The sequence below is a fragment of the Colossoma macropomum genome, unplaced genomic scaffold, assembly GCF_904425465.1.
Source record: "Colossoma macropomum unplaced genomic scaffold, Colossoma_macropomum, whole genome shotgun sequence".
NCBI classification, from domain to species: domain Eukaryota; kingdom Metazoa; phylum Chordata; class Actinopteri; order Characiformes; family Serrasalmidae; genus Colossoma; species Colossoma macropomum.
Genome location: NW_023494785.1, coordinates 43,301,992 through 43,373,846, shown reverse-complemented (window position 1 = coordinate 43,373,846; position 71,855 = coordinate 43,301,992). Strand labels below are relative to the sequence as shown.

Here is a 71,855-nt window from a genome sequence, read left to right as displayed (position 1 = left end):
ACTGGGTCATGACCAGCGGACTCTTCGTGCTGACAATAACAATAAAAGTCATGAACCAGCATTAATTCAGTTTTCCTAAAGGTGACACCAGTGATTCCCTTTCCAAGCCTGTTTCTATTCTAGGAAGTGGGCTGCAAAACAAGCACACACAAGGTTAATCTCCTCTCCAACAGACAGACTTAACACAAAACACAGCCTGCAGAGCGGTTAACTAAGGAGAATTAAACCTCCTAAAACATCAAAGGTCTCCAATAGTTCTCACCATTTCTCCCTGTCCTCGTCTAAAGCTGTGACAGCGCCAATAACATTACTCCTTTTTCGAGACGGTGGTTTTATTTTACCTGGCGCTGCCGTATGAAAAGAAACCACGTCCCATTCGCCGCAGGGGTTGATGGGTATTGTGGTTTTCCCCTACATTTGTAACTGGCTTTAAGCTAACCGCCACAAACTTCAAGTGCCGAGAGGCTTTGCGACCGGTCTGCCGAGCGGGGCACGCCGAAGCGTCATGTGACGCAAGAGCTTTCCCATTGGCTAGAGAGATCGGACGAGGATGGGCTTCGGAGCGAGCAGCCAATGGGAGGCCGAGGTGGGCGGGGTTGAAGTCAGCGGATCCATCTGATGTTGCTAACAAGAGAGCGAGGTTCAACTGTACCGGATAAATCCCAAATATCGATCTACTCCCTATATAGTGGACTGAGTAGGTTATGAATATTTTGGCTTCAGCACGCAAATAGTGCACTGAGGGTCCAGTAGAGACTCTCAAATGGCTCTTTATTTAAAATATTAGCGCTGTTGAAGTGCAGGAGCCATTATTTCGACACACACGAAGTGCACTACGTAGGGAGCAGGGAGCCATTAGAGATTGAGCCATGGACGGATTGCTTGAATATGACTTTTTAAAACGGACAGACCGGAAAAAATCATCATTATTTCAGTACAGTTTAAACGAATTTTCTCGATAGCAACGTAAGATCGATCCACTGACTTTAACCTCTTATTCTCCAGGGTATATTTTGTCCATCTGAATTTTCATGACCAAATCGTAAGGCAAATTATTCAGTAACTGCATGAAATAAACGTAATTTTTTATTTTATTTATTTATCTATTTTTTGTAAAAGCTCACCTCAAATTAACAGAACATGTGTTTTATGATCATACACATATATTGCTACATGCTTACAATTTACTGCTGAAAGCCAAAAATCTTAGACGCTCTTTGTATTATTTTATAAAAATAATTTTTACAGAGCAGATCACTGAAGAGACGCTGTTTATAGTTTATAGCCCAGATTTGTGGAAAAATGGGTCGACTTTCAGTAGGGAAAAAAATTCAGTTCAGCTTCTTTTATTATAAGGATTTAAAATTACATCACCCATCTATTTGACTGGAAAGAAGACAGTTACAGCTCTCATACGACCCCCACCTTTAGAATGTAGCTTATGAAATATGAAAGTCATGAAGAATATGACGAAGTGCGTTTTGGAACCACCAGTGATCTCAAGGAGTTGAAGAGGTTTGAATAGGTTAAAAAACACTAAAACCCTTCATACTAGCCAAGAGAGTGCTAAATGAGAAATTGTTGTATTTATGCTTTTCCTACCTAATATTTGTATTTGAAAATATATTTTACATTTCTTTTTGGAAATATGTTCTCTGAGCTTCAGCATAACTCTAAAGAAATGTTTCACATGATCACTTAAGATATAACTATACAAGAGTTCAGTTTGCATTTTAAACCTCTAACATAATTTTGAAATTTTAAGGCTGTGCAGAAAATCTTAGTCAGAACAGATTATCTGTAAAAAGCAATGCTATCCTTAAAAGTTCTCGTTTGTTATTTAAGGTGGTTGAAATGTCTATGAAAAGTTTTGTATGAGGAACATGTTTGAATTGTGGAGAATTCCACATCATCCACAAGGGGGCGACATTTCACAACTTTATCACGGTCAAACCAGAACCAGTTAAAAAGGGAAATTCCATTGATTTTTCATATTATCTGCATAATTAAATGGTCAAGATGTAAACAAAGTCATTCAGGGTGGTTTGGTGTGAAATGCTTCATTCTAGAGAAACTCAGAGTTGTTCACTGTGGTGGTGATAGGAACCAGACGTCCACCTCAAAGAATGTTATTACAGTTGGCCTAATACATACATTTTACAAATCTGTTCCTGGTGGAAGTATACGCTGGTATGCTGAGGCAAAATAGCCCCTAAAGTAAACGTTTCTGAGCATGGAGGGTCACCATTCCAGTGGCGTTTCCATTTGGAATTCGGTTCTATGTTTATGTCGGTATTGTGCCACAGCATCCTCCTTCCTTATTTCAAACTTTATAACAGATAGGTTCACTTCACTCACATGGATGGCAAATAAATGAAAGCAGTGCACGATTTTAAACCCACCATTCAATAAATATCAAAGCTTTAATCTAGCACCAGTTTCTAAATATTAAACAGCACTAGCTTAACTAGCATGCTGCCAGCTCTGCTCACTACAGAATTCTGACTAACAAAAGCTTTACTGACTAGTTTAGTTGCTAATAAATCTGAGGAAGCTAACAGAGCCGGTTTATGAGGAGTCTGGCCACTTCCTATTTCCCCCGTTATATCAAAAACAGGACTGCTAAACAGCAGAGGGCGCCCACGAGTGAGTCCTCAATGAATGGGAGTAAATGGAGCTCAACGGCTAAAAACGAGAAGTTAAAATAGTTTCTAATCACTGAACCAGAACGTTTCTTTAATTTTAGAAAGTAGAAGGATGAGTTAGACAAGATCCTTATTGTCATTTGTGTAACTCAGCAATAGTCAGTACATATATGCATATGTTTTGGGCGTGTCCTATCGCGGATGTCTTTTGGTCATATGTTCAAAATACTCTCTCTAATATTTTGGGAAAATCTGTACACAAAGATCCCTGGACTTTCCTCCTACTTGATGACTCTGCAGAATTGTTTTCTACTCATCAAAAAAGGATTTTTTGGCCGGCCTCACAGCGGCCAAAAAGACAATACTGAAAATATGGTTTGAACCCTCTGTTCCTATGCATCTTGTTTGGCTTATTTTCGGGACATCGCTCTTTTGGAATGTAAAACAGCCAGGATCAATAAGGCCAAAATAAGAACAGTTGTGTCCTGGTCAAATACTGAGAAAGAGCTGTTAAGAGCAATGAGAGCATAGCAACCTTTTCTGACTGATATGAGGGTGTAAACTTCAGCATACTGAGTTTATTCATTTATCTATTTAGGTATTCATTTGTTTATATGTCTTTTGCTTTGGTTTATATGTCTTTTCCTCTTGTGTGGTTCTGCCGCTGACCATCACTGCTGTCGTCGTCGGTGTTGCTACTTTGATGTCTAGCAACTATGTTTGCTGTGGGAAGCTCTGTGGGCATGTCCTGGGCTTTTTGAACATAGTACTCGTGTTTTTTTTTTGTTTACTTGTTAATAAAATATTGATCACAAAAAAGAGAGTAAAAGGATGGATTTCACTTAAAACAACAAAGAAAACTCACCTGTATGTTTCCTTTTTTTACAGCAAATGGGTTTTGGGCAGCAGAAGGCGGGCTTTACTGCTAGAGAGTGATGATTGGCTGTTCCACTCACAGATGTCATGAACGTCCATGAGGCCCCGTTTTAAACTCCTATAACTCGAGTTTAAAAGCTCTTAAAAATATAACAGCAGTGTTAAAGTGTTTTATGCTGCTCTGTGTTCAGGAATTGATTGAATTCTTTTACATTAAAAATGTTTCAGCATTTATAAACTATGATTTTACTCAAATGCTCCATATTAACCCATTCATTTTGGACTCGCTCGGGAGCGCCCTCTAGCGTCGGAGAAACCCATAAGACATTGCAGAGTGTAATTCTCCTCTCGACAGGTTCTCTGGAAGCTAAGTCCTGTAAGCTGTAGCGTGCTAGGTTAAGCTAACGCGAGTGTATGGTGCCTCCCGTAAGGTGAGATCATGCTGAAAGATGCTGGTGCTGGAGCGGCAGACGGAATCAAATGTGTTTTGTGGTGGGCGGTGTGTGCGTGGCTTTCGGCCTGTTAGCAGTTAGCCACTCGTTTAAGGCGGCTTATAAAAGCTGGATGATGTTCTTAGTAAGTGGACACAGCAGTGTCTATAACACCACCTGCATATGAAGAGCCCATTTCACTAATTTCTCCCCTCTTCACTGGTGCTGTTAAGTTTTAGGAATAGACCACTGCAGTCGTGTGGTCATGTTAGGAACTCTGGGTCTGAGCTCCATTTCTCTATGGGCAGAATAAATAGAGTTTTGAAAAATCGCCTCTATCGCCCCCTGTGTTGAACAAAAATGTTCGGGACATTTTTGGAATGTTCGGAACGGGAACATTCAAACAAGAAGCTGCGAAAAAAGAAGCTAAATTCAGCCTCGTAGTTTTAATGCTGGTAGTGTTTTTGATAAGGAGTTTTAGCCTACCAAAATATCCCACCAAGAGGTTTTATTTACGGGTATACCTGTAATTATGCGCTACGGTAGAACATTTCAATAAAGTAGCACAGCTCGTCAGAGCACCGCCACAACCCGCCTTAGTTTTGTGTAGCTTAGCTTTAGCTCGCATGTAGCAATATTAGTATTATAGCTCTTTACGACCTCATAATTCAGAGGATCCAGTGATATACGAGAGAAAAATGTTCACAGGACAAAATGTATCGGGTTCTGAACATTTTTATTTAACACAGGGGGCGCTAGAGATGATTTTTCAAAAACCCTATTCATTCTGGCCATAGAGTTCCTAATATGGGCATAACGAGGACTACAGAATGAGGCACGACTACTGTGGTCTATGCCAATCATGTGTGCTCATTAGAATATTAGGCCACACCCTTATAGTTATCAGGCCTGATCAGTTACATTTAAGCCATGTTTTTTTTAAATATCTCTATCTCGTTTTTTTTTCATTTATCTCGTTTCATTTCATTTGTTTAATATAACAGTCAATATTTACATCATGCAATCATTTTTATTTTTTCTCTGGTTCCTGTCAGGGTGCATGTTGAGTGTGGGCTGAATTCCTCTAAACAGACGTAGTGCTGTTTATCTGATGGGGGCAGTTTTGGTGTCTACCAGGTCTTCCAGGTGGTTGCTAGGAGTCAAATCTTTCTCTGCAGCTTAAGATCATTTTTAAACTCCAGTTTTAGAAATTCCTGTTTGTTTTTTTTACATTGACTTTCTCTTTCTTTATGTATGTACATCACACAAACATTTATTATTTTATTATTATTCATAATTTTATTATTATTTTACTCTATGTTCTTTGGGACTCTTTACCTTTCTTATCTCAGTGGTTTTAGCAATTCCTATGCTCTTATCACAGTGCTCAGTGCTAATTGCACACACTGGTCACTTTCAGTAAGCCATACAGTCTTAAACTGTATAAAGCTGTGTGCATATATTTATTTATGTTGGTTTCAGATTGTATGTTTAACTGAGTTTTAATGCCTACAGCTCAGTGTACTCTGTTTTTATACTATGTGTATTTTATTTGAACTCTGTCTGTGTTTTGTGTTATGAGTATGTTATGTTATGAGTATAAGTACTGAAATATTAGCCTTGGTATTTACTTGGTGTCAGATCAGAAGTCAGTGTGCTGCGTGAGGGCTAAATTCCTCTAATCTGACTTCACAGTGCTGTAAATTCTTCATGAATGATAAATCTGACTTCCCTGTTGCAGTTCATCACTTACCGTCAGACTGTGACAACTTTACAACTATATTGCACTGCATTGTCCTCATTTAGGACCAGAGGTCAGTGAGTAACAGATGAGTCACTATAGCCACAGCCTTACTCACCAAACTCCTGGTGCTATTGTTAAATTTGTATTAGAAAAACAAAACCTTTTGGGTTATTTTGTTGAATTTTTTAAAAACATTAGTACAGTAGATCTGTGATTTTATTTCTAATGTATGTGACAAAAAAATTGGAAAACACTGGTGGAAATCTTTACTTTAACACCTTTTTCAGACTGAAATCTTCTTTTCTGCTGTCCTCGTGGTCCAACAGCTGAAATGAGAGATGGTTTCATTATTTTCTCAGTAGTTATTTATACGCCAAGAACTTCAGACTTTAATGTTGGAACTTGAAAATCCTTCCACTGGTCAGTTAAAGGGCCCATAGTCTACTTTTTCCCTGTGATCCACTAAAAAGGTCGCACATCATTTTCTTCTCACCATTCATAATTCTCAACCTCTCATAATCTTTGTTACTGGACCTTTAGCCCTTTTGTTGCCATATGAAGCAGAGAGCTAATAGCAGGTTCTACAGTGATCTAGCTGTGCTGTATTTCTGGGCTGTGGGATGTTAGAGCTGGTTTTTCTCACTCTGGCTAGTGATGTCAGGTTCCTCTGAGGGTTCTGGTGTGTAAATCGTGTCCCTATATTTAACCCTTTTTTTTTATAATATGAAGGCTAAAAGCAGAGATGTAGTATAACAGTAGGTTTGTGGGTGATTTTGGAGCTGGATTGCTGGCTGATGGATGAAATCACTCTGGATTGTAAGGGCAGAGTCTGATGAGTGACCTGATGTGTGAATCATGTCACCATTTTAACGCTTTGTTGGAATAAGAAGGCCAAAAAACAAAGCATTTATCAGGATTTTCCGAGCTGAATTACTCACTGATGCTGACGTCACAACTTGATGAAGTCATGCTAGCTAGTTAGGGTCTGATATGTGTAGCTTAAACTGCTCTGAAGTTACGAGGGCTAGACCTAAATCATTGCCCACAAAAAGGGTTAAGACCGATACATGTAAATGTGTGCCTCATTCAAAAAGCAGTCAAGGCTGAAACACTCCTTATAACTTCAATGTGAAAGGGCGGGGCTAAACTGCCATGGGCTGAATTGGCAGATAGTTTATATGCTAATGTGTTGTTTTTTTATGACATCACAAAAACTGAGTTCAAAACTCTGTTTCAATATGAACTGTATAGTGACGCTTTGAAGCTTTAGCAAAGTTTACATGCCACATCAAACACTTATTTTTTAAAATCCAGGACGATTGGGTTTTGCAGGATATGGGCCCTTTAAAGCCACTGGTCATACATAGTGTTAGTATTACAGGACAAGCACAGTGGACATTACCTTATCATTGGAAATCAGTTTCAACTTAGTGTTGTACACATGTGAATCCTGCAAATCAGAATCAGAATTAGGACATTAGGACAGGCGGAAAAAACGTATAATAAAAAAAAATATATATATATATATAAACACATTCAGTGATGTTGAAGTCTGGACTCTGGGGTGGTCAGTCCATTGTTTATGTGACTGGGGCAGTTTTGGTGTCTACCTGGTCTTCCAGGTGGTTGTTAGGAGCCCCATTTTTTCATATTTTTTCACTTCTTTTTCTTTCTTATATCTAATCTCCTTAAAATATCTCCCAAAAAAACTGGAACTAGAACTAGAACTTCACTCTTAAAAAAATTGGTTCTTCAAAGAAAATGTTTCTATATAGAACCATGAACACTCAAAGAACCCTTCTGCATGATTAAAGGGTTTTTTGTATGATGAAATTGTTCTTCAGATTGATGGAGAATGTGCTATAGATGGTTCTATATACAACCTTTTTGAAAATGGTTCTATATGGCACCAAAAAGGGTTCTTCTACTGTAACAAGCCTGGCATCATAACAACGGAAGAACCTTTTTTGGTGCTATATAGAACTCTAGAACACTTGAAGAACCATCTTTTTTAAGGAGTGTTTAAAAACAGTCCTCAGGGTCGCAGTAAAATCACTGTAATGCACGGCCTCAAGTGGTTTATTGCTTTTATAAAACGGCGGCCAACATAAAATATGATAAAATATACCATTTTTCGGAAAATAATTTAAGTTACTATTAGTAACAGTTGACAAAAATAACAAAAGAACATTTGGTCATCACTGTATATTGCGGTCATTTCAGGATTTTTTTAACTTTTTGCTATGTAAGAAGGAACATATGATAACACAGCACTGTTTAATGCAAAATCTTTCTTTTTATCTGTTCTTTTTGGTCACCAAATTACCACCGCAAGTCTTTTATAGTGCCGTATATATATATATCTCACTGTCATTATTTTAAACAAGAAGCAGCAACACTCAGCGGTGCAAATGTTGGCTACGCAAAAGCGAGAGATCTGAGTGACCTGAAGAAATCCCTTCTTGAAAAGGGTTCTGCTAGTGTTGTGATGTCAAGCTTCTAACAAAGCACCATTTTTTGGTGTTATGTAGAACCCTTTTGAAAAAGGTTCTATATAGAACCATCTACATCCTCCATCAATCTGAAGAACCATTTCGCCCGTGTTAGTTTGTGCCCAGCTCTCGATGTCTACACTGTTAAAGTTTTAAACAGGGGAATACATGTGTAATACATATTAAGGACAACATAGTAATGTGTAGACATTAAAAGAGATCATTAAAAAATTTCTTACATTTTTGAAGATGTTGTCCGGACGAGGGGGCAATCTTGGTCTGTCAAGTTCAGGGGACCTTTGTTGATTGGCTGAATCCTACATACAGCAATTCAACAATAAAACTAGGTGAGAAAGTGGCCCTGCAGTTGGAGTTATCATAGTGTCATATATATCACAGCTTATAAGTCAATATTACAAAAACAAAATTATATGCAAATAAATATTCACTGTATCAGTGTGTGTGCACGCAGCCAGCTATGAAAGCGACAAAGCAGCTGAAAGTCATTCATTTTGACCCCAATGGCCAGGGCTCACCAGCAGGCCCAAAGTTTATTACATACTTTTATAACCTAAGAATAGCTCAAGTAATTTACATTGAACTCCCTGTAGTTACTGAGTAATAAGCCTTAGCATGTAATAAGCCTGAGATTTTAAGGGGTTAAACAAGAGCCAGCGACATTCAGCGGCGCAACCTTGTCCTAATGACCATAACAATTAAACTTTAGTGAAGTGATAGCTTAGCATCACCTCATTGTGAACTGAGATTATGTTAGTAGGGTGACCATATTTTGGTTTTTACCCCTTAAATAGCCAAAGTTTTATTACACACTTCTATAACCTAAAAATAGCTCAGCTAATTCGCATTAAAGTCCCTGTAGTTACTCGATAATAAGCTTTAGTATGCAATAAGCCTGGGATTTTAAGGGGTAAAACAAAGAGGACATTGTAGGCAGGACAGCCACAGTGAAAAAAAAAGGTGTTTTCAAACATTTTCTTCCAGTTTACACAGATCTGCTGTGTGGAAAAGGCTGCAGAACCTTCTCTAGTGTGTATGATGCTTCAACACGCTTGCAGGAGGAGGCTAGTCACTCAGATTTCCTGCACAATGTTGGAATAACTGTGTAATAACTACAATAATGCGGGAGTTTCCTTACAAAATCGGTGACCCGGCCAGGCAGATGTGAGGGTTTCTGAAAGAGAAGAGATATTGGTTATGGGTTTGTTACAGCAGATGTTAGTTGGAGATGAAATCTTAGTACAGTATTTAAGAGTGCTTTAAAAGTGTTTAAAGCTGATAAGTGTAGATTGTAAAGTGTTGATTATGAACTCACGGCAATACGGGGCACAGGCGGTTTGTTGTTGTAGTTTTCATAGAAATGCTGCTCTGGTCCTGATTACATATGAACAGAAATATATGTTATATATTATATACAGCCTACACACCTACACATACTCTCTCTCTTTCTCTCACCCTCCACCTTATCTAGATGTCTCTTACTTTCTCTCCGTGGTCTGGGCATGTCTTGGCTGGTTTGCTGCGGTTGGCATTTGAACTCTGTTGTTTTCAGCTCATCCTCCTCCTGCACGTCGTTGTTCTGTGTCCTGTTTTCGTTGTTTTTCTCTGAGCAATTCAACAAAATCAGAAACACTTTAGACTGAACAATCAGGACTTTAATAACTATTTAACTTAACTGTCTGTTTGGGGGCCTCATTTCAGATCCTCACTCTCATAACTACACAACTTATACACTGGCTTTGTAGTGGATACTGAATAATTCATAGAAGACACCAAAAATTCATACTGAATAATTTACAGTAGTTATTGAATAATTCATAGTAGATACAAAATAATTCATACTGAATAATTAATAGTAGTTATTGAATAATTCATAGTAGATACAAAATAATTCATACTGAATAATTCATAGAAGACACTAAATAACTCATAGTGGATAATTTACAGTACTTATTGAATAATTCATAGCAGATACTAAATAATTCATACTGAAAAATTCACAGTAGGTATTGGATAATTCATAGTAGATACTGAATAATTCATAGCAGTTATTGAATAATTCATGGTAGGTACTAAATATTTCATACTTAATAATTCATAGTAGTTATTGAATAATTATAGTAGATAATAAATAATTGATTGTAGCCACTGAATCACTTATACTAGTTACTGGAATAAATCCCAAGTTACTGAATAATTAATAGTAGTGAATGAAAAATGTACATTATTTACTGAATAATTTACAGTAGATACAGAATAATTCATAATAGTTCTTGAATAATATGTTTTCATTTTAATAACTGAACAATACCACTAGCCTTGAAGGGGTTAAACATTCAATATGAAGAAAATCATTTTTATAATTATTTTTTTATTTTTCTTGACTAATTTTTACTATTAATTATTTTGATTTAAATTAATATTAAGAGCAGAACAGGTTTTGTGTGATATAAATAACCTGGAAAATGATATATATCATACATGGCATGAAACAGTCACTGTTTAAGTGTAAAGTAGCATAACCAATTAACTGTAATCACAGATCTGCAGATCTTTTGACTCACTTGGCTTCGGTATTTTGCACAGAGGTTCGGGTGAATTCCTGAAACACAGTCATAAATGAGAAATCTTCAGATTAGCAGTAGCTTTAGCATCTCACTGTGTTTTTCAGACTCATTGTGCCTCTATACTCATTTCTAACATGTTGAATTAAAGGCTTTATCTGTGAACTGGCTTTAATGTGAGCACTGTGATCAGCTATCAGTGGTGTCAGGCTGATAATGGTGCAGTTAGTCGTGTTGATGGTGTCAAACCGTGATGTGGACTTACTTTAAATGGATTATGAGGAAGTAAAGTCCCACAGCCAAACCCGCCAGCACCACAATAACAGCCACCGTGATACCTGCGGCCTCGCCGGGACTGAGCCCCGGGCCTCCACCCTTACCTACACACACAGAGAGCGGAATGGAACTGAATGGAAGCTAGCCTGATTAATTAGCGGTAGCATTATTAGCATTATCAGTTAGCATTTGCCTAGTTCAACAAATTTCATGACATTAGCTGCCAAGTTGTGAACAGAAATCACAATATGGACTTTAAATAGTTTATATAGTTATATAGTTAATATTTAAATAGTAATCATTTCCGTTAAGCCATTAGAAACAAGTTTGCTGAAAATGCGAATGGTTGAATGATGTCAAGCTTGTACCAATAGAGGAACACCTTTTTGGTGCTATATAGAAACATTTTCATAAAGGTTCTATATAGGACCATATACAGCACATTCTCCGTCAATCTAAAGAACCTTATCGCCATGCAGAGAACTTCTGAAGTATGCAAATGGTTGTATATAGAATTTGTGATTCTAAATAGAACCATTTCCTTCAATGAAGAACCCTCAAAGAACCATCTTTTTAAGAGTGTAGTGTTATATCATCATGCATTTCAAATATGTTGTCACAGAATTCAGCAGCTGCCCATTCACTTCTATTGTAGGTGAGTTCTGAGTAGGTTTTCAGCTGTTTGCTAAGAACAGAGAAATGTGTTGAAATTATTCTCTGTGGTAATCGAGATTATGATGCAGATGCAGTAGAAAGAGGTTAGGTTGAAACAAGCTCAAGTGTTCCTTTAATGATTATATTTGTATTAGGAATCATCATGATAAACACTTTAATAAGGCTATGCTTCAGCTGCATCACTGTGTCTGTTCATTTACATGTGTGTGAAGCAGATTCACCTGTGACAGCGAGGACGAGCGCTGCGGACGCTGTGCCTCCAGTGACGCTGTTAAACGCAGTACAGTTGTAGGTTCCGCTGTGGGTGTGGTTACTGTTCTCGATGATCAGCAGTTCAGAGTGTCCAGCAGTGGCGCCATTCACTGTCCATGTAACGGAGGCAGCAGGTAGAGACACGGCGGAGCAGAAGAGCAGAATATCTGAACCTTCCTCCACACTGGACACACCCAGAATCCTCACCTGCGGCCCATCTGACACAGAAGCACATGCAGTCAATACCTCAGTGTGTGAATGTAGAGGATTCAGTCTGTCTGTATACCAGCAAACAAATGAAATACTATGTACTATCTACTCTACTTGTCCATCAGGTACAAACTAAATATTTATTTTGGTTTTAAATGTTCAACTTTAGATTTACAATGTAATCAAATGTACTATATGCAATGCATATATATTTCGCTGCTGTCAGAATAAAACCTTGTATCTCCATTTTTGACGTTTTTCAGCTTTTGAGATAATCTGAAAATGCCTGCTGCCCTTTACATTGTGTGTAAATTTCATGATGAATGGAACAACAGAAACGGCCCAAAATGACTTGGAAAAAAATCTGGTTCCATTGACTTACATTAAAAGTAAAGTAGGTTTTTCCTTCTCCTGTAAAGTTACCATTTTGGAGATACAAGGTTTTCTTCCGACAACAGCGATACACACACACACACACACACACACATATATATATATATGGAGGTCCAAAAGTCTGAGACCACCAGAAAAATTATTTTATTTTGCATTCTTTTCTCATTTAATAGAAAGATCATCATCATCATCATCATCATCATCTGAAACCGCTTAATCCAGATAGGGTCGCGGGAGCAGTCGGGAGAGCAGAGAATCCCAGATGACCCTGTCCCCCGCAACTTCGAGCCGTTCCCAGGCCAAGTTGGAGATATAATCCCTCCAGCAGGTCCTAGGACTTCCTCGGGGTCTCGTTCCAGTGGGCCGTGCCTGGTAAACCCCCACTGGGAGGCGTCCAGGTAGCATCCGAATCAGACACCCGAACCTTCTCAACTGGCTCCTCTCAGTGTGGAGGTGTACCGGTTCTACTCTGAGCTCCTCCCAGATGACCGAGCTCCTCACCCTGTCAGTAGAGTGTAGCTGGCCACCCTGAGAAGAAAGTTCATTTCCACTGCTTGTATTCGTGATCTCATTCTTTCGGTCATTACCCAAAGCTCATGACCACAGGTGAGGGTTGGGATGTAGACCGATCGGTAAACAGAGAGCTTTGCCTCATGGCTCAGCTCCCTCTTCACCACTACAGCCTGGTATAGTGACCGCACTACTGCTGCTGCCTGTCCCAGCCTGCAGCCGATCTCACCATCCCTCTTCCTATCACTCATCAGCAAGACCCCGAGATACTCAACTCCTCCACCTGGGGCAGCTCCTCTCCCCTTACCTGGAGCGGACACTCAAAGTTGTGTTCATGTACTGGCTGCGTTTTTGAGCTCAAAATGAGCTAAAATTGTCACCACCGAAACATTTGAAACATCTGGTAAAGTGTCATTAGTGTTAAGATTGTTATGGTAGTGACAAAATGGAGTGTTCAATCATTTGTTTTAACAAAATAAGCGTAATTAAGATCTAGAGTCACTCAGAGCAAAAAGATTTTAGTCCAAATCAGTTACAAGTCCAACATGTATTTTCAACTCCGACTTCAGTAGAATGATCCAGTTTTGACAATTCAACATTTTAAAGGTTTCCAGATTAAAATCACAGCTGAAAATCTGAGCTATTTTTGTTTTGTACTCACAGTTAACAGTCATGCTGTAGTTAGCTGTTTCAGAGGTGACATTGTTGCGGAGTGTACACCTGTATACACCACTGTCTGTCCTCTTCACTGGATTGATCAGCACTGTTGTGTTATCAGTTGAAAACTCAATTCTGTTGCTCGGAGACAGAATCTGATCATCCTTCATCCACTCTGCAGTGTGGAAGGCGCCGGTTCCCACACAGGTGAGGTTAGCAGAGCTTTTATCTTCTGTGAGAACCTCCTCAGGGCCGATGATAGAGACAGCAGACACGGACTCTGAGGAAGAGAAGAATGAGTGACTGAGAAAAGAATCAGTGGCACCTTTTCATGGTTATGCTACAGCTTGTTTCTGTGATTAGGATAAAACCCATTTCCCCGATTACACTACAATTCCACGGTTATGCTACAGCCCATTTCCTTGGTTACACTACAACCCATTTCCATGGTTACACTACAACCCATTTCCGTGGTTACGCTATACCCATTTCCATGATTACACTATACCCATTTCCATGGTTACACTATAACCCATTTCCATAGTTACACTGCAACCCATTTCCGTGGTTACACTATACCCATTTCCATGGATACGCTACAACCCACTTACAAGGTTATGCTACAGTACATTTCCATGGTTATGTTATACCCATTTCCATAGTTATACTACAACCCATTTACATGATTACACTACAACCCATTTCCATGGTTACACTACAACCCATTTCCATAGTTATACTACAACCCATTTCAATAGTTACACTACAACCCATTTCCATAGTTACGCTAAACCCCATTTCCATAGTTACACTACATACCATTTACGCTACAGCCCATTTCCATGGTTGCACTGTACCAATTTCCATGGTTACACTACAACCCATTTACGTGGTTACACTACAGCCCATTTCCAAAGTTATGTTATACCCATTTCCATAGTTACACTACAACCCATTTCCATAGTTACGCTAGTTCCATTTCCATAGTTACACTACAACCCATTTCCATAGTTACGCTAGTCCCATTTCCATAGTTACACTACAACCCATTTCCATAGTTACACTACAACCCATTTCTATGGTTATGCATAACTAATTCCATGGTTACACTACACACATATCTGGGATTACATTACACCCATTTTCATAGTTATGCTACAACCTGTTTCCATGGTTTCACTACACCCCTTTCCGTGGTTATGCTACAACCCATTTTCGTGCTTACACTACACCCATTTTCATAATTATGCTATATCCATATCCAAAGTTACACTACACTCGTTTCCATGGTTATGCTATATATTTCCATGATTATGGCCCAACAAATTTCCATGGTTACGCTATACGTGTTTCCATGCTTAAACTGCATAACAGTGTTACTGATTTCTAGCTATTCATTATCATATAAATGGTGAAATGTAGCACTTTAGCTAGCTAGCTTTAACATAAGCTTGCTGGCTTTAACTGTCAGTGTTTTGCTATTGTGCTGCTTTTGCTGCCATACAGAACCAGCTTGATGATATTGTGTCCCAAATAATAAGCGATGTGTGAAATAGTGTCAACAGTAATGTGAGACTACAAACAGCTAAAAACTCAGGTGTTTTAATGTTATTTAATATAAGCCACATAGTTGAAACCTGATAAAGTTACCAGGCTGCAATCTAGACATATATATATATAGACAGATAGATAGATAGATAGATAGATAGATAGATGTAGTCCAGCATACCTGTCCAAGTTGCTCGTAACTTTCTGAAGCATAGCCAGCTCAGATTCTACATGTAGTAGTACAAATAGATTTAACAAATTTACCTGTTTAGACTTACCTGTTAGCAGCACTACGGCCAGGACGGTCACTAAAACTCGGTCCATAATTCCTGTGGTTGTTCTACTTCATGCTGTCTGGTATCAGAGTCAGACTCTACAGTGTTCAGGTACAGCAGTGGGAGAAGTGACTATTCTGAACTTCCTCATGCTGAAGTGCCCTTTGGTTTAGGGCTGCAGGAATCTATTGTTCTGCCCTGATATGCTTTTACAACATTTACTGGAGCACACATGAACTGGACATTGAGGTCATTCGAGGGGAATTCCACAGATTTTTCAAACTTTTCTGCATAGTTAAATGTTTAATATGTGCGCAGCGTCATTCAGAGTGGTTTGGTGTGAAACGAACCAAACTAGAGAAACTTAAGGATGCAGAACTGTTCACAGTGGTGGTGATAGGAACCAGACGTCCACCTCTAAAAGCTCCCTCACAGAAAGTTACTACATGAAATGGTTATGAATTCACTGCCTGATGACTGAGACACTGTTTTATGATAGTTTTGAGAAGATTTTGGTTTATTTCTAAATAAATTCATGGTTGAGTGATACATGCAGGACAGTGTGAGTCAAAATAGTCCCCAATAAAACGTATTATTTTAGATTTTCCACTATTTTACCATCATCAACATTCCCTACAAACTCAGAAGACATGTGTAGGTTATTTGCAGTGGTGGTTCCTATCACCTCCACTGTAAAGAAACCTGAACCATTTCACACCAAACCACTCTGAATCACTCTGTTTACATCTTAAATATGCAAAAAATTTTGAAAAGTCAATTTTTGTTAGTCATACAAAAAGTAATAGATTGAAAATATGTATATTTTACAATATACTGACCACTTATAACAGTAGATTTCATTTCTCAGAGGGGGAACCGTGTATGAAAAACAAAGCATTAGTGGAAGCATAAAAACAATTCGGTAACTAAAACTCTCAGGGCTTTGAGAAGGGCGCAATAATGGAAAGTAACCAGCAGATGGAGACAAATCTTTCATCAGTCTTTACTCCAGCAAAGCTCAGGTAACAGAACACGGCATTCACATGATCATCTTTCAGTGTCTACAGATCATATTTTAATGCACATGTGTCAGGCTCCAGTCCTCGCAGGCCACAACGCTGCAGACTTCAGCTCACTGACTCATTAAACACACCTGATTCAGCTCATCAGCTAATCAGCAAGACCTTCATGAACTGAATTCAGAGCGGTAGATGAGGGTAAACGCTGATCTCTGCAGCACTTTGGGCTGGAAGGTCCCCAGTTTGACACGCCTGTTCTAATGTGTATTATATAATTACTGGTTTTAAACAGAATGTAATTCACACATAAGGCTCTGTGTTAATGACTTAGCATTCACAGTAACAGTGTTAACATTAATCAAACCTTTTAAATGGAAAACTCCTTTTAAAAAATCAAACTTTCTTTGCATTTTCAGTTGAGCAGTTCCATTTTACCAAGCACTTCTTTTGAAGCTGTACAGTTTTCAGGCTGAAATCAAGATTAAACCCCTGAGCTCATGATTTCCAAGCATGTTTACTTTTACACAGGAAATGCCAAATTGTCTTCCTTCTGCTCACAGGAAACTCAGTCAATTATTTCCTGTAGGTCTTGTCAGTTAAACCAGGCTGCCATTCCCTGCACTGAAGAACATTTCAGCACTGAATCAACTGACATAAAAATAAAAAAAAGCCCATTTTACAAACATTTTAGCACCAAATCAATTGAGATAAAAAATAAATTTAGCTAATTTTACAAAAAATTCAGAACTAAATCAACTGACATAAAAATTCCAATTTTGCCCATTTTACAAACATTTTAGCATCAAATCAACTGACATAAAAATTCAAATTTAGTTCATTTTACAAAACTTTCAGCACTGAATCAACTGACAAAGTCGTTCAGAGTAGTTTGATGTGAAATGCTCTGTTTTAGAGAAACAATCACAATGGTGGTGATAGGAACCAGACGTCTGAAAAGTTTAATGCCTCTAAAAGCTCCCTCACAGAAAGTTACTACATGAAATGGTTATGAATTCACTGCCTGATGACTGAGACACTAGTTTGTTTTTAAAACATCTTGCTAATCCGTTTATTTAAATCCATTCATGGCGAAGGGGTACATGCAGGGCAAAACAGTCTTCCAAAAACTTGGAAGAAAACTTGGATTTTCCACTATTTTACCTTCAAAACCATTCCATATAAACTCAGAAGACTCGTGTAGGTTCACTGGTGGTTTTGGATAGTAAATAAAATGTCTATATCTGTGTTGTAGTCATGGCGACCCCTGCTTCCTGTCACCACCACTGTAAAGTATATAACCTTCTCTACAACAAGCCGGTTTACATAAAACCACTCTGAATGACTTTGTTTACATCGCATCGACAGAATTATGCAAATATTTTGAAATATTGGCGGAATTCCCCTTTTAATATAAAAGTCCTGTGGTTTTAAATAATGAAAATATTATTTATTGAAGTTATTTATTTACTTTTTGTCCCAGATCTACTTCATCTACTTCAAAGGAGAATATAATATGAAAATATAATATATTGTGTATATAATGTTTTACATTTGGAGTGTTTAGCAGTGTTGAAATCAGGCTTATACAGTGGCAGTATTTCAGTAAGGTGGACAGCACACTCATCAGGCACAATTAGATATTTTACAAGTTTGGAATCACTAGCTATTTAATTATTTTATATGCTTATACTTTTTTGGAACGAACAAGTACACAGATCATTCTCCATTTGGAGTGGGAGTTCAGGTGCTTACATTTAAAAAAATAGTTTCTTTCCATGTTCATTAACATCTCCTATTATCATAAATGCAGAAAGGAGCTGAATTCCAAACGTATTCTACAGTCACTGGTGTTGTATGAATATGGTGTAACACCAGTGACGGTGACTCCAGTGACTTTCTGGTTAAAACTGAGGATTCTGTAAACTGACTGACTCATCGTTGGTCAGGTGACCTTGTGCAACTGTTTAAAATCAGTAATAAAAATGATAATGATGACATTATTTTGACTACATTTTATTTACCCAGCTATTACAGCACAAAACACCAATGACACATATTAATTATGAGCTGCCTGATAAACAAAATTATTAATAAATGAATGAAATGTAGTGAGCAAGTGTGACTCGCCTTCTCATGCCTTGAGGCGCTTCCTCTCTGATGAGCCTCGACCCAAAGAAGCAGTTTAATAGAGCTGAAAATACAGTGTTAAAATGTAAAATAAGAGTCCTGATAACACCAGTGACCAAAATCTCTGGGACAAATGAATTTTTAAATAAAATACATCATTTTTGAATGTAGTATAACATTAATCATACAAAAAGTAAACATGAATCTGTTTTATACAAATTCCTAAATTTAAACCTCTTGAAAATATTGTTTTATATTTGATGATGAGCTGTTTTACAGATGCAGAGCGACTGAAACAGGATTAAAAAAAGAAAAATCGAAAAGGAAAAAGTATCAATTAATCTTAGGTCCACTGTGTAAATGTACATACTGGCTTTTGCAGCTGTGCCTAATATTTTAAGCATCTTTTTAAGCCTTGCAATGGTTGTGACACGGTTTCCCCTCCAAATGGAGAACGACCCATATATCAATGACAGTATGATATGTGATCACCACTTTTAAAATATCAGTATTACTACACCTTCATTCTCGATGTCCTGCAGCTCTGTTCATCACATTTTTACAGCCTCCTACTAATTAGAAGTTCTAAAGCTGTTAAAACTAATTTCACACATTAATCTGCAGTTAAATTGGTTTTATATTACTGAAAACAGTGACTCCAACCTTTGAACTGTAGTGTAAATTCAGTGAAGCACAATCAATATTTGCCTCCTTCCATTTTCACACAGTCACAGTTTTAATAACATTCATTCCTTCTTCAGCCACTAGCACAAGTTTCCCTTCCTCCCTCTCTCTTCTCGACAGTCCTCTCTTCTTCATTATGGAACGGAACACTACAACCCCGAACACGACACCTGAGCTGATACCCAGAACCACCAAACCCAAAACCAGTAGGATGGAGCTGTTTCCACCCGTGTGCAATGAGTCCCACAGTCCCACAGAAACCGCACTGACGCCAATCAGGGTGCCCCAAAACCCAAAGGCCAGCATGCAGGAGCCCCAGGACATCTCTGTGCCCCCAGTTACCACGGTGACACCTGCCACAGAGACCACCCTGCTGGGAAGGGTGACTGTTTCAGACTTAGGGTCAAAGGTCACTGTTGGGGTGGGGTCAGGCAAGGCAGAGGGATCCAGGATTGATTCCATGATGACTGATAGTTGCACCTGTAGAACCTCAAGCGTCTCTTAGATGACTTGAATAGTCTCAGTAGTCCCAAACGTCTCTTAGATGTCTTGACAAATGTATTAGTCCCAAATGTCTCTTAGATGACTTGAATAGTTTCCGTAGTCCCAAACATCTCTTAGATGACTTGACTAGTTTCAGTAGTCCCAAACATCTCTTAGATGACTTGACTAGTTTCAGTAGTCCCAAACGTCTCTTAGATGACTTGACTAATTTTAGTAGTCCCAAATGTCTCTTAGATGACTTGACAAATTTTAGTAGTCCCAAACGTCTCTTAAATGACTTGACAAATGTATTAGTCCCAAATGTCTTTTAGATGACTTGACTAGTTTCAGTAGTACCAAACGTCTCTTAGATGACTTGACTAGTTTTATTAGTCCCAAACGTCTCTTAAATGACTTGACAAATGTATTAGTCCCAAATGTCTTTTAGATGACTTGACTAGTTTCAGTAGTCCCAAACGTCTCTTGGATGACTTGAATAGTTTTAGTAGTCCCAAATGTATTTTAGAAGCTGACTAGTTTAGTAGTCCCAAACATCTCTTAGATGACTTGTCTAGCTTTAGTAGTCACCAACATCTCTTAGATGACTTCACTAGTTTTAGTAGTCCCAAATGTCTTTTAGATGACTTGACTAGTTTGAGTAGTCCCAAACATCTCTTGGATGACTTGAATAGTTTTAGTAGTCCCAAATGTATTTTAGAAGCTGACTAGTTTAGTAGTCCCAAACATCTCTTAGATGACTTCACTAGTTTTAGTAGTCCCAAACGTCTTTTAGATGAATTGACTAGTTTTGGTAGTCCCAAATGTCTCTTAGATGACTTCTCTAGATTTAGTAGTCCCAAAATGGCTCCTAGATGACTTGACTAGTTTTAAAAGTTCCAAACGTCCCTTAAGATGATGACTGGTTTTAGTATTTCAAGCAGTCTCAACGGTGAACAGTGCCGTTTGATATTAACGTATAGTCACATTCATCTTCCTCAGGGTGTTTGTTGTATGTTTGCCTGCGATGGTTTCAGCATCCTCCCAGTCCAAGTTGACTCCGACGCAACTTGGCGCAGCCTGCGAGGACCAGGGCTGTGCTAAAATCTGTCGGCTGTCTTCTCTCAGCTCCACCTCGAAGTTTCTCTCTGTTTTGGTTTGCCTGGCCTGTTTTCTGTGGGACATGTGCTTCACTTCTTCCTGCCGCTTTAGGTCCAGTCCTGTCAGTTAGACGAGGCTGGAAAGTTGTGCAAGGGAAACGTTAGTGTGAGCAACACAGAGCAATAAGTACATTGACACGTTTTTACTGTTACAAAGCTTGAAGAACTTGCAGTGTGATCCTGTTGGCTAAATGGGTCACTTATACAGACTGTAAATACTCAGCATCATCATTCGTGTTCATTAGAGTTCTTTTTAATGGGCTCAGAGGATTTGTTTCCACAGAGAATTGGCCACTAACACATCAACACAAGCTACAGCACATTAATAACAACCGGAAAGATGTTTTAAGACCTTTTGGAAACTATAAAATATCATCAAGCTGGAGTTAGGCCTGAAGGAAACATGAAACTGATGTACACTTTCTTGCACAAGAGCTGCCAAATTTGAGAATATTTAATTTATTCTGCCAATTATGTAAACATTATATTATCCAATTTAGATCCATCTAGTTCCAAAATGTTCCAATTACTTGACTATTCTCAATTAGTTTTGATTAAAGATGAAAAACAAATAAAGCAATTGTTTTACTATTTTATAATTATTTTTACTAGACAAATATTAACGCTTTTGGAATAATAACATTTGAAAAACAGTGAAAAACAGTTAAAATAACAGAGTTAGATACCAGTACTTGGTCTTATACATCCTAAGCTCAATCAATATTGTGCATTATTATTATTATTTAATCACAGAGATCAACATTAGGAATGGAAAGAGAAAATATTCATGCTCCACTCACCTTTCAGCCCAATCGCGAACATTCAGGAACGTGAATTGAAGAGTTTTGTTCCTTCACAGTCAATAATGATATAATAAATGAAGCCAACATTTCACATTACAAAGCAATACGTTCATTTATCAAAAATAAACAAGAACGAACTGTATACCGTTCCTCTGCTCTCGAAGGGAAGAACATGCAGAATGAGGCAGAAGCCCCGTCTTTTATTTAGAGCGTCCCCACCAGCAGATGTGTTTGTGTCAGCGCAGGCCGGCCTGTTGTTTTTATTTTCGTTATCATTTGTTTGTTTCCATCGCTCTTTGTGTCCTGAAGGAAAGCCGTGTCTGTCATTAAGCATCATTATGACCCATTACCTCCTATTTATCTAAGGCCGACTCCCTTCCTCTGCTCCCTCTATCCCCCTCTCTCACACTCAGGACTTGGGTGGGTTTTGAGTGGATGCATTGTTTTCTGGGCAGAAACCTTGTTTTTTTTCTTTTAGAAGAAATTTCCCTCTTTAGTCGGCTCTGTTAGTCTTTCCCTTGTGTTTTCATCCTGTCTCTGTGCAACTGCCTTGTGAGGACAGAAGCACTTAATGCAGAAATGTAGCACAAGTACAACCCCATTTCCAAAAAAGTTGGGACACTGTGCAAAATCAATTAAACCCTATATTTATTGAAAAATCGTACAAAGACAGCATATCAGATGTTGAAACTGAGAAATTGTATTGTTTTTTTTAAATATTTGCCCATTTTGAATTTGATGCCAACAACACATTCCAAAAAAGTTGGGACAGGGGCAACAAAAGACTGGTAAAGTTTAAAAAACACCTGGTGGTTGATTGGCAACAGGTCAGTAACATGATTGGGTATAAAAGAGCATCTCAGAGAGGCGGAGTCTTTCAGAAGTAAAGATGAGGAGGGGTTCTCCACTCTGTGAAAGATTGCACGATCAAATAGTGCAACAATTCAAGAATAACATTTCTCAACATAAATTAGCAAAGAACTTTTACTTTTCATCATCTACGGTACATAATATCATTAAAAGATTCAGAGAGTCTGGAGAAATCTCTGTATTTAAGGGACAAGACCAAAAACCAGTATTTGCTGGCCGTGATCTTTGGGCCCTCAGGCAGCACTGCATTAAAAACAGACATGATTCTGTAGAGGAAATCACTGCATGGGCTCAGAAACACTTCTGAAAAAACACTGTCTGTGAAAACAGTTAATCACTGCATCCACAAATGCAAGTTAAAACTCTAAAACACAAAGAAGAAACCAAATATAAACAGGATCCAGAAACGCTGCCACCTTCTCTGGGCCCGAGCTCATTTAAAATAAACTGAGGGGAAGTGGAAAAGTGTCCTGGTCCGATGAATCAATTTGAAATTCTGAAATTGAATTTGAAATTCTGTGTCCTCTGGCCTAAAGACCACTCAGCTAGTTATCAGTGCACAGTTCAAAAGCCAGTATTCATGCTGGTATAAAGGGGCATTAGTGCACATGGCATGGGTGATGCGCACATCTGTGAAGGCACCATTAGTTCTGAATGATAAATACATGTTTTGGCAACATATGCTGCCATCCAGACGACGTCTTTTTCAGGGAAGTGTTGAGCAGCTGAAATCCTGTATCAAACAAGAACAGGGAAACATTTCAGTTTCAAAACTACAGCAGTGTCTCCTCAGTTCCCAAACGCTTACAGAGTGCTGTTAAAGAAGAGCTGATGAAACACAGTGGTAAACATGACTCTGTCCTGACTTTTTTGGAACGTGTTGTTGGGATCTATTTCAAAATGGGCAAATATTTTTCAAAAAACAATAGAATTTCTCAGTTTCAACATTTGATATGTTGTCTTTGTAGTATTTTCCCTTTAAAAATATGGTTCACATGATTTGCACAGCATTGCATCCTATTTTTATTTACGTTCTGCACAGCGTCCCAACTTTTTTGGAAATGGGGTTGTAATTAGCCAGTGACACTTATAGGCAGAGAAGATAAGGATGAACTTGTACCAGAGTGGCAGAATGAGAAAAGTGTGGAGAGATTAAGGAACTGTGTATTTTCCAAAGCAAACCACTTCATCTGTGAATCATGGTGGAGGTAGTGTCATGTATAGCTACAGTGAATCACTCTTCTAGTCTTTACTGATGATGGAACAGGATCACGCATCTTTAGTGATGATGGAATCACTCATTTTATTGATCAGGCGAACTGGATCAGTTGTCTCTATAGATTAAGGAACTGGATCACTCTTCCTTATTAATGCGGAAGCTGATCACTCTTCTTTACTGATGATCAAACTGCATCACTTGTATTTACTGATGATGGAAGTCGATCACTTATCCTTATTGATGATGGAACTGGATCACATCTCTTCATTGATGATGGAATCACTCGTTTTACTAATAATGAAACTGGATCACTCATCTTGATCGATAATGAAACTGCATCACTCTGCAGCACTGCTGTGTCTGATCCACTTGGACCAGTGCAACACACACTAACACACCACCACCACGTCAGTGTTACTGCAGTGCTGAGAATGATCCACCACCCAAATAGTACCTGCTCTGTGGGGGTTCATGGGGCGTCCTGACCACTGAAGAACAGGGTAAAAGGGGGCTAACAAAGTATCAGAGAAACAGATGGACTACAGTCTGTAACTGTAGAACTACAAAGTGCACCTATATAGTAAGTGGAGCTGATAAAATAGACACTGAGCGTAGAAACGGTGGTCAGAATGTTAATGTCAATGTAACATGTATCCTGCCTTAACATGTATCACACCTGTGGGCTCCTTTCACCTTAAGGACACTCGCTGTTTAAAAGTGTGTGCTCTAAATATACACATCCCTTCAGGTGAGCTAAACAAAGCCAAAGTCGATCCCTGGCACAATGAGCGGAGAGTAGGAGGAACACACTCCTGCCAATAATACGCCAGACTGACGTACCATGTTGCATAAGGGGGTGTTTCCTTCCACAATCTCTTTAATGCACTTATTTTCAAGCAAATGTGACGAAGTCGCTGGTGTTACTCTGCCTGCAGTCATGTGGGTTTAGATAAGAGCATCTGACAGAGACAAAACCAGGCCTACACTCCTAAAAAAGATCGTCAAGGGTTCTTTAGTGAAGGGAACGGTCCTATTTAGAACCTTGAGTTCTATATAAAACCATGTGCATGCTTAAATGGTTCTTTGTATGGTGAAATGGTTCTGCAGATTGATGGAGAATGTATGTGGTTCTATACAGAACTATACAGCACCAAAACATTCTTCTATTGTTATTATTAAGCTTGACATTGTAACAATAGCAGAACCCTTTTTGGGGCCATATACAATGTACAATACATTCTCAAGAGGCATTTCACCATGCAAAGAACCATTAAAGCACAAAATGGTTCTATATAGAACTCATGGTTCTAAATATAACCATTCTCTTTACTGAAGAACCCTTGAAGAACCATTTTATAGTGTATAGATAAAGTTAAAATTGGCAATGATTTTCAATAGAAAATCTAATTCAAATCCATTTAGTTTATGTTTTAATACGTTTGAGCACTGTTATATTAATATTAGTAAGTAAGCAGGTACAGTATTAGAAAGCACCAGTAGGTTGATATATTATGCAAATATTGTATTATTAGCGCATATTTATCAGGGGTTAGCTGAGGGTTATGATGAAGACTCATACAGCGGTGCTATTACAAGTTATTAAGAATAGAAAGGTGTAATTTTGGAATGTAAGGATGCATTATGTTATGTAAATTATAATAATATAATAATACATAATATAATAATATTCAATAAAATGCACATAACGTCCAGTCAAAACAGCCAGTAAGTACAAGTTCTTCATTTACCAGGAGATATTTCTGAACAGATTAGATATAAGATGATCCGCCTGCACGAGGAACAAAAAAGTCAAAGGAGTTTTCAAAACTGGAGTTCAAAATGTGGCTCCTAACAACCACCTGGAAGAGCTGGTCGACCCTAAAACTGCCCCCATCAGATAAACAGCACTTAAAGCTCTCATCTCTGAGAGAGAGGAGAAAATCAAGCTGCTTCAGATCTGAAAACATCCACAGGTGTTTCTGTCCATCCTTCCACTGTGAGAAGACGACTCAGCGCTGTGGGTCTGAAAGGATGTGTAGCTGTCAAGAAGAACCTCACTGAGAAAAGGAGACGGACACATCAAACAAAGAAGCTGAACGATGGACTGACCACCCCAGAGTCCAGACCTCAACACCACTGAATGCGTTTGATTACTTCAGAAAATGATCAACCAGCTTCTGGAAGCTGGAATAAAGGGAAAGAGTGGACAATTTAGTTGTTGAGGCTTCTGTACAAATTTCTGCTTGTATAGAATCGCAAATCGTCCCTCTGATCATAAAATAATTCAGGGCCAACATAACTGTGTATACATCATTGTAGGATTTCATGACACATTGAATCGTTTGCTAAACTGAACTGAGGTCAGAGATTAACACCCGTACAAAATATTATGCTTTTACAGACGACTACAACGACGGTGAATTCAAAATTCATTCAGCAAGTGAATCAAATGTGATCAACTGAGCGTGAGGACGTTACACAAGCCTCTATCTTCTGGATCACGGTCGTTTGTGGATGGAGAAGCGTCGGGCAGGTCCCAGACCACGCACAGAACAGGTAGACAGAATTTATTGTTGTGCCGAGGGCATCATAATAGGCTCTAGAAGGGTAATCCAATATAACGGGGCTTCCAAAGGCCACGAATAGCCCAGAGAAAATCCCTGCACAACCAAAAGGGCAGTGGAATATATACAGGAGCGCTCAAGAAGGCAAATCAAGACAGAAATAATAAATGTAAATAAATATGTGTGGATTTCTATGGACGTTTGATTATATGTAGATGAACAGTGGCGCTTCATGATTGGCTATAACTGTGTTATGTGGCTGCTGAAAACTTGGTTGTTCTTATATAATACAGGAGATCAAGTTTAAAAATAGTTTGAAACGACAGCAAATTTAAATGTTGCTAATGAAACCCATTAGAAGATTACGAACAAGCATGAAATCACATGGCACACAGTCCGAGACCTGTTGTAACAAAAGCAAAAGTATCTACTGAACTGTTGACTAAGTTCCCTGCCACCCCAGATAATGTGGAACAGGTACTGATTTTCAGGAAAAATTAAGGTCCAGTTAAGAGCCAGGCAGCTGAGAACCCTCAGGGCCTTCTAGACCGTCTGGCGTAATGATTTCTAGGAGCTAAAAATACAAGTTTGTTTTTTTTCCATAACAGAATCAGCATGATTGTTGTATGTAGCCTCGTTCTGCAGGCCCCCTAGTGGCCGCTCCGCTTGTGGAATGGAAATCGACTCTGATGTCAAAGAAAACAAATGTGTAGTTCAAATCAGGGAAACAGGTGGAAACTGCATTTTCTGCACACTGCAAAACAGGGTTAAACAAGTACCATAGTGCTCTTATATTATTGTTAAGTTTCTGTTGGAAACAAAGGGTTAAAATCTTGAAATGTCCATGTAGGTACGGCCAAGCTGCTCTCCCATTGGTTAGGACTTCAGGAGCTGGACTGAAGGTCTTACACGTTAGATTAACAACCAACCATGCTTTGATTTACAATTAGAGATGAGAAAAGCATCACTCTAGACCATCTGGAGGTACTAGATATGTCACTGACTCATAGTCTAAGCAGGTTTCAGGTGGTCGTTAGGAATGGAAAACAGCAGCAGCAGCTCTATACCAGCTGAAAGAGTCACTATAAAACTGAGACATACAAACTTAAATATATCGCTGTTGCTTCTTTACTTTTAATGTAAGTCAATGGAACCAGATTTTTTCCACGTCATTTTGCGATGTTTCTGTTGGTCCATTCACCACGAAATTTACACACAATGTAAAGGACAACAGGCATTTTCAAATTATGTCAAAAACTGAAACAACAAAAATGGAGAAAAGAGGTTTTCCTCCAACAGCAGGGACATGTTAATGTTTGTTACATGTTTCACATAAAACATGGAATATATTTAATAAGCAACAAAAGTCTGCATTTAATCTAGAATGACCAGCACACCAGCATTAGTTTAGCGCTAACACATTTTCAGGAATCCCCAAGGGGTGCTAGCACAAATGAGCATCATAGAGGTAGGTTCTAATTGTCATGGTTCTCCACTGGACAGAGGGCATGCCATTCACTGCCCACAAGGTTGAAATAGTTCATAGAAGCAAGAGGTGCAGAAATAGCTAAGCTAGTTGGTTTGGTTTAGGTTAGGCTAACTTGTAGTGTGACGATTAGCTGGCTAACGTTGAAAAGCAGCAATAGCCTCTACTCTTCTGGGAAGGCTTTACATTAGATGTTGGAACATTGCTGTGAGGATTTGATGGCATTCAGCCACAAGAGCATTAGTGGGGTCGGGTACTGATGTTGGACGGTCAGTTCTGGATCACTCTAACTCATCCCAAAGGTACTGGATGGAGCTCCATCACTCCAGAGAACACAGTTCCACTGCTCCACAGCCCAGTGCTGGGGGGATTTATTCCCCTCTAGCCCATGCTTGGCATTGGGCATGGTGACCATAGGCTCATTTACGGCTTCTCCAGAGCACTCCATTCTATTGGCCAGTGCTTTTCTATTATAGAGATTATAGGAAAGCACTGGCCAATAGAATGGGACGCACTGGAAAGGCCTTAAAGTACCTTAGAGTAGCTGAATTCACTCATTAGAAGGGCTGGACATGGTCTGAGTGAGTGTTTCCTGAACCAGGATAACCCGGAGAGAAAACATGGGCTGTCCCTCTACAAGAGCTGCTGTTCTCCATTTAGCGCATCCAGATCAGATTAAATTGAGGCAGAGTGAAACGTAATTGAAAGCTGATTCAAACAACACGGATGACCCTGTTTACTCTCCACTGGGCACCAAAGGGGACCCGAATGCAGGGCGTGGTCAAGACGAAAGTTCTCAGAACTGCGCCAAAGATACCCTGGGCTCTTTCAGAAATGGAAAGTGTAAAGTTCGGGGTGAGCAACCAGAAAAATAGCGAGGTTAAACAAGCAATTTACAAACATGTGATACAATGGATGTAATATACATGGAAATTGATGTTTCTCTACAGTGGTGGTGATAGGAACCAGGGGTCGCCATGACTACCACACAAATATAGACATTTTATTTACTATCCAGAACCACCAGTGAACCTACACGAGTCTTCTGAGTTTATATGGAATGTTGATGATGGAAAATAGTGGAAAATCTGAAATAATACATTTTCTTTGGGACTATTTTTCCTCACAACACCCTGCATATTATGTATCCCTCCACCAGGAATAGATTTTAAAGGCCAAAATATTATCAAAACAGGCATCAGGCTGAGTGTTCATAACCATTTCAATATTCATGTAGTAACTTTCTGTGAGGGAGCTTTTAGAGGTGGACGTCTGGTTCCTATCACCACCACTGTGAACAGTTCTGACTCAGTAAGTTTCTCTTGAATGGAGTATTTCACACCAAACCACTCTGAATGACTCTGTTTACATCTTAATTATGCAGAAATGTTGGAGAAATTCACCTTAAAGGCATAATATGGCTGCTAATTACTGTTTTTTAACGCCTTGGCCAATAAATCAATAAGCGATGTCAGTCAACTATAGTTCCACAGTTTGGTTAATTTAAGAGCAGTGAAAGGCAGAGCTGAGGGAAGAGGGACGGCGTGGAGAAAAGCAAGAAGGGAGGGGCGAGAGAAAGAAAAGACTTCCAGGAAATAGGAGCGAGACAGATGGTGGGGCTTAAGGATCCCCCAATTACTTGCCACGTTTTAACACCATCAAACAAAGTGCAGATTAATGAGGCACTAAACCAGTTCAGCCAACACAGAAAGCCGCACCGTCTCTTCTGAGAGCGCAGACTAAATCTGATTGCATATTCTTCAGAGTAAATCTGATCTTCCTAAAAGCTTAATAATCAGAAGCCAAATCAGTCTGTCACAGTCCAAAATCCATACCTGCTCTAGATTACTGCTGTAGATATTTTTTAGTTTACATGTTTTGTGTAAATAACCTTCTTAAATAAAACCTTCTAACCATAACTTTGAATGGAAGTTAAAAGCAATTCAGGACAATTTCTAATGGTCCATTCATCTATATATAGGTTTTCAGAAGGTTTCAGAAGGTTTTCTTCTGACAATAGCGATATATATATATATATATATATATATATATATATCGCTATTGTCAGAAGAAAACCTTGTTTCTCCATTTTTGTTGTTTTTCTGGTTTTGATATAATTTGAAAATGTCTGTTGTTCTTTATATTGTGTGTAAATCTCACGATGAATGGACCAAAAGAAATGGCCCAAAATGACTTGTGAACAAACATATATATATATATATATGTATATATATATATATATATATATATATATATATATATATATATATATATATATATGTTTGTTCACAATTTCTATTCTGCAAAGGTGTAAAAAGTACAAAGGAACAGTACTTATGAGAATGTATGGCTACTGTGTCCAAATCTTACAGTCTCAGTTAAAAAATAGGGAAATATGGAGCCAAAAAGTCAGAAAAATTTAAAAATTCACTCATATAAAAGTAAAATATGGTTTTGGTGATGTGCAATGCGCCGATTAAGGGGCAGTACTGGTCATCTATTTTAAAAAAAAAAAAGGTACTCCAAAGAGTTCTTTGTGTGATGTCACTTTTGGTTCCCTAAGAACCCTTTCAGTGGATGGTTCTTCAGAGAACCGTATTTGACAAAAAGGTGTGTGAGTGTCAGAAGCCTCTTCTAAGGTTTAAAGAAACTTCACATAAGGCTTCTGTCCTGATTTAAGGATTCTTCCTAGAACCTTAACATTAAGTGAAGATTCTTAAAACTTTTGAAAGGTTCTTCTTATTTGACAGAGGTGTGTGAGTGTGAAGAGCCTTTGAAAGGTTTAAAGAACCTTCACATAACAAAGTACAGTGTCTTAATTATAACCAGTTCCACCAGGACAGATTCTTCACACATGCAAGTGTACACATTAAAGGGGAATTCCACCCATGTTTCAAGATTTCTCCATAATCTCAGTGTGTGAGATGTAAACAGAGAGATTCAGAGTGGTTTGGTGTGAAATGGTTCAGATGTCTTTACAGACTTCGTTCTAGATTGTCTTTTGGGACAATCTAGAACGAAGCGTTTCACACCAAACCACTCTGAATTACTGTGTTTACATCTTAACCATTTAATTATATAGAAATTTAGTAAAGTTGATGGAATTGCCCTTTGATCAGATCACCTCAGCTACTCCGTAACCAAAAACAGGTACATGAAGTAGAGGCGGGTCAGTCTGTCTTTTTGGCAGCTGCCCTCTAAGTCTAATTCAGAGGCTGTGCTGTCTTGCCACGAGGCCAGTCTGAGGCTATCAGAGGACATGGTTAGTTGGATCACTCACTGCTGACCGCTTCATCATTTATGTTCTGGTTTGAATCAGCATTTATATTCTTTCTTGCTTTGGTGCAGCTTGATGTACAAGACAGTCACACCACGTCAGACGATGCCCTGCTTTAAAGTTAAAACAACGAATATTTTCTACAGTATTTTAAACGTTTGTAGACACAAAATCTGAGCAGATTCATGTGTTCCTGAGTGGTGCAGTGGACTAAGCTGTCACCCCAACAGGAGGTCGTGAGCTTGAGCCCCAGCGATGCCACAGCCATCCGTAAGTGCATCCCCAAGAGGAAAAATGTCTAGCAGGATTGTGTGAAAGTGTCCTGGCTGGTGGGGAAGCTGAGTATAAAAAAAGTTCATTTTATTTACCATAACTGAGACGCAGAACTGAAAAAATTAACACAATTTTTGACTCAACTAAGAAGTTTGAGTTGGGTGAACTCTGGTGTCCTCAAGTTGAGTCAACTCAACTTTTGAGTTGAACCGACCTCCCATTTTTAACAGTGATGTTAACATACAATATGATTGAGTCATGCATTGAGTCATGCAACTAATTTCCAAGTCAGTATTTACAAAGAGTTAATAACACATCCTTGTCACAAATTCGTCTGTGCTGAACTGTGCCTTCAACATGGCGGTGGTAGTATGAGGGAAGACTGATTGAGGGAGGGGAGAACTCTGAGAACTTTGGGCTGGAGTTCTGGGTGGCTTCTGCCTGTAAGTAGAAGGCTGGACCCCCTCACAGCTGTAGTAGGACTGATGTAGTACTGAGGAACAGGGAGGAGACGGGGTGGCGGTGAGGAGTGAGAACACTTTGTCCTGGGAACGGAAGGTGAGGATGTGAATTTATAGGGTGATAGACTGAAAGAAGGAGGGGTTTCAGGTGTGTTCCTCCCCCAAAACTTCAGTTATAACATAACTACATTTTATATTTTAGATTAACCGCACAAGATTATGCCTAATTTGGTGCACCAAAGGTTCTCACTTGTTCTAATGAGCCGCTTTAACAGAGCAATACACCAAGGCTCATCTCAGTTGAACCAAACCTGCCAGCAAAAGAGGAAACAAGAAACAACGAAGCTGACGCTGTTCTCAGAACCATGGACCGACCAGCCCAGAGTCAAGGCCTCAACATCGCTGAACGTGTTGTCCTTGGATCACGAGATGTAGAAAGTGCAAACCAACTTCTAAGACTGAACTTTAGAGGTGTTGAAGATTTGAGAAACTGAAAGTGAGTCTCCTGAAAAGAATGGAAGCTGAGGTAAAGGTGAAGAGTGACACACTGAACACTCAAACAGCTGAGATTAGGTTTAGTCGTTGAGGCCTTTGTGTAATTTTCTGGATCATTCTCACCACTGACGTGGTGGTGGTGGTGTGTTAGTGTGTGTTGTACTGGTGCGAGTGAATCAGACACAGCAATGCTGCTGGAGTTTTTAAACACTGTGTCCACTCACTGTCCACTCTATTAGACACTCCTACCTTGTCAGTCCACCTTGTAGATGTAAAGTCAGAGACGATAGCTCATCTGCTGCTGCACAGTTTGTGTTGGTCATCCTCTAAACCTTCATCAGTGGTCACAGGACGCTGCCCACAGGACGCTGTTGGCTGGATATTTTTGGTTGGTGAACTACTCTCAGTCCAGCAGTGGCACTGAGGTGTTTAAAAACTCCAGCAGCACTGCTGTGTCTGATCCACTCGGACCAGTGCAACACACACTAACACACCACCACCACGTCAGTGTTACTGCAGTGCTGAGAATGATCCACCACCCAAATAGTACCTGCTCTGTGAGGGTCCATGGGGGTCCTGACCACTGAAGAACAGGGTAAAAGGGGGCTAACAAAGTATGCAGAGAAACAGATGGACTACAGTCTGTAACTGTAGAACTACAAAGTGCACCTATATAGTAAGTGGAGCTGATAAAATGGACAATGAGTGTAGAAACAAGGAGGTGGTCAGAATGTTATGCCTGATTGGTGTATATGGAAATATGGTCACTGAGTTAATATTTCAGTTAGGACAGCAGCATTATGAGCTTTAGATGGGCCACAGAGGGACTGACCTGAACTTTACAGACTTTACAGGCACTGTTGTGGCTGCTTTGTGCTTCTGCCATCCAGATAGGGGTTTAAAATTGTAGATAGGCTACTTATAGCAAGAGAAAGAGAGACAGGCCAGAGATGTAGATTTAAAGCTCAGAGGCTCAGCCGAGCCAAATCTGCCTCTAACAGAATTAACCCTGCCGTCAAAGGTAACAGCCTAAGTCCACCTCCTCCCACCTAGATATCAGCCCCCCTGCACTTCATCAACCTGGGCTGGCCATTCTTTCAGCATTCAGAGTAGGTTCAATTTCACAGTCGTCCAGGCAGGTCGGTGCTGTTCCTCTGTGACTCTGGTACAGCCTCTGGATCAGTGAAAGTGAGAGGCCTTCGGTGTCCTCTCGGAGCAAAATCTCAACTTCCCAAAGCCCCCAGCAACCAGACAGCCGATAACGATGGGGAACGCCAAGAGCGGCGCCATGTCCAAGGAGATCCTGGAGGACCTGAAGCTCAACACCAAGTTCTCGGAGAACGAGCTCTCTCAGTGGTACGAGAACTTCCAGAAGCAGTGCCCGACGGGCCGCATCGCGCCGGAAGAGTTCGAGAAGATCTACGACCGCTTCTTCCCCGACAGCGACGCCAAGACCTACGCCAAGCACGTCTTCCGCTCATTCGACACCAACGACGACGGCACGCTGGACTTCAAAGAGTACATCATCGCCCTGCACATGACGTCCGGCGGGAAGACGCAGACCAAGCTGGAGTGGGCCTTCTCTCTCTTCGACGTCGACAAGAACGGCTACATCACCAAGGCAGAAGTGTCAGAAATTACCAACGTAAGTTATCACAAACGTTCGCGGGTGAGGGGGGCGTTAGTGTGATGGGCTGAATTGACTTGATTTCCACACAAATAAAATAGATTATATCAACTACATCATTGCCCAGTAAGTAAATCGAATAATGTAACTGCCGTGACATCATTTATTCAAATTAGAAATGACATAAGCATTTTGATCTTTACTGTTAAGTTAGTTTCATAGTAGATACTGAGTAATTCATAGTGAATCTGAAATAATTCATGGTTAATACAGAACAATTCACAGTAGTTACTGAATAATAGTAGATATGGAATAATTCATAGTGGATACTGAATAAATCAGTTGTTACTGAATAATTCATAGAGGGTACTAGATAAATCATTGGTGTTACTGAATAATTCATAGTGGATACTAGATAAATCATAGTGCATTGAGAATAATTCATAGTGTAGTAAATACTGAATAATTCATAATGAATACGGTATAATTCACAGTAAAATTGAATAAATCATAGGGGATTCAAAAATAAATCATGGTGGATACAGAAAAATGCATAACAGATACTAAATCATTCAAAGTGGATAAAGAATCATTCATAGCAGATACTAAATACTAAGCATAGGTTACAAAGCGGGTCCATTATTTTTTACTTGTAGCGCATTAAAACAAGCAAATATTGTTACATAATCACAAGTAAAAATGTCAATAATAATAATCATAATAATATAAATAATAGCCATCGGTGGGTTAAAGCCACAGTTTGGGGTACATAAACCCTATGAACCTCATAACTGGAGCACTGACACAGAAGAGCTGATCCATTCAGAATAAAAATCCATTCAGAATAAAAGAGGCAGAATATTCTTTAATAACTTCCACACAACATTCCTGTTCCTGATAAATGAGCTTGTTTTACTCCATTCAGTGCATAATTCCTGTTCAGAGACGCAACGTGTCGTCTTCTCAATGTGGCCAGTGACATAATGTTTAGTCTGGATGGAGTCTGTTTTAAACCTGCCCCGATTCCTCCACAGTACGTATAAAACAAAACAAATCTACATGTAAACATTGATAAGGACATTAAACTCCTGGCTCCTAATCTCCTGCTTTTTCTGTCCCCTATATAAGGCCTAAATTAGACGCAGTGGCTGTTCTTTGAACGATGTGGGCCGTAAAGGCTTTAACTCAGCAATTAGTCCAGCACTTCAGCCGATTGCTAATAGAATCGGCCAAACCAAGAATAATCCATCGGATTACTGGTTTAGTGCTCGGGCAGTAAACCCACCTACACAAGTCCTACAACACAGACCGTCCACGTGGACAAATGGACCAGGATTAGAAATGGTTGGGGGGTTTTTTGTTTGTTTGTTTGTTTGTTTTTTACAGAAATATTTTGGATTAATGGGTTTTACACAGTAAAAGTGTGACTAGGCTAAAGTAAATAATACTCAACTAACACCTGAGGTTAATTAAATCTGATTTCTATTTAAAAGTGTTCAAGTAACTTCCTGTCTAACATCAACCGGTGCGACCGTCCAGCCCCGTATGCAGATTAACCCCTTAACATCCCAGGCTCATTACATACAAAGCTTTATTATTCAGTAACTACAAGGACTTCAATGCAAACTGGCTGAGCTATTCTTAGGTTATAGAAGTGTGTAATAAAACTTTGGGGCTGGCTGATTAAGTGAACTATTAAAAGAGTAATATAGTCACAAAAAACTCTAAATAAAAGTGGTTTGGCATGTTTTTAAATAGGGCTGCTGTACAAACTCATTGAAAAACTTTTCAGATTTTCCTCAAACTTTGTTCGGCACAACCAACAACAAAGGACTTTTATTTTGGCATGCTTTGAAGAAAGAAGCCAGGAGGTGTGACCCCAGGAAAACCGTGAAAATGTGTCATTATTATGCTTATTTACTCTGAAATAAAATGCGTATAGACTTGAGGTTAATGAGAAACATTTATACAGGGGTCCAAGTACAAAGGCTAGTTTCTACACCTTTTCAGTAGGAGTACATAAAGAAATGGTAAAGATAAAGTGGTAAATTGTGGTTGTTCCATCCAGTTTGGATGGTAAAATTCATGACCCTGTTTTAAAATGAACTCATACCATCATAAAAGCTATGACACAAATATCAATACATGGAGTAGGTTCTTGTATATCGCTGTTGTCAGAAGAAAACCTCATATCTCCAAAATAGTAACTTTACAGGAGAAGGAAAAAACCTACCTTACTTTTAATGTAAGTTTTTATATATGGAACCAGACGTTTTTCCAAGTCATTTTGGGTCATTTCTTTTAGTCCATTCATCATGAAATTTACACACAATGTAAAGGGTAACAGGTATTTTCAAATGATGTCAAAAACTGAAAAATGTCAAAATGAAGATACGAGGTTTTCTTTCGACAGAAATGCACATTATATCCTTCTTAAATGACACAGAATGTCATCATATTTTTGCATTTCTGTTAGCAAAATGCTAATTTCAGTTACTATATTTAATTGGAAAAGTGCCTTGTGACATCTCCTACACATTTGTGGGGGTGAATTATTTTTTATACCAAAAAAAAAAACACGAACTATTAATTAAACCAATGAAAATAGATCCATTCATAATGTTGACTTCAGTTTCTTTTTAAGAAAGCTTCATTGTTTAATGCTACCAATTAAACCCAACCTGGCCACTAGAGTGTGCTATAACAAGAAAAATAACATCGTCTTCAGACGCCAACGCATGTTAAACAATACTAATGGGAAGTTATTCCTATCCGTAGGTCCGGAGTGCACATCCGCCTGATTGGAGATGTGATGACGGGAAAGTAAATCGGGGGGATGTAGAACCCACAAGACAGTCTAATCTGGCTTAGATTACGATTTAACCTCAGACTGAAAGATCACATGTGCCAGGGATGAAGGGAGATATAGAAAGTGAACAGGACACTGCTGTCCAAACAGCTGAACACACATTAAATGACTTCCAACACCCCAAACAAATAAATAGTCGCGCCACAACACCATAGTTTTGCACTGATTAGCAACCTGCCAGCATACAAGACTGTCGCTGATACTCTCTCACATTTGGTGCACGGCTAATGTCACCACACAGCATCACTGCAGGCTATTCTGAATGTAGAAAGCACAGCAGTGATGGAAGTTAAAAGAGCATTTAGTGAGCGATGCAATGAGGCACTGCTGGTTTGTTGCCAGAAGCTCTGGCACCAGTTCTAATCTGAGGCTTAAATGGCTGCCTTCTTGGCTAAAAGCCCTGCGCCCAGAGTTTTAAAGAGGGAACACTGATCTAGGACCACATCTTTCACTCTGAGAAAGTTGAAAATGGACCAATCAAGTTATTCATTCAGCCGAATGAGAAACAGTTTATGTCACAATACCTACATTTAGAGTCGGTTATTCATTCAACCTAATGAGAAACTGTAGAACAGACTCAGTTTATATCACAAGACCTACATTTAGAGTCAGTTATTCATTCAGCCTAATGAGAAACTGTAGAACAGACTCGGTTTATATCACAATACCTACATTTAGAGTCGGTTATTCATTCAGCCTAATGAGAAACTGTAGAACAGACTCAGTTTATATCACAATACCTACATTTAGAGTCGGTTATTCATTCACCTAATGAGAAACTGTAGAACAGACTCGGTTTATATCACAATACCTACATTTAGAGTCAGTTATTCATTCAGCCTAATGAGAAACTGTAGAACAGACTCAGTTTATATCACAATACCTACATTTAGAGTCGGTTATTCATTCAGCCTAATGAGAAACTGTAGAACAGACTCGGTTTATATCACAATACCTACATTTAGAGTCGGTTATTCATTCAACCTAATGAGAAACTGTAGAACAGACTCGGTTTATATCACAATACCTACATTTAGAGTCGGTTATTCATTCAGCCTAATGAGAAACTGTAGAACAGACTCAGTTTATATCACAATACCTACATTTAGAGTCGATTATTCATTCAGCCTAATGAGAAACTGTAGAACAGACTCGGTTTATATCACAATACCTACATTTAGAGTCAGTTATTCATTCAGCCTAATGAGAAACTGTAGAACAGACTCAGTTTATATCACAATACCTACATTTAGAGTCGGTTATTCATTCAGCCTAATGAGAAACTGTAGAACAGACTCAGTTTATATCACAATACCTGAATTTAGAGTCAGTTATTCATTCAGCCTAATGAGAAACTGTAGAACAGACTCAGTTTATATCACAATACCTACATTCAGAGTCGGTTATTCATTCAGCCTAATGAGAAACTGTAGAACAGACTCAGTTTATATCACAATACCTTCAGTGGCTTCACCTGTTTCAGCTTTGCTAGCTAGTTAGCTATGTTAATGCCGTTGCTGACACTGCTAGCTACAGTAAGGCTGAAGTTACTCTAAGGGATTTGCTAACATTGCTGGTTAGCTAAGTTAATGTCATAGCTTACAACTACTGTAGCATAGCTAAGGGATGTAGCAGCAACATTTTCCCCATCTTACTTGTCATATATACCAACATTATGGCAAAAACAGAAAGTACAACAAACATGTCCCTGCTAGAAAAACAGCATAGACCAGCAAAACCAGCACATCACTGGTGTCGGAAAAAAACCTTGTATCTCCAAAATGGTAACTTTACAGGAGAAGGAAAAACCTACTTTACTTTTAATGTAAGTCAATGGAACCAGACTTTTTCCCAAGTCATTTTGGGTTGTTTGTTTTGGTCCATTCATCATGAAATTTACACACAATGTAAAGGACAACAGGTATTTTCAAACTATGCCAAAAACTGAAAAATGTCAAAAATGGAGATACGAGGTTTTCTTTCGACAGAAATGCACATTATATCCTTCTTAAATGACACAGAATGTCAACAAGACCTCATATTTTTGCATTTCTGTTCGCAAAATGCTCATTTCAGTTACTATATTTAATTGGAAAAGTGCCTTGTGGCATCTCCTACGCATTTAATTGCATTTGTGGGGGTGAATTATTTTTTATACCAAAACTATGAATTAAACCAATGAAAACAGATCCATTCATAATGTTGACTTCAGTTTCTTTTTAAGAAAGCTTCATTATTTAAATGAAAAACGGAGATACAAGGTTTTCTTCCGACAACAGCGATATGTTGTGCTGTGGATGCTGCTATGCTGGTCAACACTCCCAGTCTATCTCAGCAATAGGACCTTTAACACGTGTGCAAAATTAATATCATTTGAAATAAATAACATAGTCTAAATTTATATATTTGGACACATTGCATTGTGTCCACCACCTTTAAGAGCTGCTGTTTTTTTGACCAATTTCCCAAACAGCCTCGGGAGGTATGACTTCAGTAGGCCTGCTTAAGTGAAGCCCAAGCGCTCCTTCATGGTTTTGATCATCTTAAAGACTAAGACCAGTGTTTGATATCACCTCTATTTATGGTACTGAAACTGCTCACATCAAACACTTTGGTTTTGTCCATGCTAACCCACAGCCTATCCCACTGTGGGCAGCTTAAAAGCCGTGTAAATGAGCATTCAGTATTAGATGTGAATGGAGGTCAGTGGGATATGGAGCTTATTTCCAGTGCAGTGATTAACCCCGCAGAAATCTCAGAATTAGGTGCAGATGGAGGCGCGTTTGGCTTTGCTAAAGAAGCTCAGCGCTAACATGGCTGGACAGAGGGAAAAGGCTTAGGCAGCGTGCTCTGAGAGGAAACGCTGGTATTTCACGGTCAGCTCAGAGTGTTATAAGGAACATGTAGGGAATGCTGTGGAATCTGCCTATTAAACACAAGCGGAAAGAAAAAATACTCATCTGTGCAGAATGAAAATGGACTAAATGTACTTGATTCCAATGTCGACGTGAATAAAATATATTAAATCAGCATAATTACTGATAAAAGTAGCTAAACAGAAACACAAAACTGTGCTGAAGTGTACTATTCATGTGGAAGTGACCCATTAGAATCAAGTAAATTCAGTATATTACTTTTTCAGAGGAGGACGTATGTAGTTGGCATAGATTAGTCTGTATTAAATAGCCTGCTGGAAAAAAAACAGCATTCGATGCTGGTCTAAAGCTGGTTTATGCTGGTCTAGTGCTGGTCTGGTGCATATGGATATGCTGGTATTGCTGGTGTTCAGCAAATCAGCTACCATACCAGCATCCAAACACAACATATCACTGCTGTCAGAGCCGTATCTCCACTTTTGTCATTTTTCATTTTTACATAATTTAAAAATTGGTGCTATCCTTCACACTGCATACAAATTGCATGATATATGGACCAATGTAAACGGTCCAAAATTACTTGGAAATAAACATTCTTACATTAACCACCATTATAAGTAAGTAATGTTTTTTTCTTTCTCCTGTAAAGTTATCGTTTTAGAGAGACGAGGTTCTGTTCCAGCAGCGACTATATGCTACTTTTACTAGTGCGGTGGCCTTAAAGGGTGAATATCGTGTATCTGTGTACTCAATTTACTCATATTACAGGAATCGTTTCATATGAGGATCCTGTTAAAAACACAAGAACAATCACTGAGTAACATAAACACTGAATTTGACCAATAAGATTAAGAATCAGTCGCTTAGCTTTACTTACTATTGGTTTATATGCTAATACAGACGTTTAGCGCGCTAATACAGACACCAGTAATACACAGTTTGTTTTTTATGAATGTTGTTGGGTTACTTATATCATTTTAAGCCACTTTAAAGTGAAATGTATCAGGATTTCAATGTGCTTTGGACTGGACTGAATGTGAGAGGAGTTTAGTAATAATCTTCAGTTTTCATCTCCTCTATGCTAATTCTAAACACTACATGAAGTTTGAAAACTGAGCAAGATAAAAACCACCAGGGGGAGACAAACTCAGCCTTTTATACACTTCATTTCAATCCAGAACTGTGTCCTATACCAGTGTTTCTCAGTCCTGGTCCTGAGGGCCCACTGCCCTGCACTTGCTCCCAACACACCAGATCCAACGAATCAGCCCATTAAGAAGCCCTTACTCAGTGTAAGTGGGTGTTTGAAGCAAGGAAAGCTTTGAGAAACACTGTCCTAATCTACATAATACTGTACTACACTAGTGAATACACTATGAGTGGTGCTGAACTGTTTAGACGTTCTGTTTAGTTTATGTGGTTTTGGACGTGTAACGTTGCCATTTTGGACGAATGTTCTGTCTGATGTTTTGTCTGTCGTTTCTTCCCGCTTGTCTCCTCACTCAGGCCATCTTTAGGATGATTCCCAAGGATGAGCTGGACAGGCTTCCAGAAGACGAGAACACTCCAGAGAAAAGAGCGAGCAAACTGTGGTCTTACTTCAACAAGCAGGAGAACGGTGAGGATTCACAGCTGCAAATATACTAAATGATAAATAAGTAAATATATATATATATTTATTTTTTTTTATTTATATATTTTTTTATTGAAACTTCATTCTTGATATCAATTTTAATAGAACTTAATCCTTGAAATTAATTGTACTAAAACTTCATTCTGGATATTCATTTTGTAAAAATTTCATTCTTGATATTAATTTCATTAGAACTTCATCCTGGAAATGAAATTTTGTAGAATTTCATTTTTGATATACATTTTATTAAACCTTCACTCTGGATACTAAATTTATTATCACTTCACTGTTGACATTAATTTTATTATTATATTTTATATTATTTTTATTGTATAATTTTATATTTTATTTATATATGTATATATATATATATATATATATACATATATATATATATATATCAACATTTAATTCTCTCTCTTTCTCTCAGAGCGGTTGCATGAGGGCGAGTTCATTCAGGGTGTGATGGACAACGATAACGCTCTCCGCCTAATTCAGTACGTGCCCACCAAATAGAAAGAAGCCGGACCACCCTCTGCCTCCCCCGCTCCTCCTCACTCTCCTCATCTCTCACTCGCTCTGTGGTTTATTGCATTGTAGCATTGACCTCCGGTCATTTTGTAAATACTGTTCTAAACCATCACCTTCATATTGTGCATTCAATTATGCAACAGCCCAATCGCACTACAGTATCACGACAGATGAAACGTCTGAACGAAATGTACGCAACTCAGCAGGATATATTTTTTTATTTTACGTTGTTCACAAATTATCCCAGTGACCAAAACTCAACCGTTACTGTAGATCAACCACGACTGCAGTCCATATTTTTGTGGTTTCTGTAAAACGTACAGTAGAGTGTATTGCACTAGCTTCGTTTATCACGTTTATAGTGACATATATGCTTGACATGGTGGTAAAGTGAGCCGTCCTGAGCAGCAGTGCTTCTGGGGGTCACATAGAAGCCTTTAGACTTCTGTTTTGTAATTATCTTGTCGCTTCTGGTGGGGAAAAAAAGACACATAAGCTGTGGAATAAAATTTTCAGAGAAACTGTGTGAGACTGTCTGTGTCCCAGTATTGTTCTCATCAGGTAAGATTCACTACCGTCCAAATGTTTGGGCATCCAATCTTTTTTAAGTTAACACATCGTCTACAGAGAACACATTTTAATACACAATTACTGTTTATTACCTGTGCAAAAGTTTGAAATATTTGATATTTTATATTTTCTCTTTTTTTCAATACATCAAACTCAATAAATAAATAAGTGTACATTAAAATTTGCAAGTGTCATATTTAAGTGTGTTCCCTTTATAGGGTGTGATAACCTATTTTAACTTAAGAAACTTTTGCACAGACCATACTTTTTAGTTATTCATTTTTTAAATTTAGAATACTGAGTTTAACCGACTGAACTGAGCTGAAAGTTTATAAAACTGAAAGGGTATAAATACAACTCTAAGAAAAATGTTTCACTTTTAATTACCTACTTTTGTGTTAATGCAGTCTGACAACAGGTTCATTTATTGGAGGATGACCTTTTTATATCAGAAGGCAAAAATGTTCATCTTTAAAATGTTCAATGTTTTAAAAATTATACATTTGTAATCATTTCCTGTTTTTTTCATATAATCAAGTTATCTGCCCTGAGACTTTGTCAACATTTTTGAAAGTCCAGGCATTGTTGATATTCGTTGTATTAGAACTTTAATTAGAACTTCATTCTGAATATTAATTTTATTAGAGCTTCATTCCAGATATTAATTTTAGTAAAACTTCATTTTGGATATTAGCTTTATTTAAAAATTCATTCCAGATATTAATTTTATTGCTCCATTCTGGATGTTAACTTTATTACAAATTCATTCTGAATCTTAATTTTATTAGAACTTCATTCCAAATATTAACTTCATTGCAAATTCATTCTGGATATTAATTTTATTAGAAATTGACACTGCTTAGCAATACCCTAGCAACCTGGGAAGCCCATAGTAACCAACAGAGATAGCATAGCAACCACCTAGCAACACCTGGAACATCATAACAACTGCCTAGACACCTGGCAACACCTTAGAAACTACCTGGGATATCAGATATTCATTTTATTATAACTTCATTCTGGATATTAATTTTATTAGAAAATTATTCTGGATATTAATTTTATTATAACTTCATTCCAGATATAAATTTTACCAGAACTACATTAATAATTTAATGACCGATTCCAAAGCTTTGAGCTTCAGTGTAGACGGTGGTGGTGGGTCTGACTTTGCCTTGCATTTTTATAGGGAGAGGAAAAGAGATTTTCCATGGGGTGATATTTACTTATAATCCTGGATTAGCCGTGTGTGGGGAGGGCATAAGGTTGGACTTGGCAGCGGTGAATAAGAACACTCATCCACTGTGTGTGCGGGTGAATGTGACAGTGCATGTGCGTAAGTGTTTGTGCTTATTGTGTAAGCAGGTTTTTTTGTTGGAGGAATATCAGGATATCTGTTCTCGAAAAAGAATTTCATAATACTATTTACTGTTCACTCCCGCTCCCTCCCTCACCATCCCACACAGGATTACTGTCATAATCTCCTGTCCAGCACGGGAAAGCAGACTTCACCAAATCTCCCATCCCTCTGTCTGCACTCTGCCTTTCTTTAGGCCTGTCTTCTCGCTCTCTCTCTCTCTCTTTCTCTCTCTGTGTCTCTCACTCATGCAGTCATGCAGGTTTGTTTCTCTAACTGGTTCCACAGTTTTCAAGATATCAACACCAAACCAACTCTAGAATGTTCATATACAACTTTTTGATTATTATAATATTATATTTTTATAATATTATAAACGCTTATTTAACCCTTATACAAGTACACTAACAAAACCCAGCAACCATCATGGATATCTTAGACACCGCTCTGCTGTAGGAACACCACTGCAAACACCTAGCAACTCCAAAGCAGCCACCAGAGACACCATATCAACCATCTAGCAACTCCCTTGCAACCACCTGGAACATCACTGCAACTCTGCCTAGCAACCACCAGGGATACCAAAGCAACCACCTTGCAACATATTAGCAACCACCTACAATACAATAGCAACCACCTAGCAACACCATACCAACCATCTAGCAACACCCTAGCAACATCTAGCAACAACATAGCAACACATATTAACAACTCTGCCTAGGAGCTACCAGGGATACCAAAGCATCCACCTTGCAACACCTTAGCAACCACCTAGCAACACCCTAGCAACCACCTAGCAAACACCAGACATTCCATATCCACCATCTAGCAACCACCTGGAACATCATAACAATCTTTGCCTAGGATACCAGGGATACCAAAGCAGCTAGCTTGCAACACCTTAGCAACCACCTGGGATGCCTTAGCAACCACTAAGCAACACCCAAACAATAACCTAGCAACCCCATAGCAAGAACCACTTAGCAACTCCCTGGAACATCACAGCAACTGTCTAGCAGCCATCAGGGTTACCAAAGCCACCACCTTGCAACACCTAGCAACCTCCTGGGATAACATGGTAACCACCCTGTAACAACTAAGCAACCACCTGTGATACCTTAGCAACCACCTAGAATACCATTCTAAGCCCATAACAAACCCATGCAAGCAAAGCTGTGCAATTACTGTGTTTTCTTTGGGAAATTCACTTTTCTCATCATTCGTTTCTTAATTTTCCCGTCACTCATTTCACTCCATCTCGCTGGAAGAAGGGCACATTTGTGGGGAAGGACAAGAGGGGATAGACTTTACTGGACACAGCAGATGAAACACCATCCCAGTTAGTCCGTGGATGCATTTCAAGTAGAGTTCAGATAAAATCCGAGAGTGACGTCATTTATCCGTTATAGTGGACACGTGAAAATTGTTCATGTACATTTATTAATTGCCAATGAATGCAAAGAATTAATAGCTACGAGTTGCTGATGTCATATTTTTTTGACAAGGACCATCAGAACACACTGTTAGCCCCTCGCAGTCCCAAAGTCATGTCCGGTAAGTTCGTCCCATTTCACAAATATGCAAAAGCACAGTTCAGTCCCCGACGATGCCACAGCCATTCATGGCTAAGAGTCCAAGACAGCGTTAGACCTCATTTAAACACACCGCTGCGTGGTAGGTTAACAGGTCAGAGTGTTCAAACAGGCTGCATGAGCAGCGTAGCAGTGCGTCCAAACGCATCCCGAAGTGGTGCGGAATCTACAGAATATGGTTAATGTTCAGTGCTAATAGAAGGCCAACATGAAGGTCTACCAGGCTTGAAACAACTTGAGCAAAGTAAGTGATTTGACTCCACTTGGAAAAAAGCACGTCTGTAGACAGCAGGCACACTTCTGCTCCCGCCACACAAAGGTGGGCCTAAATATCTTGCCCTGTGCCATGTGTATCAGTGCGATATCAGGTGTCCATCCAGTGTCCAACGTGAGACACAATAACAGCAGTTCCATGAAAAAACCCTAAAAACAGTCCTGAATGCATCACGTCCTTATGCAATAAGTATAATCCACTCAGCTCTCACATCAAATTTCATTCCAAAGAGCTCCCAGACATCAAATCCATTTATCAAATGGATCGCAGAAGATCCCAACACCAGCGTCTGACGCCTCTCTCTCGTTACACTGAAGCTTAATCTACATTCACATTGCCGATGTTAAAGCTTGATCAACAGTTCAGGCGATTTCTAGTTTAATACGGGTTTCCACGGTAATCTTTAAACCAATATCTTAGCAAAAAATCAATTGTACACAATTTTCCCTTCACACTAAACATATTCAGTCAGCTCTGTCTGATGTTTGCTTCTTTGGTTTTGCACTAGAGGCGCTAATGTAGCTAACAAGTAAGGAAAGCTTACAGGCTCCAATTAGCATGGTGCTAACCGCATCCCTAGACATACTATATAGGTGCACTTTGTAGTTCTACAGTTACAGACTGTAGTCCATCTGTTTCTCTGATACTTTGTTAGCCCCCTTTTACCCTGTTCTTCAGTGGTCAGGACCCCTATGGACCCTCACAGAGCAGGTACTATTTGGGTGGTGGATCATTCTTAGCACTGCAGTGACACTGACGTGGTGGTGGTGTGTTAGTGTGTGTTGCGCTGGTCTGAGTGGATCAGACACAGCAGTGCTGCTGGAGTTCTTAAACACCTCAGTGTCGCTGCTGGACTGAGAATAGTCCACCAACCAAAAACATCCAGCCAACAGCGTCCTGTGGGCAGCGTCCTGTGACCACTGATGAAGGACTAGAGGACGACCAACACAAACTGTGCAGCAGCAGATGAGCTATCGTCTCTGACTTTACATCTACAAGGTGGGCCGACAAGGTAGGAGTGTCTAATAGAGTGGACAGTGAGTGGACACAGTGTTTACAAACTCCAGCAGCACTGCTTTGTCTGATCCACTCGTACCAGCGCAACACGCACTAACACATTATCACCACGTCAGTGTTACTGCAGTAAGTGGAGCTGATAAAATGGACAATGAGCGTAGAAACAAGGAGGTGGTCATAACGTTACGCCTGACCAGTGTAGCTTCCACTTCTAGCTATGCTAACATGCTTTGGTTCATGTTTAAAGGTCACAGTTTGTCATTTAAATGCATAAGCAAGTCTATTAGAGTTTACTTAACAACGCAACACCAAAGACGTTCATGCAAGACCAAGTACGGTCTGGAATCTTGAAAAGTTTCTAGTGGTTCCTGGTGGTGTCCAGTAGTCACAAATGGTATTTTGTGTTTTCCTGGTTTACCAGTTGTAACAGATGTTCTGGGACTGATTCTAGATGCATTAAATGGTTTCCTAATGGGATCTAAAGGTGTTCTATAGGAAACTAAGCAACCCAGATAGCGAGCATATATCGGTCCGCTGGCTTGATAAGGTCGGCACCCCACTGACTGTTTGCCACTGCTGGTCCCCCCTCGGACCGCCCAGGTTACTGTCCTGCATACAAGCTCTAACTAGTTAGTCTCCTCAAATAGATTTTAAATGCACAGAGACTTTTATTTTAGAAAATAAACAAAATAAAAGACAAATATTACAAATAACTGAGAGAAAAAGAAAATCATGACTAGGCCTGATATAAAATGATTTTATAGTAAATGTTGTTTCTGGATTAAAATTATTTACTAAACTAATTTACAAAGTGTAACTAAAGAAGGAAGGAAGGAGAAATCAGCAAATTGAACTGTGAGTGGAAAATGAGTGATGATAAGTGGAATTTTGAATTACTCTGCTTAACCACCGGGGGGCCGCCCAGAAAACGCTGAGCAAAACACCAGTGGACCGCCAGCTTTGCCATCAGTGGGCCCGACAGTGGTCCACTATCCTCTTGCTATCAGGGAAGTTCAAACAGCTGGTTAGTATGCAGTTCACAAAGCCCGCAAGCTAGCTGGATCAATAACTGTTGCAGTTGAAACTGAGGATTAAAGGAATAACTTACAACTTTAACGTCAGTTGTGCTAGCTAGCTGTCCAAACTACATGCTAGTCCATTGTTTAAAGTTGCCTCTTTCCTTTAAAGGCTAAATTTGCTGTGTAGTGCTTCAGTGATCAAAAGAAGTACTAGTTAAACGGTTGCATGCTACATACATTTTCTGTTTTACGGCTTCCCACCCTTCATTCAGATTAAAACCTGATGGTTTTTGCTTTCTTATGGGAATTGGCCTAATGGTTACCAATGGAGACCACTAGTTTCCTGTAGGACACCTTTAGATTCTCTCAGGAAACCATCAAATGCCTCTGGAATCAGAACACCTGTTAAACCATTAGAGTCATTTACACTGTGATATCAACCCATCAGAAGAACACAGAATACCATAAGTGTCTACTGGACACCACCAGGTACCCAGAGAAACTTTTAATGGCTACTATGATTGTTTTTAGCAGCGCTGGCTTGACTTGTCACAGTTTCGTGCTCTTTTACGAATTATATTTTTACTGCGCAAAGTAACTGATTTGATTAATAAGTCAAATGAGTTAGCAAGTAAGCTAGCTAGCTAGGTCACGTGCTAATACAGCTGAAAGGAATGTGATCTGTAACTTAGTAAAGCTTCAGCTACAACTTTAGCATGGTGCTAATTACATGCCTGAATTGTCATGAAGTGTATCTAGAAGTAGCCACCCTGCTAGAAAAACAGCATAGAGCATTATAGGTGGCAAAACGAGCACATGTTGTGTTTTGGATGCTGGTATGCTGGTCAACCAGTATGACCATGCTGGGTGACCAGCTAAACCAGCACCAGAGCAGCTCTAGACCAGCATAAAACAGGAAATGTTGTGATTTGGATGCTGGCATGCTGGTCAACCAGCATGATCAAGCTGGGTGACCAGCTAAACCAGCACCGAACCAGCTCTAGACTAGCATAAACAAGCATATGTTGTGTGTTGGATGCTGGTATGCTGATCAAGCTGGGTGACCAGAATAAATCAGCACAGACCAGCTTAGACCAGCGTGGACTTCTTACTGGTCTGCGCTGGTCTTTTCAGCAGGGTGGTATGCTAGCTAGCATGCTTGCTATTCAAACTACATGCAGGTCAACAATTTCAAGTTGTTTGGCCTCTTTGGTTTAAACATTATATTTACATCAGACTGAAGGTGTTTCCACCCCAACGCGACCCAGAAGGATAAGCGGTTTAGATGATGTGTGTGTGTGTGTGTGTGTGTGTGTGTGTGTGAAGGTGTTTCCATGTTGAAAGGTTCGTTATTTGAAGCCGTACTGAATCTGATGCCACTGTGAGCTGCAGGAAAACAGCACCACAGTAATCACAGTTCAATCACGCTCGTAAGATTGGAAACTAAAGGTTTTATCCATTCGCTGAATTACAGTTGGCGGCCCTAATTTAATCTGCTCATGTGTTTTTCTCAGGCTGGAAAGGTCCCTGTGACGTAAGTCCGTGCCGTTAGCACAATGCTAACTGGTGTGGTACATGTTTCCATTACTTGTTAGCTACATTAGCTCCAGGGCTAAAACGAAATAACCTTCAGATGCCAAACATGCACTGCAAAAAATATCTTAGCAGGTGAAAACATCTTAAATCTAGTCCATATATTAGTTTTATCGAGTGCAGTTGTCTTAATTCACTGGCAGATCATTTTACGTGTTTCAAGAAATAATGCAGATAGCTTGGCTTGAAATAACGAACATGATCTGCCAATGGAATAAGACAATTTTCTAGACGAAAAAACTTATAAAACAAGTAAGAAACATCTCGAAATAGGTTGAAGAATCTTGTAATAATCTTAAAAACATTTGACAAATATTAGATCTTAAATCTTAGATCTTAAGTCTTAGATCTTAAATATTAGATCTTAACTCTTAAAAATAAATGACAAATATTAGAGATATTGGCCAGATTTAAGATGTTTTCTTAGATATAGCTAAGATCTCATTTTTACAGTGTGCCTTGTCCGATCACTTTGGCTAAAGGAAACTGTGTACATTTGATTTTTCGGCCAAACTATGGCTTTAACAAGGAGAGTCTGTCCTGTCTCTCTCCATGGCCTCGTCCATTTCGTCCATCTCTCTCTCGCAGTCCTCGCAGCCCTCCGGCCCGCATCCCCCCACCAGCACGAGCGTGGGCACATCGCCGTCCCCCACCACTCCCATGCTGCCGTCCGCCCACACCGTGTCCATCATGCCATTGGGACAGTGCAGCAGGCTGCTGACGGAGTACAGCCCCGGCCCTCCGGCCCCTGGGACCACCTCCTCGTAGGCCGGGGCGCGACTGGCAGCCCGGGACTCCTCCAGCCGAAGCCTCTGCCTGTGCCGCAGCTCGATGATGGTTTTGGTGTAGGAGTTGAGGGTGAGGACGGCGGCGCCCATACAGCAGCTAAAGGACACCCACGCCAACCTGAGGGGCAGCGGAGATTAAACAGTTAACCCCTGATGGTCAGCAGGGACGTGTTTGGTTCTGCTTCTTCAGTTTTGCACTGGAGCTACGGGGCTAATGTGATAATACAGTATCGCAAAGTTAATGTTATCATGCTAAATTACATCATATTATATCACAGCATGCTTTTCTGAGTATATGGTGGATATCATTGGCACTTAATAACACCTCCTAACCGCATACACAGCATAATATACTGGACTGGTGTAGCGTCGTAAGCAAAATGTTGAATACGCTGTCATGAATTATTATATTCATTAAGCATCAATATATTCAATCAACATCACATTTGGCTCAAACTGTGATGACTTGTTAAGTAATCTCTAAGAGACTCGCACAATTTTCCACCAAGACATGTTTTGTGTCCAACTTTTGCATCTTTAGTTTAGCGCTGGTGATAACTTTGCTAACAAACACTAGAAGTCAATAGTCACCCAAATCTTTTCTGCAAATACAATCTCATTACAACTCTCAGCCTGCACTCAGCTCTTCATTACGGTGGTGCAGACTTGTCAGTGTGGTTTAGGAGACAGTATAACATTGAGCAATACAAATGTACAACTTAAGATATATGTATAGAAATAGAAACAACAGAAATTGCATAATCTAATGTCCAGTGTGTCCCATGTGAACACCTGTTGTCTAAATCGGCGGCTGAAGATAGAGTAAATAGTACGTTTTCTTTGGGGACTATTTTGCTTCACAGTGCCCTGCATGTATCCCTCCACCATGAGTAGATTTAAAACATGCGTTTTAGGCTAAAACTCTGCTCAAAGCTGTCATAAAACAATGTCTCAGACATCAGGCAGTGAATACATAACCATTTCATGTAAACAGTTAAGATGCAAACAAAGTTGTTCAGAGTGGTTTGGTGTGAAACGCTCTGTTCTAGATAAATTTACCGAGTCAGAACTGTTCACAGTGGTGGTGATAGGAACCAGACGTCCACCTCTAAAAGCTCCCTCACAGAAAGTTACTACATGAAATGATTGTGAATTCACTCCCTGATGACTGAGACACTGTTTTACTGTTTATGATAGTTATGAGAAGATTTTGGCCTTAAACTCCATTCATGGTGGAGGGATACATAATCTGCAGAGCGCTTTGATGCAAAATAGTCCCCAAAGAAAACTTATTATTTCAGATTTTTCACTATTTTCCATCATCAACATTCCATATAAACTCAGAAGACTCGTGTAGGTTCACTGGTGGTTCTGGATAGTAAATAAAATGTCTATATTTCTGTTGTAGTCATGGCGACCCCTGGTTCCTATGACCACCACTTTAAAGACATCTGAACCATTTCACACCAAACCACTCTGAATCACTCTGTTTACATCTCACACTGAATTATGCAGAAAGCTTGAAAAATGCGGATTGAATGATGAAGACAGGACTGACGGAACTCACGCAAATGACCAGCCGTAGTCCCAGCTCTGCGGCCTCCAGTCTTTGGGTCCAACAATAACCGTCAGCTGGAAAACTGTCGTGTACATCATGTGGGCCACCATCCCCATCAGGCCTGAGAGAAACAGAGAGAATTACCACCTACTGTGACTCGAAGCGACTGCAATTTCCAATCTTTAGGCCTGCAGAGCGCCAGGTTATCCTCCTACCTGACAGCACAGTGCATATGGCTGCGAACGCATTGATTTTGAGCGCATGCATTTCTTTATGTGAGCACAGAACCTCCAGCCACATCAGCAGGAAGCCCATCCCCAACAAACTGATGTACATGAACTCAGAAACCATGGACAACCAGAGAACACCTTCAACAGAGAGAGGGAGTGAGAACGAGGGAGGCTTCACATGCATCGGCACACATATACATACACTGTATGTCCAGAAGTATGTGGACGCCAGCGTTTCTTCTGAAATGAAGGGTATTTTTAGGGAGTTTGACCCCCTTTGCTGCAATAACAGCCTTAACTCTTCTGGCAAGTCTTTACACTAGACGTTGGAACATTGCTGTGAGGATTTGATGGCAGCCGCAAGACCATTAGTGAGGTCTAGAGATGTTAGATGATTACTTCTGGATTCACAAATCACGCTTTCTATAGTTCACTTATGTGATTTTTGTCTTAATCCAGATGTTGACGTGTTTGGTGGCCAAATTCTGAATTTTTTATTTTAGCACTGGTGCTAAAAGGCTAACAAACACTAGAAGTCAATAGTCACCCAAATCGTTTCTATAGAAATACATCCCCAAAACTTCTCTCAACTCACTCAAACCACATCCAGGTCTCCATTAAGGTGGCACAGATGTGGTCTAGGACATAGTATGACTACTGTGAGCTATAAAAATGAACAAATTTTATGCTTTTATTTTTTAATGACACGTATTGTGGTAAATTGCAACATCCCTGCAGAATCAGACTTCATGATTTCTGTTTCAACATATCTTACATTCAAGATTAAACACATTATATAAAAAGGAACAACATAAATCAGAAAGCATCCATACGTTTGCACGATGCCATGCACACAAAAAGGAGGCAGAAATTGGCATAACATCTGTTGTTACTTGCATTCAGGAGAAGTTCTGTTCATTTTTAAAGCTCAAAGTGTGTCATTCTGTGTCCTAAGCCACATCAACAAGTCTGCACCACCTTAATGAAGAGCTGGATGCGATTTGAGCAGGTTGAGAGACAAAATGGGGATGTATTTAAGATTTGGGTGACTATTGACTTCCAGTGTTCGTTAGCGATGTTAGCCTCACAGCTCCTAAACTAAATAAGCCAAAGTTGGACTCCAAACATGTTTTATTTGATTGACTACATTGTTGAGTGTTAATCTGTGCACATTTGATTTTCTGAGAAAACATTCCTTTAAAATAGTCAAATCCATTAAAAGGAAGGAGCATCTGGATACTTTTGGACAGGCACACGTAGACACATACATGCATGCATATTCAGGCATGCATGCTTACGTCTGCGCAGACACACAATATCCTCACCATGCGTTTCTCCGGGGGTTAAATCGAGGAAGCTGCGACATCGTTCCCCTGCAGAGCAACAGAAAACCGGGTTACTGCGATATTTAGCTTGTTTCTATGAAGGCTTACAGAAGATATGTCCAGTCTGGGTCCTGGACATCGTCCACCCTGGACATTTCAGATCCAACACATCTGACTGCAGATGCACTGCAGATGACAATGAAGGTCTTTATTACCTACACTCTCAAAAAAGATGGTGCTTCAAGGGTTCTTAAGCAAAGAAAATGGTTCCATATAGAACCATGAACACTCAAAGAACCCTTTGCATGAATAAAGTGTTCTTTGCATCATGAAATAGTTCTACAAAAGAGCACCAAAAAGGGTTCTTCTATTGTTACAAGTCTGACATGTAACAAGAAAAATCCTTTTGTGTGCTATATAGAGCCATTTTCAAAAAGGTTCTATTTAGAACCACATAGAGCACATTCTCAATGAGTCTGAAGAACCATTTCATGATGCAAAGAACCCTTTAATCATGCAAAGGGTTCTTTGAGTGTTCATGGTTCTATATAAGACCTTTTTGAAAAGAGTTCTATATAGCACCCAAAAGGGTTCTTCTATTGTTACAAGTTTGACACCCTAACAATAGAATAGAACAATTGTGTGCTATACAGAACCATTTCCATATAGGTTCTATATGGAACCATATACAGCACATTCTTCAACAACCTGATGAACCATTTCATGATGCAAAGAACCCTTTAATCATTTATGATTCTATACAGGACCTTTTTCAAAACGGTTCTATATAGCACCCAAAAGGGTTCTTTTAGTGTTACAAGCTTGACACCATAACAATAGCAGAACACTTTTGGGTGCTATGCAGAACCATCTGCAGCACATTATCCATCAATCTAAAGAACCATGTCATGATGCCTCATATACTGACTGGAGTACTCAAATTCTCACTCTTAAAATCACCCTTAAAAACAGTATTTATAATTAACCGTAATGTAAAGTACGTTTGTTACTGCAGTTCAAAATATATGTGCTTCAAGGGTTCTTAACCTCTTCAACTCCTTGGAACCACCGGTGGTTCCAAAACGCACTTCGTAACTTTCATATTTCATAAGCTACATTCTAAAGGTGGGGATCGTATGAGAGCTGTAACTGTCTTCTTTCCAGTCAAATAGATGGGTGATGTAATTTTAACCCTTATAATTTTTCTACTGAAAGTCGACCCATTTTTCCACAAATCTGGGCTATAAACTATAAACAGATGGCGTCTCTTCAGTGATCTGCTCTGTACAAATTACTTTATAAAATAATACAAAGAGCATCTAAGATTTTTGGCTTTCAGCAGTAAATTGTAAGCATATAGCAATATTTACAAAAAAATAATGAATAAAATCAAAATTTACATTTATTTACTGAATAATTTGCCTTACGATTGGTCATAAAAAATCAGAATCATATCAAAATAATCAGATCAAATCATGGTGAGATTTCATGATACACTGAACCGTTTCCTAAACAATCAGAATCAAATCAAATTGTTACAGTCATATGCAAAAGTTTGGGCGCCCCTGTAAAATGGCATGTTTTGTTTATTTTCTAAGTGAATATAAGATAACATCCTCTACAGAGACACACTGAAATATTTCAGTGCACAGTTACTGTTTATTTACTGAATTTAACACATTGGGGAAAGATTAAGTGCGAAAGTCATGGCACATTTTATGTTTTATGTTTTATGTTTTCCTATATCTTAAACTCAGCAAATAAACAGAGCTTGTGGGCTAAAGTCTACTTTAAGTGCACTGTAGAGGATGTGTTCACTTATTTTCACTTAGAAAATCAACAAGACATGTAATTCCACCTATTGCATACGACTGTCTGAGGTCAAAGATTTAGGCCTCTTGGCAACAACACAACACTTGAGGTGCCACTTTTTGAAAACATAGGCCTTGTTTAGACTGACAGACCAAATCTGATTTTTGGCATATCCAGATTGTACCCAGATTAATTTTTGGTAGTCTGAACAGCAAAAATCCAGCACACATTTGGAGCTGGTTTGAAATGTGACTCCAATCGGATTTTTACAGATGAGTCTCAGTCTGGACACTCATATCGGATTTCAAAGTGTCTTTTGCATCACTCACAACATGACAAACAACAACAATAGGTGTGTTTACATGCACTCAATAACCTGATCATAATCAGATTTCTGCAGTTATCTGATTATTCAAATGGTCATGTAAACACCATACTCTGATCTAGAAATCCGATTAAGAAATCTGATAAAGAGGCTGGATTTTAGCTCAGTAATCAGATTTCTCAGTGCATGTGAACTCTTACTCTGATTTCTTTCGGGTTTCTCAGTCTGCGCGTGTGCAAAAACAGACAGCGGCACCAGAAATAAGCGAGCAGCATCGCCGCGAAATGCAGCAAAACACTATTGGAGTGGTGCTGAAACCAAATACGAAATAAAGGATTTAAATATTCTTCATCTTCCAGATGATGTTTGTTTATATTTTCAGGTAAAGTGTTGTGATGTTTAAAAAAAGCCGTCGTATGAAGTTTGAGTTTTACATTACGTTTACATCACGTCTTCTTCTGTGAGTTTATTGGCTGGTTGTAAAGCAGAAATCTGATTACTGTCTGACTCATGTAGACCTGGAGTTTCACCATCATCTGATTACTCAAATGTAAACGTGTTGATCGGATCACTGACAAAATCTGATTTTCTGCAGTTATCAGATCATTAAGTGCATGTAAACGCACTCAATGTCAAATCCAGAGTGATGAAGTGCTGGGATTCAAGAAGAGCTCCAAAGATTCATGATTATGAAGTGAATTCTGAAGAGTTTGGAGGGTGAGATGATGCTCCTCCATCTCTCCCTGCATCCATGTTTGAAATCCGCATCACCAGCGTAGCCACGTAGTTACTGACGCCTACGTCGTTACCACGGCAACCCATGCAGATAGACTGGTGATGTCTGGACACACAAATCTGATCTGATCACTTGCAAATAACAGAGTCGTCTCAAAAGGTCTGATTTAAGAAGTAAATCTTTTTAAATTTGCCTGCAGTCTGAAGTAAGAGAGCCTTAGAGACTACAGGCTCTCTGCTCCTCTTTCTCTGTATTTCATCACTCTATTCCAACACCCTGCTTTCACTCCTCTCACCGTCAGCGTGTTTCTCGCACGACTCCCAGAAGCCCGTGTGGAAATAGCGGAACATGTACTTGTCCTCTCCCGTCTCCCAGATGTAATGCACAGCGTTGGCCAGCTGCCTCTGACGAATCCTGGCCAGTTCCTCCCTCCGCTTCGGCGAAATGGTTCTATTGGAGGGCCCCCGGGGGTCCGGGGTGGGGCTTTCTGCAGAGATACAACAACAAAATGTCACATCTTAATGGTGCGAAGTATCAATACTGAATCAGGAGAATAAAAAACAGGCTAAATTATGGTGATTGTGCTCTGCTGTGAGCCTGAAATACTCGTCGGGAGTTTTTCACACCATGTTGTACGCCTTAATTGCACTACAGTCATATGCACAGGCTCACAAAGAAGGACCAGCTCAATTTTTAGGCTGAAATCAACAAAATACTGAAGTCAATAGTAGATAATCCACTCCATTTCAATTCTCTTTCAATCCTCAGATTCATCCGCTTGGGGAAGGGGACCAAATCACAACCCACATTAAAAAATGTTGCATGCAATTACACATTTCCACCAGAGAGGTCTCCAAATCACAAAAACATACATAGTGTAGCTTTATGTGATGACAACTCAAATGAAATATACATGATTTCCCTCCCTTCCCCCCAATGTAGAAAATCTGACATGACTTGTTTATAAATAATAACGTGTAATACAGTGTCAGAAACCACATAATCGACTCTGTTATAGATTACATAACTTGACAAACCCTGCAGCCTGCAGTTTGCACAATGCTAATTGATTATTATCGAGTTCCATCAAGTCGATTCCGACTTGACGACCCTATGGATGGTGTTTCTCCAGAACGTCCTGTCTTCTGTTTGGCTGGTTCATGATTCCTCTGATTGTCTCCATCCATCATTTAGCTGGTCATCCTCTTTCTTTTTTGCCTTCAACTCGTCCAAGCATAATGGTTGACCTCTAATAAACTGGTTCTTCTCAGTTATCTGGGCTTTGAGTGAAAAACGAGGCTTGGATCCGATTGTTTTCTTTGCCGTCCAAGACATCAGTGTTTTTCCTGTCTCGCTTGTTTACTGTCCATCTTTCACATCCACAAAGAACCACAGCCTGGACACTTCTCAAGCTCCTTCATCTGTGTTCTGCTGAGTGCTGATATCTTCAGTGCTGGATCCTGAGTTGCTAACAATTGATCTGAGTTGGCAAAAGCTGTGCACCATCTTCTCCATCAGTGGTGAAGTTAGATCTTTCCTCTGTCATCACAACCCCAGTCTTCTTTATATTGAGCATCTTTTCACTCTGTCCTTTAACATTCCTCATAATGGCCTTCAGATCAGTGTTGCATCATCCGCATATCGAAGGTTGATGGTTCTTCCACCAATCCTGAATCCTCGATCATCTTCCTCCAGACCTGCTCCTCTTATTACACGTTCAGATACAGGTTAAACGAAAGGGGTGACAGTGGGCAGCCTCGTCTTGCTCCTTTGCCGATGTGGGGCCAGTCTGTTAGTCCATCTTCTGTTATGACAGTGGCTTGTTGATCAGTGTAGTTCCTCATTAAAACGATGAGATTCCTATCTTTATGGGGACATTTCATAATTTTATGTGGTCGACACAGTTTAAGGCTGTAATCAGTGAAACACGTTGAATTCCTTCTCTAATTTCTTCAGCTTTGTTTAAATATGAATATAAACATGCATTTTACATATAAATACAGTAAGTGGATGTTATGTAATGGACAATAATAACATATAAGCTACAAAACGGGTTTAATTATTATAAACCTTATACTTCCTTTATCAAAGCAAACAGGTATGCTTTGTTTATCATATATACATTCTATTAACAATTAATGTGTTTCTGTTATTCTGGCCACGAGTCCAAGAGTGTTTTAGAAAAGCCAGAGAGTTTTTGAGGTTCTCTGAGGTGCTGTTTGGTTCCACTGCAGCTTCTGAATGAAACACAGGAACTGACTTATGTCACAGTGTAATGTGGGAGGTTAAAGCAGGTAATCGAGCTGTGTGTGCATGAGAAAGAGAGACAGAGAGAGAGAGAGAGAGAGAGAGAGAGAGAGACAGAGATAGTAACTCAATCTTGAACAAATCCATTGTAACAGGCTTATAGTTTGCGTACTAGAGTGAGAGAGAGAATAATGAAGAGACACATCACAACCTGTCATTCAACAAGAGCTTTAAGAGGCCTCTGTTGAGATCACCACCAAAAACATGTGCAAGACTCAGGTCTTAAAGGGAAATTCCACCCATTTTTCAAAATTCCTGCATATTTCCATGGTTGTAAACAGAGAGATTCAGAGTGGTTTGGTGAGAAATGGTTCAGAATTGTTTACAGTGATGGTGATAGGAACCAGACGCCCACCTCTAAACGCTCCCTCACAGAAAGTTACTACATGAAATGGTTATGAATTCACTGCCTGATGACTGAGACACTGTTTTATGATAGTTTTGAGAAGATTTTGTCCTTAAACTCCATTCATGGTGGAGGGATGCATGATATTCAGGCCGTTGTGAGGCAAAATAGTCCCCAAAGAAAAATTATTTTTTCAGATTTTCCACTATTTTCCCATCATCAACATTCCATATAAACTCAGAAGACTCGTGTAGGTTCACTGGTGGTTCTGGATAGTAAATAAAATGTCTATATTTGTGTGGTAGTCATGGCGACCCCTGGTTCCTATCACCACCACTGTAAAGACATCTGAACCATTTCACACCAAACCACTCTGAATCACTCTGTTTACATCCCAACCACTGAATCTGCTTCTGATCTTCAGGGAAAAGATGAGGAGCACTCCCACAAGCCCTCCTGTATATCATTGCTGTGGGAAAAAAAACTCTGAAATGGCAGGAAAAAAATATTCTTCTAGTCAAAATAACCATTAAGTACAAGTTATTGAGCATCACTAAGCATCGGCTGACAAAAACAAAACTTCCATTCTTTTCAGGAGACTCACTTTCAGTTCCTCAAAGAATCTGCAGACACACCTCCAAAGTTCAGTCTTAGAAGCTGGTTGATGATTTTCTGAAGTAATCAAACACATTCAGTGGTGTTGAGGTCTGGACTCTGGGGTGGTCAGTCCATTGTTCAGCTTCTTTGTTTGATGTGTCCGTCTCCTTTTCTCAGTGAGGTTCTTCTTGATCAGCTACACATCCTTTCAGACCCACAGCGCTGAGTCGTCTTCTCACAGTGGAAGAATGGACAGAAACACCTGTGGATGTTTTCAGATCTGAAGCAGCTTGATTTTCTCCTCTCTCTCAAAGATGAAAGCTTTTTGGGGCAGTTTTGGGGTCTACCAGATCTTCCAGGTGGTTGTTAGGAGCCCTGTTTTCTCTGGAGCTTCTAATCGTTTTGGAAACTCCTGCTTTAGGATGAGTCGATTATCTTATATCTAACCTCCTCAGATATATGTCTTTTACTTAATGGCTGTTTTGACTAGAAATTAAATAAATAGGTACACTAAATGATAAGTGCCTCTCACCTGTAGTGTAAGGCTCACTGTTGTTCTGGCCACAGTTCTTCATCTTGACCGGCGACAGGCAGAGCGGTTTGACCACTTTGTGCGTTCCCTCACACCAGTAGGAGGTGCAGAAGGCCAGAACGGAGAGAGCCAGGGCGAGGGAGGTGAGAGAGAGAGAGAGAAGAGAGCGAGAGCGGCGAGGCATGTGGTCCAACATTGCTGCGGAAGAGGCGAGAGGCCAGACAGAAGGTCATAATGACATCAGATAATGGCTAATATACCAGGCTAGCTGAGGTCCCCTGCGCCAATATGTGTATGACCTCTGATTCTGATTGGCTGCCTTCGTTCAAAAAGCATTAGGACTTGAAATAAGCAGTAACAACACTCTTTATCACTTCAGTGGGAGCAGAGCTGTTGGCAGAACGATCAGTTGTATGGAAATGTCTGTATGATCGTGACATCATAACCATGATGAATTCAAAACAGGCAAGGTCAGTATGGTTTCCATAATAAAGGCATTAAATAGACATTAAAATCCTTGCATTATAACATTTTTCACATTTTCTGACCAGCCAAATAATGACATATACACCCTAAAATGCTTCTGCCTACATTGTGATTAATTACGTTGGTACCAGTTCATTATTATATCTATCTTGTAGCTACCCTCGTTGGCCATTTTATCAGAAACACCTACCATTACAGGTTTACAGCTACTGGCCGTAGCCATTCTGCTGCTGCACAGTTTATGAGCCCCCCTCTACCTTGTCCATGAATAGAATTGGACCATCGTAGGACCACTGGGGTGTTTACATACATGTGGCCACTTTATCAGAAACTCTGCTCTTGTATCTCCACCTTGCTGGTGTACAGTTACAGACTGTAGCCCACTTTGGGCTCACCATCTTCTAATCTGTCATCACAGGTCAGTTTCTGACCACAGTCACTCTTAGCTGGATATTTTTGAGTGGTGGACCAATCTTAACCTAGCAGTGGCACTGATGTACCTGATAAACTCATACCAGTCCCACCAGTTTGGGCAATAAACGTTCAAAACTCTGTCAAAAACGGGAAAAAAAGCACCTCTACAATTATGCTAATTTCTGATAGCACCACTATGGTATTCTAGTTGTATGCTAGCGCTAAGCTAAAGACGATTCACATGAACATTCGTTGGCCATTTTAGATTAAACACAGACATTTTTGTAAAAGACATTAACAAATATCTGAGCTTGTATCAGTTTTACAGTGACTCTTTGAGCTGGCATAGAGCCGCCACCGCTAACCAGAACCTGCTTAGACTGCAGCTCACAGTCAGTGATGTATCTAGAACAGGGGTGTCAAACTCAACCACTAAAAGGGCCTTATAAAAAAATCTGAACAAATCCATGGGCCGGCAGTGTTTTTATTTTATTTTTACTTAACATTTTGCCACAATCTGAACGGGTCGTTGTTTGTTATGCCAAAACTACAACAGCAAAAAATCAGCACTGAATACTTGAACAATTCAAAATAATTTAAAATAGTTTTTGATATAAAATTAATGAAGAAATAAATAAATAATGTTTTATATAAACAACAGACTAAATTAGCTGCAGATCACTGTTAAACCTCTTTAAATGTCCCCAGTGTACAGCAGGTTTTTTAAAACTGCCCATTCGCTTGAGCTTAAGGTGCCCCTAAGGGGCCGTGGTTAAAAAAATTGTAAAAAGTGAATGACGTGTTCCCTCGCAAATGTTTTGCATTACAATGCAAACGGTTTACATTGGCTTGCAAAAGCTGTGCTTTGCTTAAGCTCAGAGATGAAGCAGCTCATTGAATTTTACGTTGATTTTGGATTGAAATATAAAGACATAGTGTCGCTTCTCAGAATCAAACATGATTCTGTTAGTGACTCAAACTGAGACTGAGGCTGAGGGTCCTCATACAGTAAAAGCTACATTTACAGAGGCTGCAGAGAACAACAGCTGAATAAACTCAGCTCAGACTGGCCGAACTGGGAAAACAGCTTTTAACGTTAGCTATGCTAAAAACAGGCACCTCTAATGTTGTTGGGCACCTCTGGTTCTATGTTTGCTTGCTGTCTGATGAGCATATATTTTGCGAGGGACCGCGATGTCATTAACTTTTACCACGGCCCCTTAGGGGCTCCGTATGAACTAGACACCTGGCATCTTTTCTTTTTGTTGTTTTTGTGGTGCACTCCCATAGATCGTTACTGGGGAGGGGGTGAGAGCACACATCATGTTGCAGTGCATGTTGGGAACTGAGTGCAGTCCCATGGTGAAATGGGCTAATACTAATAGAACATTAAAATAATTTTGTGGGCCAAGTAGGATTGCACCACAGGCCTGCCTTGTATATGACACATGGGATCTAGAACCTCCAGAAGGACTAGAGTGATGTTTTTTCTTCTATTGTAAACCGAATTGGACATTTTTCTGTTGGGCATTTCAGGAATTTAACCCTTCAGTTCCCATTAAATATGAAATAAGAGTATTACTACAATACTGCAGAGTTTAAAGACGATAATAATTACTCTATTTAATAAAAATCCTGGGTATTTTTAGTCCATAGAAATCATTAGACCTTCTCTACCGTGTCAGTGTCATGTCAGGTCAGCACTGGTCCTATGATGGTCCATTTCCATTGATGGATGAGTAGCAACAGATGGGCTACAGTCTGTAAGTTTAAACCTACAAAGAGCACCTAAACTGGACTTTTGCTAACTTAGTAAGGCATTCATTAACATTTATGTAATGAGCACACAGTACAGGCGTCCCATCCACGGTAATAACACCACATACACTGCCATGCAGTGGGAATGGAACAGGAACGGAGGGAAGGAGGAAGTGAGGATTATGTTTTTGATTAAATTATTGGTTAAGCTCCTGCTTTCAGTCTAACTTGTAGTGTGTATGAATCTGAGTGTTAGTGTTGGTGTAGGTGTGATTTAGACTGCACTGGGCCTCAGCAATATAGAAAATATATGATGAAAAGAGCTGGATGAACCCACGAGAAGTTCATACATAATGTCTTGATATTGTATGTTGAAATGTAGATTTACCTCTTAAGTAACTTTACATATCACTGTTGTCGGAACAAAACCTCGTATCTCCATAATGGTAACTTTATAGGAAAAAGAAAAAACCTACTTCACTTTTAATGCAAGTCAATGGAACCAGACATCTTTCCAAGTCATTTTAGTCCAGTTTCTTTGGTCCATTCTTAATAAAATATACATACAATGTGAAGAACAACAGACATTTTTAAATAATGTCAAAAACTGAAAAACGACAAAAATGGAGATACAAGGTTTTCTACAGACAATAGTGATATGTACATTAGCAGTCAAAAGTTTGGACACCTCATTCATTGTGACTGACTGAAAGAATGCCAAGAGTGTGCAAAGCTGTCATCAAAGCAAAAGGTGTCTATTCTGGTCTGTGTAACACTTTTTTGTTTACTACATAATTCCATACGTGTTCTGTCATAGTTTTGATGTCTTCAATATTAACCTACGATGTAGAAAATTTGGTGTGTCCAAACTTTTGACTGATAATGTATAAATTGCTGCTGTCTAAAGAAAAAACATGTATTTCCATTTCTGCAGCAGCACTGCTGTGTCTGATCCACTCAGACCAGCACAACACACACTAACACACCACCACCACATCAGTGTTACTGCAGTGCTGAGAATGATCCACCACCCAAATAGTACCTGCTCTGTGAGGGTCCATGGGGGTCCTGACCACTGAAGAACAGGGTAAAAGGGGGCTAACAAAGTATCAGAGAAACAGATGGACTACAGTCTGTAACTGTAGAACTACAAAGTGCACCTATATAGTAAGTGGAGCTGATAAAATGGACAATGAGCATAGAAACAAGGAGGTGGTCATTTTGTTATGCCTGATCGGTGTGTATATATACATATACATCTCATATTAACCTCAAACCAGTTCCTGCACTTCTTACAGTGGAATAAAGTTTGAAGATTACACACATTTTAAAGGGGAATTCCACTAATATTTCCAAATTTCTGCATAATTAAACGCTTCAGAGTCATTCAGAGTGGTTTAGTGTGAAACGCTCCGTTCTACAGAAACTTATTGAGTCAGAATTGTTCACAGTGGTGGTGATAGGAACCAGACGTCCACCTCTAAAAGCTCCCTCACAGACAGTTATTGCATGAAATGGTTATAAATACCCTGAGGATTTATGACTACAACACAAATATAGACATTTTATTTACTATCCAAACCCACCAGTGAACCTACACGAGTCTTCTGAGTTTCATATGGAACGTTGATGATGGAAAATAGAGGAACATCTGAAAAGTATGTTCTCTTTGGGGAGAATTTTGAACAATCGGTGGAGTTCCCCTTTAAGCATAGTTAATCTGAAAGTAATAATCTTACCAGCATCCACTTTTTCAGCTTGTTATTTGGAATAAAATAATGTGAATCTTTAAAACTGAACTGTATGTAATACGATTTGTTTTTTTTCTCACCTGTAAACTTCCGTCTTCAGTCACAGGTGCGCAGGTGAGGCGGCGGATCGGCTCCCGTCCCAGTCCATCCTTTAGTTCTGTTCATTATCTTTAGGGAAAGAGCAGAAATGGCCCTCAGTCCTGCAGCTAAGCATCCTTATCCTCTCTCTCTCTCTCTGTGAGCTCTTTCCTCTGAGGTTTTTGTCCATCTCTGCACCAATCTCCTCCTTTTTACTCTCTCTCTCTCTCTCTCTGTCACTCTCCTTGGGAACTGGTGTCACAGTCCAACCCCAGATTTTTGTGTAATCCTTCCTAAGTCCATCTGTTAGTGCTCTCTCTCCCTTTCTCCATCTTTTCTTCTTTCACACCGCCATCCTGAGCCCACCCTGCAACCCCCCCCCACAGCGTACGACACTGTAATTACTGCACAATGTGGGAAATCATGCTGCCTGTTTCTCAAATAATCCAGCTGGATTTGACCCTGTAGGTATTTGGCGTTCCTGTGATTATTACACATCACCCTCCGCAATCCTCCACTACAGCAATCAAGCGGCATGCCGGGGAAAAAAACAAGGAAAAATCTGGACATACACTCGGATATCCAGCAAGAAATGAAAGAAGGAATGTGACTTCATATTTTCACAATAATTTATTTACATCAAGACAAAATATAACAAACAATTAGTCATAAAATAAAAAAAAAAAAACAATGACACATGCACAGCTGTGTGTCCAGTCTTAAAAATAAAGGTGCCACAGAGTTCCTAGAAGCCAAAGAACCACTTTGGGTTCCATAAAGAATCTTTAAAGAACGATTTTTGCAAGTAAGTGTGAGGAGTCTTCTAAACCCTTGAGAAGTTTAGACGTTTAAAGAACCTCAACATAACATAAAAGGTTCTATACCAATTAAAGTTTGTTTCCTAGAACTGCATGTCCAGGCCAAGAACCATCTGGCACCTTTACTTCTGAAAGGGGAATTCCACCAATGTTTCAAATTTCCAAAGTCATTCCGAGTCAGATTTGTTCACAGTGTTTATGATAGGAACCAGACGTCCACCTCTAAAAGCTCCTTCGCAAAAAGTTACTACATGAAATGGTTATGAATTCACTGCCTGATGTCTGAGACACTATGATGATGTTTGAGAAGATTTTGGTCTAAAATACATATTTATATCATTAAATTCATGGTGGAGGGATACATGCAGGGTGTTTTGAAGCAAAATAAACAGAAAGAAGAAAATATTATTTCAGATTTTCCACTATTTTCCTTCATCAACATTCCATATAAACTCAGAAGACTCGTGTAGGTTCACTGGTGGTTCTGGATAGTAAATAAAATGTCTATATTTGTGTTGTAGTCATGGCGACCCCTGGTTCCTATCACCACCACTGTAAAGACATCTGAACCATTTCACACCAAATCTCTCTGTTTACATCTCACACACTGAATTTTGAAAACTGGGTGGAATTCCCCTTCAAAGGTGTATATGTGTGTATGAGTATGTATGTGTGAATGGGGCGGGTCATCTGTACAAAAGGTGGAAAGGCTGAAAGGTCATCCCCAGGCTTGGGACTTGCAGTAATGCAGAACGAGTTTTCCGTCACTGCCGAAACACTGAAAAACAACAAAGAAACTGACAGTTATTAAGAGAATTTTTTAAATTAACCATTCATTTCAATTTATACATCTCAAACCACTCTGAATCACTGAGTTTACATCTCACACACTGAATTATACAGCAATTTTGAAAAGCTGGTGGAATTCCCCTTTGAGGCTGAAGTTTTAGCATTAGCTAGAAAACAGTCAGTAAGCCTAGTTAGCTACAGCAGCCTTAACCAGTAGCTGCTTTGCAGACAGACTGAGTAAAATGTGCAGACGGACACAATGCTGGCACTGCTGATCCCAGGAGGGCCTGACTCAGAAACCTTAACCAGAGCACCCTCTACTGGTGAGATCAGCACAATGCCGTATGACCACAATGCTCTCCAAGGGTTTCTGTCCTGCTTAGAAGCCTCATATCTATGGAAGCCTGGCTCCACTGGGGGATTAAGGGAATGAAGTCCTTTAGTAAGTCATAATAATGAGAAAGTTTCCCATAATTATTACATAGCAACTTAAAAATTTTGACCTTCTATCTTGTAATAGTGAGGTACTACATCACTATGACATACTATGACATTCAATCTTATAGTTATGACTTATAATCTCATAATAATCAGGTACTACTTCATAATTATGACTTACGTCATAAAAATGAGATACTATGACATACAATCTTATAATCTCATACTAATCAGGTACTATGTCATAATTATGACTTATGATTTAGTGCGGTACAGGATGTAAAATGTTGAATAATAATCATTTTACTCTGATGTTTTAATGGCTGGTTTTATGATATTTGATAATATATTTATTATAATATTATAATATGATATTTCTAAATATGATATTTCTGCCATATCGCCCACCCTTACGCTGAGCATTTGTGTCTGTCACATATAACAAAAAAAAGAAGTCAATGTATCTGAGCTTCAGAACGCATTCACCCACCTCACTTGAACTGTTAGTGTACAGTTAGTTTGTGAACTGCCTATCTCTACCAATCAAAACGTGAATGTGGTCATAATTACTGATCAAAAACAACTGTCCCACTGTAGACAGGAACAGAACAGGGAGCCCAGAATAACACTCACCTCAAAAAGCACACCCACTTCTTGATCTGGTGATGGCGCGAATGACTGATTGACATAAATGAACTGCAAAAAAGAGGATAGAACTTTAAGAAAATTTGTCACAATTCACCAAGCTGACCAATTTATTCTTAAATTAATAATCTGTTACTATTTATTAGGAACTAAATGGGAAATCCACTTTTTCACAATTTCTGCCCAATTAAATGGTTAAGATGTAAACAAAGTCATTCAGAACTGTTCACAGTGGTGGTGATAGGAACCAGACGTCCACCTCTAAAAGCTCCCTCACAGAAAGTTACTACATGAAATGGTTATGAATTCACTGCCTGATGACTGAGACACTGTTTTACAAGAGTTTTAAAAGGAAGATTTTGGCCTAAAACGTATTTACAATCTGTTCATGGTGGAGGGATACAAAATAGTGAGGCAAAATAGTCCCCAAAGAAAACTTATTTTGTCAGATTTTCCACTATTTTCCATCATCAACATCCCATATAAACTCAGAAGACTCATGTAGGTTCACTGGTGGTTCTGGATAGTAAATAAAATGTCTATATTAGTGTTGTAGTCATGGCGACCCCTGGTTCCTATCACCACCACTGTAAAGACATCAGACAACTGTGAATGACCATTGAATTCTGAAAAGCAGGTGGAATTCCCCTTTCAGGAGACAGCCTGAACTTTCCAGAATCTAACTGCAATAAAAGAAGTTGCTCGTGTCTCGTACCAGCTGCTCACTGGGCTCGAGTTTAAGGAAGCGGGAGATGAACTGGGCGAGCGACTGAACGGTCCTCCCTCTCTCCACCGCCCACTTTTTGGTCTTCATGATGGGCGTGTCTCCCACCGCCTTCAACAGCACATCAACTGAAAGAGGAGACACAGCAGACATAAACATAGAGCACATCTGAAATATGTTCTTCATCACACAGTGTTCCACCTGCTGTGAGTGTCATTTATTAAATTATATCATTACATTCATAAGAAGGCCTCTGTGTATGGAGGTAAGTAGGTATGCCTGACGGTCAATAAAGGACACTAAAGATCTCGTATCTGAATCTGAAATAGGACTAACCAGCTTCCACATGGTGTCTATAGGTCTACCTCTGAAACCTGAACTTTTTATTTTTTTGTGTGAACAATTGTTTTACTGTCTTTCAACTTATATGTTGGCATACACATAATCATAAGAACACCTAACATCCCCTTTCCCTCCACACCTCCCCCTCCAGGACGTGTTGGCAGATTACTGAATCAAGCTTTCAGACAGTACATTTAAAAAAAAAACATATATACACCTACATACACACACGTATCAAAACATAGCTTCATACACAAATATAAACTGATCAGGCATAACATTATGACCACCTCCTTGTTTCTACACTCAGTGTCCATTTTATCAGCTCCACTTACTATATAGGTGCACTTTGTAGTTCTACAGTTACAGACTGTAGTCCATCTGTTTCTCTGATACTTTGTTAGCCCCCTTTTACCCTGTTCTTCAGTGGTCAGGACCCCCATGGACCCTCACAGAGCAGGTACTGTTTGGGTGGTGGATCATTCTCAGCACTGCAGTAACACTGACGTGGTGGTGGTGTGTTAGTGCGTGTTGCGCTGGTCTGAGTGGATCAGACACAGCAGTGCTGCTGGAGTTTTTAAACACCTCAGTGTCTCTGCTGGACTGAGAATAGTCCACCAACCAAAAATATCCAGCCAACAGCGTCCTGTGGGCAGCGTCCTGTGACTACTGATGAAGGACTAGAGGATGACCAACACAAACTGTGCAGCAGCAGATGAGCTATCGTCTCTGACTTTACATCTACAAGGTGGACTGACAAGATAGGAGTGTCTAATAGAGTGGACAGTGAGTGGACACAGTGTTTAAAAACTCCAGCAGCACTGCTGTGTCTGATCCACTCAGACCAGCGCAACACGCACTAACACACCACCACCACGTCAGTGTTACTGCAGTGCTGAGAATGATCCACCACCCAAATAGTACCTGCTCTGTGAGGGTCCATGGGGGTCCTGACCACTGATGAACAGGGTAAAAGGGGGCTAACAAAGTATGCAGGACAGATCAAGAAGATGGCCATGATTTACAAGATGCTGATAGTAAAACAGAAAAAGTGCCGTCTGAAACAGTGGACAATACTGGCCGATTCAGAGCATGAGGAATAATCCTCTGATGAGGAAACTGACGTCACAAAATACCCAGACAGAATTACCAAATAAGACTGACCCAGACTGACCCCAGGGCCCACAGGATCTTCTGGAAAAATGAATTAAACCTTTTTAGTCACAAGAATGATTTATTCACAATGTGATGTCATCAACACAAAACATCTGTGAATGCATGCTAGAAAGTGATAATACAGTAGAATATCTGACCCCTGCATCCAAAATAGCCATTTAACCCCCCCAGAAAGGGCTCTAGAACTGGTACCTGCAAACAGCAGAATACATTTAATGTCATCTCTAAGTTGTTGGTGGGTAATTAGTTGGCAAGTAGGGTCAAATGATACCGTAGAGTAACATATAAACAAACTGTAGGACTGTTTTGAAGGGATTTAGCCATACAGGCTCAAAATTCAAACATCAGTGATGAAACTGATTTGCAAAAAACAGGAGGATCGATTTTGCTCGACTGTGGGAATAGGCTTCAAATGAAGTTAGCTGCGCCAGCTAACTAACTTAATCTGTTAAATTAAGGAAAAGGTTCGCTGTTTTCAGCTGTGCCCGTTAGATAGATAAAAAAATAACATTTCTGAAATGCCACAGTTTATTTAACACATTGAAATTAAGTGTAAAAAAATGATATTTTGCATCATTTTATCCTGACAGCTAACTGATTACACGGTTAGTTTACAGTCCATACAGCTCACTGATTGGCTAAAGAAGCGGCACTCTGTTATTTAATTGGCTCACGGTCCTGTCAATCAAACTGTCGCGGAACTCCCAGGCTAGCTGCGTGAGCAACGGCGGTTTTTACAGAAGAACCGAGCCGTTAATGTGAGTTTCTGTGGGCATAAGCAGCTTTAGGTGACCTCGGAACTTTAACTTACTCTTTTTCTTCTCCTCTGCCGCTCCTGTTTCTCCCGTATCTGCGCTGCTCTGCTGCGAGGAGGACTCATCTTTCTGTGTTTCTGTGGGAGACTCTGCGCTGTCAGACATCTCTGATCAGACCAGAGTGAACAACGAGTCTTCAAAATAAAAGTCCCACTCTGTCTAGTTGGTGTGGGTAAAATAGGGCTGGAAGATTTACGGAAAACATGGATTTTTTTTTCCTGTATAAATCAGCCAATGAGGCAAATCAATTAATCAGTCAATAGTCAATTAATCAGTCTAAAAATCATTCAGAGTGGTTTGGTGTGAAATGTTTCATTGTAGAGACTCGGGCTGAATCTCAAATGGCTCCCTAATCCCTATATAGTGCTCTATGTAAGTCATGGAACTATGGCTTTTCCACCCAAACTGTGCAAAAAAGGTTAAATATGGAGGTGTGCATCAAATGGCTTTCTATCAGACATATAATGCAGTATTTGTTGTCCAGGTTTTTATTACATTACCTACATAGGGAGCAGGGAACCATTTGAGATTCAGCCTCAGATTTCTTTACAGTGGTGGTGAAGGGAACAAGAGATCATTATGTCTACAACACAAATATATTTACAGTACATTTTATTTACTATCCAAAACCACCAGTGGACATAAATGTGTCTTTTGAGTTTTTATATGGAATGTTGATGATGGTAAAACAAACAAACAAACAAATAAATAAATAAAGTTTTATTTGGGGACTGTTTTGCCTCGCATGTACCCCTCCACCATGAATTTATTTTAAAACACTACGCTTTAGGCTAAAACCTTTTCAAAACTGGAAAAAGGAAGGAAAAAGAAGCATATTTATAAATAATTTCCAAACTTTTTGTTGGAAAATCTTTCTTTGATCTTTCTTGAATTTTTTGAGACATCAAACTCATTGGATGTTTGGTTCCTATCACAAAAAAAAAATCGGACTCCAAGTTTCTGTAGAACAAAACATCTCATATAACAACCACTCTGAATGACTTAGCTTACATCTTACAGAGAAATTTTGAGAAATCAGTGGAATTCCCCTTTAAAATGACTACACTGAAAAGTATGAGGTTCTAAGAACTGAAGATTGTTGGGCTCTGATCTGTGACCAACTGCACAGCAGTACAGATGATGTCACTGTGCCAACATCACTGTGGTTTTGGATGGTAAATAAAATCACTATATTTGTATTGTACACATCACATCTCTGAGAAAATGAGACTATACAGGGATCTATAAATACAAGACATGAAAGTGGAAAACAACAGGACTGAGGACAGTGTAGCCTCAGCTGTATCGGTAGCATCTTTATTACAAGTTCAACAGTTAAAACATTCAAAAGGGGCTTTGTTTTGAGTTCCTCTGCAACACCGACCTTGTCTCAAGCTATGTGACCTCACAACAAAATGGCAGCACCAACTCCCCCAAAGGAAATGCTGAGAATGCTGGAGAATTTCAGGAATTTAGGAGCATTTCTAAGTGAAGTGCTATATTTAGAGCCCAGGTGTTCAGCTCTGTCTTAAAACCTTCGACTGTCCAGCAGAGTCTGGTCTCTAATCCAACACACCTGATCTAGCAAGTCTACGTCTCAATCACTTGCTGCTACTACGCTGC

The 71,855-nt window shown here is 39.5% G+C and overlaps 6 protein-coding genes across 6 annotated transcripts in view; 1 reads left to right on the top strand and 5 right to left on the bottom strand.

Annotated features, from left to right (window-relative positions):
• The window catches only part of fdps (farnesyl diphosphate synthase (farnesyl pyrophosphate synthetase, dimethylallyltranstransferase, geranyltranstransferase)), an 11,531-nt gene extending 11,141 nt beyond the window's left edge, over positions 1-390 (bottom strand). The window contains exon 1 of the mRNA XM_036595918.1: positions 263-390. Within this exon, the coding sequence (XP_036451811.1) occupies positions 263-265 (3 nt within the window). The 5' untranslated portion in view covers positions 266-390. The remainder of the gene's footprint in view (positions 1-262) is intronic.
• Positions 391-5,886: 5,496 nt separating this feature from the next.
• Positions 5,887-15,740, bottom strand: LOC118825285 (carcinoembryonic antigen-related cell adhesion molecule 20-like). Its single transcript, XM_036595905.1, has 11 exons — positions 15,570-15,740; positions 13,748-14,023; positions 11,943-12,191; positions 11,036-11,150; positions 10,771-10,808; positions 9,689-9,811; positions 9,522-9,580; positions 9,345-9,380; positions 8,428-8,505; positions 7,099-7,146; positions 5,887-6,022 (listed from the first exon to the last, which is right to left on the bottom strand). The coding sequence occupies exons 1-11, from the start codon at positions 15,613-15,615 to the stop codon at positions 5,963-5,965; spliced, it is 1,128 nt and encodes a 375-aa protein (XP_036451798.1). The 5' UTR covers positions 15,616-15,740; the 3' UTR covers positions 5,887-5,962.
• Positions 15,741-19,134: 3,394 nt separating this feature from the next.
• Positions 19,135-19,900, bottom strand: LOC118814372 (transmembrane protein 100-like). The gene has a single exon (XM_036579957.1). The coding sequence runs from the start codon at positions 19,856-19,858 to the stop codon at positions 19,433-19,435; it is 426 nt and encodes a 141-aa protein (XP_036435850.1). The 5' UTR covers positions 19,859-19,900; the 3' UTR covers positions 19,135-19,432.
• A 13,848-nt stretch (positions 19,901-33,748) lies between these two features.
• Positions 33,749-42,005, top strand: rcvrn2 (recoverin 2). The gene is made up of 3 exons (XM_036579944.1): positions 33,749-34,129; positions 41,363-41,474; positions 41,920-42,005. The coding sequence occupies exons 1-3, from the start codon at positions 33,749-33,751 to the stop codon at positions 42,003-42,005; spliced, it is 579 nt and encodes a 192-aa protein (XP_036435837.1).
• A 7,958-nt stretch (positions 42,006-49,963) lies between these two features.
• On the bottom strand, positions 49,964-60,194 carry si:ch211-149k23.9 (germ cell-specific gene 1-like protein). Its single transcript, XM_036579932.1, has 6 exons — positions 59,999-60,194; positions 56,512-56,703; positions 53,344-53,391; positions 52,004-52,156; positions 51,798-51,909; positions 49,964-50,348 (listed from the first exon to the last, which is right to left on the bottom strand). The coding sequence occupies exons 1-6, from the start codon at positions 60,192-60,194 to the stop codon at positions 49,964-49,966; spliced, it is 1,086 nt and encodes a 361-aa protein (XP_036435825.1).
• A 5,643-nt stretch (positions 60,195-65,837) lies between these two features.
• Positions 65,838-70,372, bottom strand: atg12 (ATG12 autophagy related 12 homolog (S. cerevisiae)). The gene is made up of 4 exons (XM_036579917.1): positions 70,229-70,372; positions 67,891-68,027; positions 67,164-67,226; positions 65,838-66,081 (listed from the first exon to the last, which is right to left on the bottom strand). The coding sequence occupies exons 1-4, from the start codon at positions 70,335-70,337 to the stop codon at positions 66,022-66,024; spliced, it is 369 nt and encodes a 122-aa protein (XP_036435810.1). The 5' UTR covers positions 70,338-70,372; the 3' UTR covers positions 65,838-66,021.
• Positions 70,373-71,855: the final 1,483 nt, after the last annotated feature.

Excerpts from the sequence above, each read along its gene's own strand:
- LOC118825285 (XM_036595905.1), bottom strand. The coding sequence starts at position 15,615 with ATGGACCGAGTTTTAGTGACCGTCCTGGCCGTAGTGCTGCTAACAG. Across the intron at positions 11,151-11,942 it reads GCTCGTCCTCGCTGTCACAG|GTAAGGGTGGAGGCCCGGGG; the intron begins GTGAATCTGCTT and ends CTGTGTGTGTAG. Across the intron at positions 6,023-7,098 it reads AACTGATTTCCAATGATAAG|CTGTTGGACCACGAGGACAG; the intron begins GTAATGTCCACT and ends CTCTCATTTCAG.
- LOC118814372 (XM_036579957.1), bottom strand. The coding sequence starts at position 19,858 with ATGGAATCAATCCTGGATCCCTCTGCCTTGCCTGACCCCACCCCAACA.
- rcvrn2 (XM_036579944.1), top strand. The coding sequence starts at position 33,749 with ATGGGGAACGCCAAGAGCGGCGCCATGTCCAAGGAGATCCTGGAGGAC. Across the intron at positions 34,130-41,362 it reads AAGTGTCAGAAATTACCAAC|GCCATCTTTAGGATGATTCC; the intron begins GTAAGTTATCAC and ends CTCCTCACTCAG. Across the intron at positions 41,475-41,919 it reads CTTCAACAAGCAGGAGAACG|AGCGGTTGCATGAGGGCGAG; the intron begins GTGAGGATTCAC and ends TCTTTCTCTCAG.
- si:ch211-149k23.9 (XM_036579932.1), bottom strand. The coding sequence starts at position 60,194 with ATGTTGGACCACATGCCTCGCCGCTCTCGCTCTCTTCTCTCTCTCTCT. Across the intron at positions 53,392-56,511 it reads GTGCGAGAAACACGCTGACG|GGGAACGATGTCGCAGCTTC; the intron begins GTGAGAGGAGTG and ends GTTGCTCTGCAG. Across the intron at positions 52,157-53,343 it reads AACCCCCGGAGAAACGCATG|GTGTTCTCTGGTTGTCCATG; the intron begins GTGAGGATATTG and ends TCTCTGTTGAAG.
- atg12 (XM_036579917.1), bottom strand. The coding sequence starts at position 70,337 with ATGTCTGACAGCGCAGAGTCTCCCACAGAAACACAGAAAGATGAGTCC. Across the intron at positions 68,028-70,228 it reads GGCAGAGGAGAAGAAAAAGA|TTGATGTGCTGTTGAAGGCG; the intron begins GTAAGTTAAAGT and ends CTCCTCTTTCAG. Across the intron at positions 67,227-67,890 it reads TCGAGCCCAGTGAGCAGCTG|TTCATTTATGTCAATCAGTC; the intron begins GTACGAGACACG and ends TCTTTTTTGCAG.